This window comes from Azolla caroliniana, unplaced genomic scaffold (genome assembly GCF_043228905.1).
Source record: "Azolla caroliniana isolate FFs.n. ecotype wild unplaced genomic scaffold, voAzoCaro1.0.p SCAF_3, whole genome shotgun sequence".
NCBI lineage: Eukaryota > Viridiplantae > Streptophyta > Polypodiopsida > Salviniales > Salviniaceae > Azolla > Azolla caroliniana.
Window position 1 is genome coordinate 6120306 of NW_028230438.1, and position 72089 is coordinate 6192394.

At 39.7% G+C, this 72089-nt stretch overlaps 3 protein-coding genes and 1 long non-coding RNA gene across 10 annotated transcripts; 2 read left to right on the forward strand and 2 right to left on the reverse strand.

Annotated features, from left to right (window-relative positions):
- The first annotated feature begins 13235 nt into the window (after positions 1–13235).
- Positions 13236–20346, forward strand: LOC147866030 (auxin response factor 1-like). Its single transcript, XM_087316393.1, has 13 exons — positions 13236–13985; positions 14123–14229; positions 15456–15557; positions 15977–16036; positions 16130–16294; positions 16550–16634; positions 16751–16841; positions 17401–17565; positions 17656–17775; positions 17905–18134; positions 18345–19192; positions 19293–19483; positions 19597–20346. The coding sequence occupies exons 1-13, from the start codon at positions 13850–13852 to the stop codon at positions 19757–19759; spliced, it is 2463 nt and encodes an 820-aa protein (XP_087172519.1). The 5' UTR covers positions 13236–13849; the 3' UTR covers positions 19760–20346.
- A 4781-nt stretch (positions 20347–25127) lies between these two features.
- On the reverse strand, positions 25128–45526 carry LOC147866031 (FKBP-like peptidyl-prolyl cis-trans isomerase family protein). 6 transcript variants are annotated; one of them, XM_087316395.1, is made up of 8 exons: positions 45370–45526; positions 44119–44295; positions 41087–41121; positions 30638–30731; positions 30459–30519; positions 30338–30383; positions 29164–29234; positions 25128–25322 (listed from the first exon to the last, which is right to left on the reverse strand). In XM_087316395.1, the coding sequence occupies exons 1-8, from the start codon at positions 45465–45467 to the stop codon at positions 25245–25247; spliced, it is 660 nt and encodes a 219-aa protein (XP_087172521.1). In that variant the 5' UTR covers positions 45468–45526; the 3' UTR covers positions 25128–25244. The 6 variants fall into 6 exon arrangements, with proteins under 6 accessions (XP_087172521.1, XP_087172520.1, XP_087172522.1 ...); XM_087316394.1 differs by having other exon boundaries at positions 30638–30734; XM_087316396.1 differs by lacking the exon at positions 45370–45526 and adding an exon at positions 44392–44536 and having other exon boundaries at positions 30638–30734.
- On the reverse strand, positions 25326–26969 carry LOC147866032 (uncharacterized). The gene is made up of 2 exons (XR_015529463.1): positions 26745–26969; positions 25326–26143 (listed from the first exon to the last, which is right to left on the reverse strand). It is a non-coding gene; the product is annotated as an uncharacterized LOC147866032 (long non-coding RNA).
- A 15662-nt stretch (positions 45527–61188) lies between the features above and the next one.
- LOC147866033 (uncharacterized) lies at positions 61189–64652 on the forward strand. Of its 2 annotated transcripts, XM_087316402.1 has the most exons (3): positions 61189–64360; positions 64447–64524; positions 64605–64652. In XM_087316402.1, the coding sequence occupies exon 1, from the start codon at positions 61503–61505 to the stop codon at positions 63897–63899; it is 2397 nt and encodes a 798-aa protein (XP_087172528.1). In that variant the 5' UTR covers positions 61189–61502; the 3' UTR covers positions 63900–64360; positions 64447–64524; positions 64605–64652. The 2 variants fall into 2 exon arrangements, with proteins under 2 accessions (XP_087172528.1, XP_087172527.1); XM_087316401.1 differs by having other exon boundaries at positions 61189–64524.
- The last annotated feature ends 7437 nt before the right edge of the window (positions 64653–72089 follow it).

Consider the following 72089-nt stretch of genomic DNA (forward strand, 5'->3'; position numbering starts at 1 on the left):
AACCAGACCATGTCTCCAACGACAAAGTGTGGAGTGGAAGATCGATGGCGATCAGCCTGCTTCTTGTATCATTCACTAGCAAGACTAAGCTCCAAGGATAAATCATGATGTAGTTCTTCCAAAATGCGGGCGCGATCCTCCGCCGAAGGGTTCACGGAAGTGGTAGGAAGGGAAATGTTGAAGCGAGGATGTAAACCATAGTTGGCAAAGAAGGGAGTGACGCCAGTTGATGCATGGAGAGAATTATTGTAGGAGAATTCCGCGAGCGAAAGTAAGTTGACCCAATCATCTTGTTGGTAACTAACCGAGCACCGAAGATACTGCTCAAGGATTTGGTTGACACGCTCCGTTTGCCCGTCAGTTTGGGGGTGATAAGCGGAGGACAACTTGACAGAGATGCCTAAAGTTTGTAGCAGGCGCTGCTAGAAGTGAGAGACAACTAGGGTCCGTGATCCGAGATGACATCATCGGGGAGTCCATGCAAGCGTACCACATTGTTGAGTAGTAGATGCACCATTCCTTCTCTGAAAATGGTTTTGGAACATGGAGTGAAGTGACCCATCTTCGTAAACCGATCAACAACGACCAACACCGAGTCATATCTATTGACCAATGGTAGATCTGTTATCATGTCCATAGAGATAGAGGCCCAAGGATGATGAGGACATGGAAGCGGCTGTAGTAAGCCGTATGGCCGATGATGAATGGCTTTGGAGCGAGCACAAACCTCACAACTCTTTATGTATTCTTTGACCAACTTCCATGGTTCTGGCCACCAATACCCCCGAGAGATTAGCTCGAGGGTTTTCGCGACCCCGAAATGACTTGCAAGTGGGTCATCGTGGCATTCCCGCAACACCCGGGTGCGACATGGCCCCTCCGGGACGTATAAGAGATGATCTCGGAACAACAAACCCTCTTGTATGGTGAAGGTGTCAAGATCCTTCCTTTTGGTCGCCTTGGAGGGGTTTTGCAAACTATCTCGAATCTCGTTGGCGAACGCATCGGTCTTGGATGCATCAGTGATTTGTTGGAGTAAAGAATCATCCTGCAACATACAAGTGGCAAAAAGATGCAATAGGTCGGGTTTCAACAAACGTCTAGATTGTTGAGCATAAGCAGCATCCCCAAGGAGGAGTGCAAGGTCAGCTCAGCGAGAAAGGGCATCAGCCTTCCCATGTTGGCAACCAAGTCGAAATACGATCTCAAAATCATAGTCGGCGAGAAATGTCGACCAACGGGCCTGCCTTCGATTCAAAGTACGAGTGGTGGAAAAATAAACTAAATTTTTATGATCGGTCACTACATGGACACGATGTTGTGTGCCGGCCAAGTAGGGTCGCCATTCTTCAAAGGCAGCAATGATAGCAGCAAGCTCCTTGTCGTAAATGGGATAATTGATTTCGGATGCCGTAAATTTTTGGGAATAGTAAGCCACTGGGTGCATTAGGTTGTTGTCATCTGCCCGGGATAAGATGGCGCCAATGGCAAAGTCAGAGGCATCAGTTTCGACTTGGAAGGGTTTTGTGGGGTCGGCATGTAGTAGCACCGGGGTAGTGATGAATGCGTGTTTGAGTGAGTCGAACGCATTTTGCGCCTCCGAGGTCCATAAAAATGGATTGCCTTTATGGGTGAGAGCGATAAGAGGTTGTGCTAGGGTGGAAAACCCCTTGATGAAGCGACAGAAAAAATTCGCAAAGCCGAGGAAGGATTACACATCTTTAAGTCGCCTTGGAGTCGCCCACGCTTGAATGACAGAGACCTTCTTCATATCCATGGTGATGCCAGTGGGCGAGATGATGTAGCCCAGAAATTCGATCGAGATACGGTCGAACTTGCATTTCTCGCCTTTAGCATAAAGGCCATGCTCGCGAAGTTTGGCAAGAACTAATCGGACTTGGCGAGTGTGCTCTTCCATGTTTGGCGAGAAAATGAGAATATCATTGAGGTAAATGACAACAAAAAGATCAAGATATTCCCGGAATATATCGTTCATCATATGTTGAAAAATTGTGGGAGCATTAGTAAGACCAAAAGGCATTACCTTGTATTCGAAATGCCCATACCATGTTCGAAATGCGGTTTTCCATTCATCCCCCGGCTTGATGCGTACTAGATTGTACGCTCCACGCAGATCAACTTTGGAGAAGACACGCGCAACTCAAAGCCGATCAAGGAGTTCGGGGATCAGAGGTAGTGGATAGCGGTTGCGCACAGAGAGTTCGTTGAGACCTCGGTAGTCGACGCATAAGCGTAGAGAGCCGTCCTTCTTCTTCACAAATAAAATGGGGGCCCCGGCTGGTGACTTAGAAGGTTGAATAAATCCTTTCTCGAGGTTCTCATCGAGATACACACGAAGGGCCTTCAACTCTGGTGCAGACAACGCATATAGAGGACCAAAGGGTGGACACGCACCTTCTTGAAGATCAATCGGACAATCGTAGAGCCGGTGTTCAAGCAAACGATCAGCATTACATTTTTCAAATACGTCGGAGAAGTGTTGGTATTTTTCGGGTATAACATGGAGTGTGTTAGAAATGGCGCCACAAACAAACCCATCCTGGACCGATGATGGGGTAGTCAATTCGGAGTCGACCGTCTCCGAAGGATAGGAAACTGAATTTACCTTCATACTTTTGCACGAGCATCTTGGCTTGCTAAATGTGATCGAGCGGTTGCACCAATCCACTATTGGATTGTGCGCCTCCAACCACGTTAGTCCTAAGACGATCGGATGTCGAGGAGATGCGATGAGGTAAAAGGCGAGCTCCTCCTGGTGTGAGCCCACCCGAAGCTCTAATGGGATTGTAGCTTGAGTAATTGCACCTGACGAGAGGACGCACCTGTCGATGGCTTCAACTGGAATGGGTTTTGAGAGGTCAACGACAGGTACGCCATGTGCTTGGGCAAACGCGACGTCGATGAAGCAAGAAGATGTCCCAGAATCAAGTAAAGCAACAGACTGAATGGAACTAGAGTTAAACGAAAGCCATACCTCCAATGTGAAATTGCCTGATGGTCCGGCAATGGAACCAAGAGAATGTGGGCGACGGGAGTTGTCCAGTTGCATGGCTCCTACTGCAACCGAACGATGTCGTTTTCCGGATGTTGGGGTCCGTTAGCTCGATGGAATTGTGGGCGAGTACTCCTAGGACAATGGCGAACGACATGACCGGAGGCGCCACAATACATGCACAAGCCATTAGCCCGCCGAAATTGTCGTTCAGCATCAGTCAATGGCCAAAATCGGGCTTGATCAATTTCCATGGGGACAGGAGCATCTGCCAAAGTAGGCGAGTGTGAGGATGCCTGGGGTTGTATGACCGGGGCGTGGCGTGGAAGTGGATGAGGTGGAACCCAAGTCCGGCGCTCTTCTTGGCGAAATTCGAAAAGACGATTGTCACAATGGACTGCTTGTGAAATCTCTTGGGATAACGAGGTGGGCTCCGGAAAGTTTAAGAGAAGATTCTTGACATTGCTTCGAAGGCCGCGCCGAAAGTGATCAGCTAAAGCTTGATCATCCCAATTGACGTCGCATGCTAGTTGTCGAAATTCTGAAGCATAGACCGAAGCTGCACGCGAACCTTGTTCGAGTGCATAAATCTTGTTAAGAGTTGTACGTCGTCGGTCCGTCTCTCCAAATGTGGCCTCTAACTCGGCGAGGAAGGCGGGAAAGTCCTCCAATAGAGGTGACAAGGTTTCTACCAATGGTGCAAACCAAGCTTGGGCCGGACCAGAGAGAAGGGTGCCCACAAGGCCAACTTGTTGAAGACCATCTCCATAACGTTGAGGTTGTAGCCGAATGATAAGTCGAACTTGGTTGATGAACCCTCGGAAACGCGACCTCGTTCCATCAAATTTTTCTGGGAGGCTAACCTTAGGCTCAAGAAACTGTGACGAAGCTAGGCTAGATGTTGGTAGAAGATCAGGCTCTAGGCTAGGTTGTTGTGGGAGACTAGGGTTCGGGGGTTGTGAGGATAGGGAGGTATCAACTTGAAGTTCTTGTAAAGAATTTCGAAGAGCTTCATTTTCAAGCTGTAGTTGTCGTAAGGCTACCATTATTTGGCCTAACTCACTAGTTGAGTCGGACATAGCTAGGGCTTATGAGAGGGAGAGCTATGAGGATGGGAAGGTGAACAAACTGTCACGGATCATAAGCTCAAGAGATAAGCAAGAAGATAACCAAATGAACAAGAAAGAAGATAGTATTAAAGGAAAGACTCCATAACTGGTGTTGTTCACCTTGAATTCCTTCAAGGTGATCTCCTCTATTTATACTACATGGTATGCATACTTGTTGCACGCATGTGAATCTACAATAGAGCATGTAGGTATGCATGCATGTGCCAAGTGTAAATACTACAAGGGAGCAACCATGTACATGATGCTAACAAAATAATAAGGATCAATTACATACATAACTATGTACTAGATATCTTGGTTAACTCATAATACTACATTATAACTATGTTACGTCAAGAGTTCGAATCTTGACACAATTCATCAATACATAGAGCAAATAGAGTTGGTGATAGTGGCAATCCTTGATTAACACCAATTATTGCTATTGAAAAGTTTTGAAAGTTTATCACTCATACGCACACAACATATAACCTTCTCATAAATTTGGGAGATTGCAAGCATATATTCACTTTGCACCTTGAGTTATTCCATTCGCCTCTAAAGAAGCTCGCGACGTACTATATCAAAAGCTTTCTCAAAGTCTACGAAACAACAATATAAACCTTTTACCTCCAAGTTGACTTTCCTCCATTAATACTCAAAGGGTGACAATGTGATCGATGGTGCTATGGTATTTTCGAAAGGCAGCTTGTCCATAAGTTCTCTTACCATTTTTTTCTAGCCCATGCACTTACCTTTTATTCCATTATACATCCAAATAGTTTTGCCAGTGAGCGAACCATGATAGTTTAATAGTTGTTTACGTCATTTACATCTCCACCTTTATGTAAAGGTTTGATCCAATCTGTAGTCTAATCATATGGCATACCATGTTACAATGCATGATTAAACATGCCGTTTATCCATGCATGTGCTTCCTTTCCCATCCATTTGAGCATTTCAACCTTTATACATTGAAGATTGCTTGCATTTCCAGAGGCCAATTTCGTAAGTCCTATGCATATATTGTTGATTGTAAAGAAAGAAGACATATGTGAAAGACAACCATAACACATCATCTTTCTGGCAAGAGATAGCTCATATAGTTTCTTACAATGCATAGACAAGTCAAGAAGAGTTAATCGCCATGACTCTCAATGCGTTTCCCCTTTAGAATTCCCAAATTTTAGCACGTGCATGCACTTTCTCTTGCGTTTGGATAAATTGTTAAGTAACTTCCCATATTTTCTCTTTCTTTGAATAAGCCTTTTGTACTCATGCAAATGCTTTTCAGGTAATTTTCCTTATCCTTAACTACATCCAAAATCATAAGGCACTTTCGAGTTTCATGACATTCTTTATCAAACCATTTTTTCTTTGAACTCCATTTCTTGATGCATTTCCAAGATGTGTGCTTGGTCGAAAAACGTTTGTTTGCACATGGAGAATGACTTTCTTAAAAGTTTCCCATTTGCATTCTAGTGTGGCACCATGATGTATCTTTGTCATTTGTAACATATTCTCAACCATCTTGGAATACATGAGCGCTCGCTTAAGGTTCATCCTCAGTTGGCTTTGTTTATTATCTTCAATGACCTTCTCGGAAATCAAACCCATGCATACATTTGAGGTCAATACATAAAGCCCTATGATCGAATTCTGGTGTCCGATCACTAAGTGAGAACTTATGTATATGATCCATAATACCATTGGAAAGTAGCATATAGTCAATTACACTATTTCCATTGTGTTTTCTACATGTAAAACCATTAGTGTTGGGCCATAAGGAGACACCATTTGCAATAAACAATTCGGTATTATTGCACATTTGTCAGAGAGAGAGAGAGAGAGAGAGAGAGAGAGAGAGATCTTCTATTGGAAGAGATCAAGTCATCCACATTTTGTTACGTTTAGGGGTTTAGGGTCATCTAGGGATTTCTTGAACTATAACCATTGGGTTTTCCTTTATGCTATTGAGTTTTCCATCATTCATGTGAATTCCTTTGAGTTCTTCATTATACTTCCTAAATTCATTTGAATCCCCCCCGTTGCCAATCTATCTACCATTTGAATTATTATGCATGGTTAGATCCTCCACTTTGTACGTTGTTACAATGTCTCTTTTGAAGGATGACCAAGGGCATCTCATGGCATAAGTAGAACTTCATTTGAGATACAAGAGAATCATCGGTGTTTCATTTTACTATAAAAAAACTTCCACTTATAACACAAAAAAAATCCTAAGTTTTTATATTGTGCTTTATTATTCTTGATCAATCGACCCAAAATAATGTATTGGCAATGTTTCATTAAATCAAGAGCATGCTTAATTGATTTGTGGAATAAGCTTATCAAACATGGGTTAGATGTTTACCCCTATTGATGGTTAACTCATACTTCAATAGACTAGGTGAGTTGGGCCGAACTTTCATCGTTGACAAACTAATTCATCTAGTGATTGAAACTACAATATTTACTCATTCAAAAAGTATGAATAATGGATGTGATTGTTTAAAGTTTTACTTTATTGTTGCTATGAGTATGTCAAAGGGGATTGTTTATCCGTCAAGCGGGCATTAACAAAGTCTCGGGATATGTATGCAAATTAATCAAGGGATAGAGTTATTGATATAGGTTAGTAGAATAATGATTGGGTTGCATTAGGAACTAATGCATCGGTGAAAGCATTACAATAGAATAAGTGGGTCTAAGAATATGTTCATTATCATTCTATTGGATATAATGTTGAACTAAAGAGACATTAATACCATGACGTCTAGATTATGATGGACGCAAGCATTTATTATATCATAATTGATGGTTTGGAAACAGCAACTAACATTTTTAGTTATTGTGAGTAATTACGCCAACTTCTAGGTTTTTAAAACATACCCTAAATGCATCACATTTTATGGTGGTTGATAACTATTGGTTTTGTACCCTCTTAACTAGTAGCAATACAAATTCAGTCGACTTTTGTGTTGATTATATTATTGTGTAGACACAACAAGGCTTTAATCTATTGTTGAACATAGTTGTGAACTACTTTTGTAAGACAATTAAGAAATCAAAGATAAAATGCAGAAAGTTATGGGTTTCCTATGCAAAATGAGTTTTGCTTGTTAAGTCAAAATGAAGTACGAGTTGGCATCTTGCAAAGATGTGTCATGCTCCACAAATATTAACTCTTTAACGTATTAATATTTGGTGTTGCATTATTAATAGGTGCTGTCTTTTTTAGTGTATATAACCATGTGAAACAAGGTTGGTGTCTTTATGATGTTTAAGTATGTAGTATAGAACTCATTCCCCTTGGAAACCGTGGCTAAACTTCAAATAGAACACGAGCCTCTTAACTACTCTACCTTCAATATGTGCTATCAATGAGTGTCTAAGGACCGATATTATGCACTTATGACACATGGATGCTTGGTGGTTGTTAAGTTTATTACATGCTAAGAATAATCCAATGTTCATCTCCGAAGTAGTAGGAAACCACACATGAACATATCTTCCTTGTATTGAGATGCAAAATTAGACCTTATATCCTAATTGGTTGCTAGAGTTTTATGTTGTGTATACACTCGCATTGACAATACATGATGACGTTGTTGACTTAACACAAGTTGAGAAAATCATGAAACTCAAGAACAACCTTTTCATTGTTGCTTGAATGCATAAACGGTTCATCATGGTTTAAAACATTCTCATGTTGCTTAAACAATTTTAGAATATATTATAACCATGTGTTGGATAACTCGAGAATTGCTAAAACATTATCAATTAACCATGACATGAAAATTTTCGCATTTCTAAAAATGTAGCATTCAAAAAACATGGATATATGCAAATAGTTGTTGGCTGCCTTGTGCTAAAAAAATGTGAAACTTTTTTTAACTAATATATATGTATAACATTATTGATAAGCTTTTTTATGACCGACGTTAGTTTTTTACCCAACAACAACATTGCAAATTTTAGTGGAACTATCTACATCAAACAATTTAGAAATAAATGCATGGATGATCACCACTCACAGATACAAACAATAATGTATATTATGTATATATATGGCGTTTCCATTCTTCTTAACGTGCACTTCATGCTTGGGATAATCATATTCAAAGTTGTGGAAGGAAATGCTCTTATTAACTAAATTTGCCATCAATAGTATGCCATGACTCAATGATATTTTATCGTGAAAGTCACCCTTTTGAGTGTTTCTAATGGAGGAGAATAATCACCATTGAAATCTATAGCACAATGCATTGTGTTTAAGGTGGAGAATATGTATCAATTCCCCTCCTAGTGTAATGTGTTATGATTAATCGCACAAATTCTTTTGGCCCTTGGTTATTGTTCTTTATGGTTAAAAACAAAATGGTTCATACATAACCCAATTTATCAAGATGTCCTCATGATACAATTTTATTCTATTGTTAAGTCTTTTAGTGTTTAAGGCTTAAGTAAACTCTGAACATATGTATATATATCATGATGATATATCACATTTGAAATGGAGAATATTATGTGTAGAAAGTATATTCAATCAAGTGGCCTAATGTTAGTTTGATGTTTGCATAAGTCAGCCTCACTTTTGTAGGTAAGAGTTGTGTTATGGCCAATACCATCAACCTCGAGTTCCTTCACCTTGGACGTTGGCTTGAAGGCACGCGAAGTCGTGCACCCATCATAAAACCATATATTTCAACGCCCATGTCATCATCAACATTTATCACAATCATGGTCATCTTCTTCCTTTTCTTCGCCCCCAACGATGATGAAATTTGTTGCTAGAAAAATAAGAGCCTTGGGATCTCATAGGGCCTCGAGTCATGGTTCAACATGCTAAGGAGCATGCAATATCACACGTGTGAGCTCTGAGTGAATCCTTTGTCTTCAAGCGACATTCATTTACATCTGTCACTGCAATTGGAGTAGTGGTTAATCTTGGTCATCGAGTATTGTTATGGTTGTCGATATCTATTATTGTTAAGTACCCGACATATGTAACACGATTCATGAAGACATCAACACTAGCATAGGCACAGAGCTCAATGGAACATTAGAGGAGAAGGGAATAGAAGAAAACTCCCTTTAGAGCTCTAGGACAAAAGGCCACCCCAACATGAAACATGCAAACCTCGCAATAACAAGTTATTTATTATGCCATTTTTTGTGACCTTTCTAGCTCTTTCCCTCTTAAATTTTCTCTTCTCCCATAGCTTAAGCTTGGGTTCTCGCCGTCATCTTCCTTAATCTACTAATCAAGCAAGTAGAATGATTAAGGTTAAACACTTATTAGTTATAACTTAATCGCTCAAAATTGGTGCCTTTACCAGGGAGAAGAGCTACAAAAATCACCAAAATCCTTCACATTGGGCCGACCCTTTGGTCTAGAGCGTTGAAGAGAGTTTTGTTCTATTCTCCTTTTGTATAATGCTATGTCAAGCTCGGTTTGATGCCTACGCTAGTGTAAACATCATCATGAACCATGTTACAATGGATACTTAACATCAACCCTCAACCTAATGATTGCACAACATTCACTATCGAATGACATAAAGGAGGGGGGGGGGGGGGTGTAAGGGTTTGGGCGTGGGAAGATGTTGAATTCAAGGTCTATGAGAGGGTGTTCTTGGAATAAGTGTTATCTCAGAATGAATGTCGCTTATAGAATAAGAGGGCGTGCATGAAATGAAATGACCATTATGGAATGGGCTTGTGGAATACAAAGGCTTTCATGGAATGGGGAATGAGTGGTCGTGGAATAGAGCCTTCCTGGAATGGAATGGGTGCTCTTGGAATGGAGCTTTCGTGGGATGAGGAACGACCACACGTGGAATAGAGCCTTTTGCGTGGATAAAGCTTTTAAGTGGCTTTGTACTTCGCCATTACAAGTTAAGATTTAAAAAAGGAATATTGTGCTAAATAAATGGGGGGTTGGCCATACATGTATATATCCTCTTGCATCATTGAGATGTGTTGCATGAAAGATTATTGTGCATTGTATTGGAAAATTCTTGCATGACATTCATGTCATTAAAGGAGATGACCTGTCATTGGCTTTGAACCAATCAATGTAATTTTTTGGATCGACAAAAGGTTGCTCTAAACAAGTCAAAAGTTAGAATCACAACAAAGAAATGTAGGATCTAGCCATTTGCTGCCAATATTTTAAACCATATGTAGTGTTTCTGCCACCATCTTTAACAATTGAAAACACAATATTTTTATCCCTCTTAATCAAACACTTACCCCTCCTTGACCTTTTAATTCATTGGGATTTTTTCCCTATATCAAGGAGCGTACATTGTATTCGTTCATGCTTAGTAAAAAACATAACATTGTTTTCATTGGTGAGCTCATCTATGCCGATGCCCGTATTCCACAAGCTTGAAGCACCCATTGTGATTCAAAAAACATAAATGTAAAAGCCATGGGTTAATCTCATAGGTGACGAATCCTAGTTATTTATTCAGGGATTTTCCCTCTTCGTGTATCTTTTCGTCTTCCGACACATCCTTAAGCTTACACATTCTTTTCTCCTTGTATGCTTTGCAACAAGTATAATGTTGTGAAAGAGTACGATCTTCACACTTAAAGCATTGCATGCCTTTAAGGTAGATCCAACTATTTTTCTAGTGTGATCATTCTCTTTGTTTCATCGACCATGATGCATATCACAAGCCTTTCATTTGAGTGTTTCATTATTTTCGACCTCTATGTGCATCTATAAACATTGATTCCTGGTTTTGCCATAATGTGTATTAAATAACTCCCTAATGGTATTTCCAAGTCACGTAGATGTACATTTTTGTATTCTCCTCTACAATCCCGCAAATAACGATGTTCACTCTTACTCTTTCGATTCATGTGCATCCATATTTTCCATTCTTTGTTAGTGCCATAACTTCCATCATAGAGGGAAACAAAACGAGATCACAACTTCATCTATTAAGCAACGATTTTGATGTGCACATATTCTTCAATTCTATTACATCATGCATCAAGATGTCTATTTTCTCCTTTTTCAATGCATAAACAAGTTCAATATTGTTTAAGCATTCATTTACTTCCAAACGAGCTTGCTTATATTTATATCATTTCACTTCGTCCTCATGTTGTGCATTGCGATCGAGTCTTTGATTGTTCGACAATGAGAGCTTTTAAATTTCCATTCTCCATCTCGTGTGCTTGGAATGCTTCACTTCACTTATTGATGATATATTGTAACAAAACGAGCCCAAACCACTCATGCTCATTGTTTCTAATGTCGATGATGTTGGTGTGTCCAAATCAAGAATCTTTTCTGGCTCGAGCTTGCTTTCCATTTCATTATCAGACTTTCCTTAAGAGCATGAGCCATGCCAAAGCTAAACCCTAGAGACAAATCCCCCCCTTTCTTGCTCAAATATTTCCCTTTTTAGACCTAGCCACAGAGCACACAAAGAGCCGGCGAACATTCAAGCCGATAGCTTGTCTAGATCGAAGGTGAAGATTTCAAGCCCATAGCTTGTCTAGATCGGAGGTGCATATGATCGAATTATGTATGAAATAGAGAGAGAGAGAGAGAGAGAGAGAGAGAGAGAGAGAGAGAGAGAGATCACAAGGAACCAATTATTGCATTGTCTAGATAGGATTTCCAACAAGAGTGCGAGACAACACACAAGGGAGAAAAAAAACTGACAAACACAAAATCCGATAATATCCCATAATTACAAAACTAGCTCCTCTTGTTTCCCACGTGCGAGTGAATCCTCGCCCCATCCGCCACGTTTCAAATAAAAGAAAGAAGAAGAATAAAATATTTTAGTCGTAACGCCGTATTTTTATTTTTCGTCTGCTTTTCTTTTTTTGACGATTCAAATCTCGCAAAGGGTTAAGGTGAAAAATAAATAAATAATTATTTCCTTGCTAGGTAATGCGAAGAAGTGTTTTTGTTTTTTGCTAGGTAATGCGAAGAAGTTAGCAAATAATGCGAAGAAGTGTTTATTTTGGAAAATAAATAAATAAATAAATAAATATTAAAAATTGACGTGTCACGTGATAAACGCGACACGTCATTTTTTACCGCACGTTTTTTTATTTCTCTTTTTATACCCTAGAGCGAAAATAAAAAAAAAGGTAAAATTGAATCACGTGGTTGCGTGAGATAAAGAAAAAGTGAGAGGGGAGAAAAAAAACAAATGAAAAGGTTAAAAAAGATAATTTCTAAAAAAGAAACAGGAAATGGGTGAGACCGGGGTCATAATTAGAGGCGATTAATTAATCGATTAATTAAGTGATTTAATTGGGTCACGTGACGGGGGAGCGACTCTCACGTGACCCGGTGCTTTATTATTACTACTGACTATTAATATTTATTTATATTTATTATCACTTCCTTCTCTGTACTCTTCCTCGCCTACATTCTCATCATTTCTCTCTATTCTCTCTCTCTCTCTCTGTCTCTTTCTTTCTCTTCTTCTCTCTCTCTCTTCACTTTCTCTTCTCTCTTTATCTCTCTTCTCTCTCTCTTCGTCTCTTTATCTCTCTTGTCTCTCTCTCCCTCTCTACGTCTCGTTCTCTCTCTTCTCTCTCTCTCTTCGTCTCTCTGTCTCGCTTTATCTCTCTTCTCTTTGTGTCTCTCTTTATCTCTCTAGTTCTCTCTCTTCTCTTTGTGTCTCTCTTTATCTCTCTAGTTCTCTCTCTTCTCTCTCTCTCGTTCTCTCTCTGTCTCGCTTTATCTCTCTTCGTCTCTCTTTATCTCTCTAGTTCTCTCTCTCTTCTCTCTCTCTTCGTCTCCCTTCTCTCTGTGTCTCTCGTTCTCTTCGTCTCTCGTTCTCTCTCTTCGTCTCTCGTTCTCTCTCATTCTCTCTCTTCGTCTCTCATTATCTCTCTTCTCTCTCTCTCTTCGTCCCTCATTATCTCTCTTCTCTCTTCTCTCTCTTTATCTCTCTTTCTCTTTCTCTTCGTCTCTCTCGTTCTCTCTGTGTCTCTCTTCGTCTCTCTCGTTCCTTCTGTCTGTATCTATCTCTTATTTCTCTCTCTCTCTCTCTCACATTCTCTCTCTTCCTTTCTCTCTCTTCTCCTTTGCGTGTCTGCAGAAAGATCACAGACAGACACAGACAAGACAGACAAAGAGTCCGCGGCCTCCTTCCTTCCTGTCACGACGACATAGCTTCTGCTCTCTCATTCTCATTCCCCCTGTGGAAACCCTACCACAACCCCCCTCCATCGCCTTCATCTGTGTAAACCCTAGCTGACTTCTTGCACCCCCCTCCCCTCCCCAAACAACCAAAAAGCAATCTCCTGTGCAGAAACCCTAACTCCTTCCAGAAACCCTAACTCCTTGCAGAAACCCGAGCTCTCTCTGCCTAAACCCTAACTTCTCTCCTTCTCTCTTTTTTTTTTTTCTTGTTGTTGCGAAAACCTTGACTTCCTTTCCAAACCCTTTTTCCTTGCCCTAACCGTAATTCCCTGTCGAAACCCCGCAATTCCTTGTGTACCCCTCTCATTTTCTGTAAAAACCTTGCCTTCCTGTTCGAAGACCTAACTCCTGTCTAAAACCCTAGCTCCCTGTGGAAACTGTACTCTTCTGCCCGAGCCGCTATTCTCTGTGAAAGCTCTAGCTGCCTGAAGTAAAACTTAGCTTCATGTGGAACCCCTAATTTCCTGCAGAAACCAGCTTTCGTTTCTTATGTAGATCTTCTTTATCATCATCATTCCTCTCCATATTTTTTCGATGTCTCAGCTCCGTTTTTCTCCTTCGTCCATAAACTCCCACCATTCCTCCATCTTTCCCGACCACTCTTCATCCATGGCTGAAATGGCACGTCTTCATTCATCGATTCACTCACCTCAGAGGTCTGCAAACCATGGTAAACTCTACATTTCTCTCTCTCTCTCTCAAGTTCTTCAAACAAGACTAACTTTCCAGATCTTAAGAAAACAAGTTGTCTTTATTATCCTCATTCACCTTCACCGTCGTCATCATTATCTTCCTCTTCATTTTCAGCTGCGAACTACACAGAGGAGCTATGGAGAGCTTGCGCAGGTCCTTTAGTTTCTGTACCTAAGGTTGGGGAGAGAGTATGGTACTTCCCACAAGGTCACATGGAGCAGGTACGGGCTTTCTTTTTTGAAGTTTCTGAAGCTTCGATTTGTTAGGATTAGGGTTGGGATTGGGGTTCTCGTTTCAATTGTAGAAGAGCTTAAAATTCTGTACAAAAATCGGGGTTTGTAAACATTTTGAAGCTTCATTTTGTTAGGGTTGTAGTTTCATTGGAAGAAAAGCTCCGTATACTTAGGGAAGGTTGGGGTATTAAAGCTGTCTCATGCTTCCATTTGGTAGGGTTAGGGAGTCAAGAAAAGGAGAGCTTTGAGTTCTGGAGAAACATTAAGGTTTCGAGGTCTTTCAAGATTCCAGCTGTTAGCGTAAAGGTTTTCTCTTCAAATTTTGACCGCAGATTAGGAAGCTCTTCAAAGGTTCCGTTAGTTAGGGTTAGTGTTTCAACAACAGGAGAGCCCAAGTTCTGTATAGAAAGGAAGGGCTTTAAGCTCTTTCAAGCTTTCATTAACTAGGTTTAAGTTTTTAATAAAACAGGAGCTTCAAATTCTGGAGGCAAATTAGGTTTTTAAGCTCTTTCAAGTTTCCATTGGCTCGGCCTAGGATTTGAAGATCAGGAGAGTGATAATCTGGAGAAAAGTTAGGGATTTGAAGCTTTTTTAAGCTTCTTTTGTTTAGGGTAAGTGGTTCAAGCGCAGACGAACTCCAAATTTAGTAGAAACATTAGGTTTCAAGCGTCATCACAGAAAGCTATTTACAAATCTCGAATTTGCCACGTTTGTTAAGATTTTCAAAACTTTACTTTGTTAGGGTTCAACTTCTATAACAAATGTAGGATTCCAAGCATTAACACAGAAACAGTTTTCTGAGATTGTCAGGGTTTAAGCATTTCAAGCTTCAACACAAAAACTTTCATCCAGTTGACTTTAAGGCTTAGGGGTTTCAGTTCAAAACAAAAACTATGTCCAAATAACGAATTTCTTGGGGTTTAGGCTTTTCATGTCTCAACAGAGACACTGATACCAAGGTTTTTAGGCTTAGGCTTAGGGTTATGGTTTCAAGTTTCAATACAGAAGTTACCGAGGTTAGGGCTTCAAGCTTCAACACAAACAGGTTTTCAATGGGTTAGTGTTTTAATTTACAATACATAAACTGTTATCGAGGTTAGGGTCTCAATCTTCAATGCAGCAACGGTTTTTCAAGTTTGTTAGGGTTAGTTGTTTTAATATATAAACTCTTATTGAGATCTCATATCTAATGTTTTAGTATCTTTGTTGGGCAGGTCACTGCATCAACTGGTTCATCTCAAGGATCAGATCATCAAATGCCACAGTATAATTTGCCATCTCAGATTCTCTGTCGAGTCATGAATCTCACCCTTAGTGTGAGTAATATCTCCATAGTTTCAGTTCTCTTTTCATCTTCTTCAATTAAGTTTTGTCATAGATGCATAATGCTTTTCTTTTCTCCTTCTTCTTTAAGAAAGCTTTAGCATAGGCTCATTTTTCGCCCAAATGCTTAATTTCTTTCCATTATTCTACAAGAATGCTCCTCTCATCCCTTCAATTTTGTGTCTTCGATGCTGAAAGGAAGCTCCCCCATTGTTGCATTTTTCTTTATTCTTCAAAAAAGCTTTTCTATAGCTTCATGTCTCTTTTGCCTTCTTCAGGATAGCTTTTCCATTGCCACTTGTTGTTGTTGTTGTTCTCCTCCTCCTCTTCCTTCTCTTCATGAAAGTTTCTCCATAGCTTATTTATTTATTTTTCCATTCATTTGATTCTTGTTCTTTCTACATTTTATCAGGCTGAACCTGAAACAGATGAGGTGTTTGCTCAGCTTGCTCTGCTACCAGGGCCCGAAGAAGTAATGGTTTTCCTATGTAATCTTAAGCTTTTTAAGCTTTCATGAGTTTGAGGCTATGGAAGTGAACTCACTCTTCTCTGACTGTTCTCTCAGGGCATGGATCAAATTATCAACACTGCAGAAGAAGATCCTTCAGTATCTCTTCCTCAACAGCGTCCTATTCGTATGTTTACTAAGATACTCACTGCCTCTGATACAAGCACTCATGGTGGTTTCTCTGTGCTAAGGAAGCATGCTGAAGACTGTCTTCCTCTATTGGTAAGGAACAATACATAATCTCTGGTCTGGACCCCTTTGGATTCATTCTTGGTTCCTAGCTATGTCTTAGACAGAACTAGATTTTGTTTGAAGTATGGTTTTCTTCCCTGAGAAGTATATACCTTTCCTTAAGTTTTCATGCCTTTAGGATTATGCTTTAAATGCTTTCTTGTCATAATTATGGCTTGTGAAAGGTTCATTTTTCTCCATGTTTGAAAGAGAAATATTCTCTTATCTTCTTCTTTATGTGTGTAGGATATGAGCCAAGAGACACCTAGCCAGGAGCTTGTAGCTACAGATCTTCATGGTCAAGAGTGGAAGTTCAGACATACTTATCGAGGTAGATTTTGAACCTTTCATGCTCAGTCGTGGTTGGATTTATTATCTTTTGAAAACCTTTGTATTCATTGTCATCTGCCATTATTCATGTCCAAATTTGTGTTATCTTTTGGACAGGACATCCAAGGAGACATTTGCTCACCACTGGATGGAGCTATTTTGTAAGTCAGAAGAAACTTGTTGCTGGAGATGCTGTGGTTTTCATCAGGTATATTACAGTGAATCTTATGCATAATTTTTCTTTGTGTACGATGTCTTGTCTAAGGATGAGAATGGTGAACTGACATTCCAATTACTGAATGTCATCTTAGGGGTGAGAATAATAAGATGGGAATGCCGTTAGGGCTTATTGTACATAGTTTGTCATTGTACACATAAATTTACTTGTTTTCAGTTGAGAATGTGGAACTCAGAAAGGATGCTATTGCATATTACACATAGTTTGTCTTTGTTTATGTAAATTGTCTTGTTTTGAGTGAGAATGGCAGCTGATAATGCCATTAGTGAATCAATCTTAAACAGAATTATCTTTGTGTACTTTCAACTTGTTAGAGACGAGAAAGCCATTAGTGAATCTTATGACTACAGTTTCTGTTTATGTAGTATATACTGCCTTGTTTAGGGGCAAGAATTTTGAGCTGAGAATGTCATTTGTCAATCCTACAAATAATTGTTTGTGTACTGCATATTGTTTGTGGACATAGTGATGAACTGAGAATGCCATTAGAGAGTCTAACTGATAATGTCTTTGTATACATCTTTTTTAGGGGTGATAATGGTGAATTGCGAGTGGGCATCCGAAGAACCAAGTGCCAGCAGCCATCACAGACCTCAAATGTCCTTACGAGCCATAGTATGCAAATGGGTGTTGTAGCAACAGCTTCCCATGCAATTTTGACAAGAACTATGTTTTCTGTATATTACAAACCAAGGTAAGCTAGTCAAAACAACTTGGGTTTTTAATGTTTTTTTGTGCTTAGTTTGTTTTGAATATAGAGGAGTTACTCTCGTGTTGTATACAGAGCAAGCCCATCTTCATTTATCGTTCCAGTAGAAAAGCTAGCAAAAGCTTCCATAAATGAGTTGTCAGTAGGAATGAGATTCAAGGTGAAATTTGAGGGTGAGGATGCATCGGAACGAAGGTAATGTTAGTTAGCAACTAATTAACTTCTATTATTATTGCCTTTTCAAGAAAAGGTATCCAGGGTAATAGCCTTATGTTATAAGAATATTTATCATTATTCTATGTACTTTTGCTCTTTGTTTTGCAGCTATGCTGGTACTATAGTAGGTATCGAGGATCTAAATGCAGTGTGTTGGCCAAAATCTCTTTGGCGCTCTTTGAGAGTTAATTGGGATGAAATGACTAATCATGAACAAAGAAATCGAATCTCTCCTTGGGAAATTGAGTTGTCTATTCATCCTCAGGCTCCAGCTAATAACTCTTGCTCTCCTGCTCCAAAGAACAAACGACCGCGACCAAGCATTCCATCCGACTCAGGTGAAATAACTCAGTTTCATGTGAGACATAAATTTTTCTACATTATTTTTGTATGCAGAGTTTCAAAATCACATTTGAATTGTATAATTTGAATATATAAAATACCACAAGAAAAAACTTCAAAACTTGATTGTTTTACTGAAAATTATATACCAAGATATTCAGTGAAACTGTTTGCATCTTATTGAAATGGTATGCATCATGGTGCAGGAAGCAGCAGTAAATCAACATCATTTAGTTCCTTGCAATCTTCTGCTTCAAAGCATCAAGATGATGAGATTATGAAAGCTTATCATCAGATGTGGGGAAAAAGATCAGACAACCACCAGCAAGGAAATTTTAGGACCGGAGTAGAAGAAACCATGAAGATGGCATCACCTCCTGGATGGTTAATTTCAGGAACTTTTGATCCTCGCAAACATCAACATATTCTTCAAACTGATAAATTCTCCTTCTTCCCACCATCTTCTTGTGATAATAATTTGAACGGTGATCGAGTGGCTATTTCTATGCCATCTACCCTGAATTCAATGCAGAATAACTTTAAAAACACAAGCAATAATATAAATCAAGGATCTTGGCAACAAATACCTTCATCCTCTTCTATACAGAATGAAATCTCACCTTCTGTTTGGCCACTCATGAGTATGTTACCTCCTACTTCTTCTTCACCTTTTATTGCAATGCCGTCAACGAGAGTGGAGAATTCAAAGGTATTAATGCAGAATCCACATTCTTGGGATTCTCAGCAGAAAATAGAGAAGCCAGACACAGAAAGTGTATGCAAACTCTTTGGTTTCTCGCTAACTGAACCTCGAACTTTGACAAAATCTAAGATGTTGGAAGATGATAATCTTCAGTCAATGAATGCTCACTTTGCTTCTCAAGCACCACCATCATCACAACATATTCAAGAGAATGATATTCCACACCAATCTTCAGTACCCGACAAGTCAACATCTTCTGAAGTTGAATATTCTGATAATACTTGCCTCAAATTATCTAAAGAATCGGAAGGGCGAAGTGCACATAATCCTCCTGTAAGAAGCTGCACAAAGGTAAAAAAAACTTGCTGTCTTCCCTATGATGTATTTATCTATGTATTTTGCAATGGTGAAGTAAAATTGATCATTTATATGTGGTTTCTACTATGTGTAGGTCATCAAGAAGGGAAGCATGGTTGGGAGAGGGGTTGATTTATCCAAGTTTGATAGCTATAAAAAGCTGATTGAAGAGTTGGAGCTAATGTTTCATATTGAAGGAGAGCTTAGCAACCCTGAGAAAGGATGGCAGTTAGCATATAGTGATGATGAAGGAGATATGATGCATGTTGGTGATGATCCGTGGACGTAAGTGATTTGCTTTGCAAAATATATTGAAATCAATATTTTTAGTGAAACTGTTTTATCTTTTGACTCTGCTTCTAAATTTTTTCAACTTTTTTTTTTATGATGTCCAATAGTGAATTCTGCAGCATGGTTAGGAAGATACATATCTTCAGCCCAGAGGAGGTGACAACGGCAGGTTTATCACAAGTAAAACCACAATGTACTAAAGATGATGAACAATATACGAATGAATTCCAAGAGAATAGGAACTCATCCGTTCCAGCATTACCTGGGTGATACATGAGATTTTTATGCATCTTATATATAGACTTCGAAGACCTGATGATGTTCATGCTATTTCATGGTAAAAAAGAAATCAAGAAATGAAGAAGGCACGCGGATGCCAAGTATAAGTTCAGCACTTCTTCAGCTTGTGTTCTTGGATGAAGAGAGAAAGAAGTGTCTTGGCTTCTATGATTTTATTGTATGCACTTGCTGGGATTGAAGAAACCCGATGGCTATATGTGGACTTCCATGTGGTATGCAATTGATGGTTTCAGTTTCAGACAAAGGGTTCATCATGTCATGGCTTTGTCCCATGCCTGGGGATGATGGCTATATCCTAGTTTTGCTTTCCCTTTTGTAGATGGGTTGTATTTGCACTTTCCTTACATATATTATACCTATTAACATCTGCAATGTTTTTTCTTTGTACAAATGGACAAGAAAACCTTGGCCCTTTTTATATTATAATTATGTTGTAAGCATAGAACTGAACTCAGCCTTTTGTTTCGAACAGTTACTAATATATTGTTGTAAGCATAGATCTGAACTCAGACTTTTGTTTTAAAGATGTCTAATACAAAAGTAGTCTCATTTCAACCTTTTTGTTTTAAATTTTTAAATGGTGTATATAGTTTTCATGTTGTTTTTCTTCAATTTAGGCAAGAAAATAACCCTCAAAGTGGGGTTCATATAAACAAACATATTTAGCTCTCTTTTTGTCATGTTTTTCTGTGTGTAGCAGTTAACAATAGCTGTGCTGCTACATGTTTTTCTGTACACGTGGGGCAAGAAAACTAGCTGCCTATGTGTGTTTGTGCGTTGTACGCATGGAATGAACTTCAGCTTCTCTTTTAAGTAGAAAGCTAAGGTTACTGCTTCATTTCATATTGTGTCAACAATTGACGTATCACAACTTGCCTTTTTTTATACAAGTGGGCGAAAAAGGTAGAGCATTATTTTAAGTATTGTAAACATGAAAATGAGCTCGGCCTTTGTTTTTAAAGAGCATTGATGTCTGAAAATGAACTAAGGGCCTTTGTTTTTAAAGAGCATTTATATTGGTAGATTTTGCTGTGTTTGTAGGAAAGAAAACTAGCATTATTTTCACTATATTTTTAAGCATGGAAAATGAACGCAACCTTTGTTGTAAAGAGCATTGATATCATAAATGTCTTGTGCTTTTAATGAACTAGCAATTGCAATTTTTATACACATTTTTTGTTGAAATGGGCCATAGAACATGGAAATGACCCAAGTCTTTGGTTTATAGAGCATCCATATCTAACATAAAGCACTCGTAATAGACGATAACTAATAAGTGGTCTTGTTATGCATCTTTCCTTTTCATGTATATCTACTATTAACTCTTATTTTATCCCTTTCCCCCCTTGTGGATATAACTATCACAATCTTGCTACATGATGTTTTCTGTTGTAGAACTTGGTTTACACCTCATTTCATCCTTTTATGTGAATAACAAATAAACCTGGCTCTTGGTGGTGGGGGCCATGAATCATGATACAAATTCAAGTAGGGTGAAAGAAAGGCTGTTTTAGTCATGATGTGAAGATATGAAAGGTGACAGTATACAAAGTACAGAAAGGATTTGTTTCCCACTGTAGGAGAGTACATGACTAGTTGCAACTTACTTTTTCAATGGAAAGGATTGTTTGGGTGAGGGCAAAGTAAATATGAATGGTAACAATGGTTTCCAATTCCTATATAGAATGACATGGCACTCTCTACATGGCTCATATCTTGAGAAATGTCTACTTCTTTATGTACATAGGCAAAATAGTTTATGAAATTTCATAGTCTTAAAGGAAGCTCCATTTTTTTAATGCTAAAAGGAACTTTCTGGCTTGTACATATGTCTGGGCTTGGCTTTCAATGTTCACACAGGGTTTGGTTATTGCTTTATCTTTTCCTTACACAGTATAATCTAGAAGTGTTTGCAATTTCTTATTTACCAAATAACAAAGTTTACATGAACTGATGGAAGATTATGGTAAAATACAACATAATTATAGATTTCAGTACAAATTCTATATTAATTCTATGAGATTTTATTCCCTTTACAAGCATTTCCAATTAAACAAGTTCAAAATCTGAGTTGATTTTGAGTGAATGAGGGTACCTTTTCCCGACAGTGATAGATCCCTTGTCGCATCATGTCTATGAATTTAGAGCATCCATTGTGCTCAAAAGAAAGTATAAAAATTCACCCATCAATTGTATAAGTTTTGTTTTCCAAGATTACAAGCTATTTGCACATATTTCATAGCATAACTTTTCTTCTTGGGATTGTTTCTAGAGTATGTAGCATCCTCGCTACTTTTGGAACAAGCCATGAGAAAACATTGGGATTGCTTCCATATTGTGATAAGTTTGTTCTGGACTCTTCCCTTACTTCCAATTCCCGAAGTTTGAATGTTTGAAACTAGTCACATGTGGTGCCAGGTGACATACTTGCAAGTCATCGATTGCTGCAATGTTTGGCGTATATGTCGTTAGACCAAGGTATGATATGACATTGGGATTGCTTCTATAGTGTGGTAATTTTAGCCTTACCTTACTTTTTCTAATTTCCTCTTTCCATCTTGAAGCTAGTCACATGTGAAATGCTTGCAAATCTTAGACTATGGCAATGTGTTGCCTCAAGTTTATTCCTGTGCTTCTAAACTATGAATACATCTCACATATGATTTCATTGGTGTACTCAATTAAACTATTATATGCCACGTGAATTAGAAAACATAAAAATGAGAATGTGCGGTTTTTAGGGCGTGATTTGTTGAACATTTCTACAATGTACATTGCCTAGCCAAGACAATACCTCATCAAAATTAAAACCATCTATTGAACATTAAATGAGGTACTTTTTTTGTCAATGGCCATTAAGAGAAACTTTTTGTACACAACTTGATGTCCTATCCTCATCCTCTAGCCATTGATTGTTGATTTCTTTGGATATTCACGAAGCGATGTTATTGAATATGTACATGTCTATACATAGATATAGACATCACATTAAAAAAACCCATTTCCTAAATATTCTAATGGGTTCAAGAAAAGATTTTTGTTGAGAATATTTAGAGATAGTTTAAGATTGTTCACCTATACACATTCACGGGGGAGCACGCATGGGTGACAAATTTACATGGATGCAACACACATACAAATGGATGAGCACTTGTACATGTGCATACACAAATTTCGCCAATTTTATATTTGGGGTTTCTTTGTTCATTAAAAGCACACAAATTGGTTAAAGGAGGTGATAACACCTCACCATATTCTGTAATTCCCTTTTTCGGTTGTTACAAAAGAGTTTTGCCATCTAGGACTAATTGACAAGTGTAATCTTTCAACGTTGTTAATATTGTTTCTACCAATTTACTAGGAAAGGACACAAGTTTTACTAGTTTTCTATGAATGTTTGTTCTCAAGGTTACGTTTTAAATTTAGTTCATGGGTTTTCTCCATAAATGTGTAATTTCCTTTGATGAATTCAAGTGTTTTGTGATGGAAACCTTATTGGGTGTATGTACTTGCCCAAAGTGCATGCACTACTTATTGCTATAATTTGTTCTTGCAACATGAGTCCCTTTTTCAACATAATTTATTTATCTTATGTGAGACACAAGGTGAATTTTCATTTGCCCCTAGTGGATATTTTTTCACTCAACATGGTAATTCTACTTTTATAAAATTTCTAGTTTCTGAGATAATGACAAAAATATGTCCTATAAAGTTCTTACTAGTCTTTTGCAAAAGATGACTTTAACCTAACATAACACTTCATTTTTAGGTGTAAACATACTAGTGTCATTAGAAACTCAATGACATTGGACTCACTTTTTTTGCGATGTATTGCATACATTTGTAGAGGGAAACCTCAACCTACGAAGAATAATTACATGTCAAATTAGAAATGTTCAAAGAATAGGATATAAAAATGCATAATGTTTACCAAGATCACGAGAGACCCAACAAATATTTTGGAATTGTGACACGGACAACATATATAACTAATACAGATCCAAAATGTTCATCAATCCCACTGCCAAACTCACGCAAAAATGATGGGAAATCCTTAATAGCCAAGTCAATTTTCCTTTATTGAAACAACACACTGCCATGCAAAATCCCAAGTAGGCATTGCCAAATTCCTTGAGAGGCAATGGACCCTTCTATAATAACTTAACACATATTCCTCTCATCTAATAGGTTTTCATATGCTATAAATTAGTACAAAATGCACATATCCATGGTTCAATTTAGCTATGGGCTGAGTTTTGACTCAAACCAAACTGAACCATTAAGGTATGGTTTATCAATTCCAATATAATTAAACCACTTAGCTTGGTTCAATTATTATTAAGTGATTTGGTTTTAATTCGGTTTGGTTCTAAAACTCAACTTTATTGGTTACATAGTGGTTTTTCGTTAACTTTTTTTTATTTCATTTTAATTTGACTTAAATGCTTACATAATTTTATTTGTTTAATTTTAAATTTATCTAACTTAAATGGTTAGGTTTAAATGGTTCGTTTTAAATTTGTGATTAAATGGTCTGGTTTAAATGCCTTCAGATAAAAAGTTTGGTTTTTGTTGTCTATAGATGGTTTGGTTCAATTCAGTTTGGTTTCAAGGCAAAGAAACCAAAACTGAACCAGGCCCATAGCTAGTACAAGCTACAATCCCACTTGACAACTTTTTAGGCTGACAGAATCTGCACAAGAAAATTAGGAAATGGAACTAGATGTTAACCCTAGAGTTGCCATCCAATTTTGGAGGCACAAGGGATTGATAGAAAATATGTTCCAATTTGGATTTGAACTCCAACTGTTACTTACTTTCAAGCCTTTTAGAATTAATTACCCACTCCAAAGTGGAGAAATGCATTCACTGCTTAACTTCTTACTCAAAAAATTATCACATCTTCACATATCTAGAGAATTTTTCGTTTAGGCATTATATACAACGATTGTAGATTCTTTTTAGGGTAAACGAACAAATTTTCACGTCCCAAAAGAATAATAACACAATGTTTTAATCAAATATTCGGCAGTGGATAAGGTGAAAGAATTTTCATGAAAACTATCTAAGCTTAACTGAATTCAGTAAATAATGTACAAATACAATGAGCAAATGTCCCATTCCCAAAATAGAACTCCCTTGCTTTGTAAGTTCTTTATCTTCACATAATTCCATCTAATTTGTGGGTGATTGGAACAATTGTAAATGTAAAGTTTAATGGAAACTTCTGTGCAACCGTGAAAGAAATATTTTAAATCTAAATATTTGGATGCAATTAACATCCCTTATTCAAGATTAAATTTACATGTTTTATTGCAACTAACATATAGCAAAAATATATCCATCACCAAAAGTTTTATTATGATACAAATACACCAAATATACACATCACCAAATGTTTTATTATTATACAAACCAACTTACAATGAGAGAAGTATTTGAATGATGATATAAATTACTTGATCTTCAACAATTGGACTTCGAACAAGAGGGGTTCTTTAGAATGCGACAATAAGCTCTGTTTGGGCCCAAACTGATGCAAATAATTTATAAACCATTAGTCAATAAATGCACATACATAATGAAACACAATGCAAATGAACACCTTTGCTAGATCATGCCCAAAGAGGATTATGAGAACAATAACAACCATTTATACTTCAATTTTCAAGCACAAATTAAACAAATTGTTGTGAATGTCAGATGATTGGATGGGAGGGTATGCAGATGTGGGAAGGCCATGAGCAGATGAATGGGAGATCAGATGGGTCGATGAGCAAGGGATCAGAGTGGAGGTTGAGCAGCGGTGCAGATGAGTAGACCAGAGGATGGATGAGCAAGAGATCAGATAAGAGACAAGCAGAAACGCGGACGAGAGGACATGACAATGGATTGGCAGATGTGACTGACTGGAACATCGGCCCGGAATTGCACATGGGAGGATGTGTGCATGTGGGAAGGGCATGAACAACATGGATGAATGGATGAGCAAGGGATCGGAGTGGATGTGCGGAGGTTGAGAAGAGCTGCATATTTGTTTATATGCAGATGAGAGGATGGACAAGCAGAAGATTGGATAAGAGGATGAGCAAAGATGATGGACGAGAGGGTGAGTAGACGGATCAATGAGATCAAGTGACATTGATAGGGAGAATTCGGATATGATCAAAGGATCTGAATCAAACAAGCAAAGACAGAAGAGATGACGGGCATAGGTGCAACTCACAGCCTTGAGGTGAGAGAAGTGATGTACAATGCACGTGAACTAAACATACAACCTCTCAAGCCTTTACAACAAAACGTACCAAGAATTTACTGCACAATATAGCCTCTCAAGCTAACAACCTTACAATCCTCCACTTCTTGGTGGCTCTGGAGCTGAGCTGTTGCACGCATTGTGCATCAATACTGTATAAAAGCCCCCTCTCTTCACCTAGACCGTTCATCTCTTCTATCTCTACTAATCCAATTCTGCTCTTCTGTTTTATTGTATTCCACTCCTTTCAATCAAAGCCAAGCATTCTTGTCTAACTCCTCGTTCTCATCTATATGTTTATTTGCACCTGTGCTCATCCTTCAAAGTCATGCGCTCATCCTCTCATCTACTCCCCCAACTCATCTTTAGCTTCACTTATCCATCATCTCGTATGCCCATCTGCTCATCTGTACCACCATTCATCATCTTGACCAACCTTCACATGTCCTCTCCCCTGTTCATCCTGATGTTCACACATCCACACCCTCCTGTCTGATTGCCAGATGTCCATGATTAGTTTGATCTATTCCAGAGCTTAAAAACAACTCATCCTCTTGCCTGACCTTCACATTTTCTTGTCTCATCCTCTCCTCTGTTCATCCCAGCATTTGCACATTCATGCCCTCCTATCTGATTGCCCGATTTTTGTAATAGTTTGATCTACTTCCCAAACCTGAAGGCAATCGCTCACCCTCTCACTTGACATGGAGTGGAGCATTGTAAGGTTGTGTGTGCGTGCAACATTGAGAGATTGTATTGTATTGCAAGTCTATTGTGAGGTTATATGCCCTTGTAGAGTTTCGAGAGGCAGCATCTACATCCTGCTCCATTGATGTCTATGCCTCCAAATTAAGCTAACTCTCCTGCACTATCAATTGGGAAGAGGAGGCTTTGGTGAACCAGTTCGAACGAGGACTTTGTGACTTTGTCCGGTCTCTTGTCCCCGAACTGAACCGGCAGCCAGAGGTCTTTAACCACGAGCATGTCCCTCATCTTCGACTTCCACACTAAATAGTTGGAGCCGGTGAGCTTGAACATGCCGCCAAACGATTCGTCCATTTTCTGTGTCGATCTCGCTCTGATACCACTTGTTGAGTATTCGACGTTCCTTATGTCCGACGCTCGGCCACAACCGAGATTCTTTTCATACACAGAAAAAACAGGTAATGAAACGCGACACAAAGGGGAGAAATGGTACACAGGAGGTTTACGTGGAAAACCCCAAAATAGGGGAAAAAACCACCTTGGTCCACGGATCAGGGGCCCAGCTAACGCGTTAAACACTCCGCCTGGGGAGTAGCCCACAGGCTGCAAACTGTCACTATGTAGGAATATACAACAGTGAGTTCACTGAGGCGATGACCTCGTGCTCTCAGATCTTCGCCACAGGCGGCGGTTACAACCGAGGCAACGACCTCGTCTCTCTCTCTCTCTCTCTCTCTCTGTGTACAGTTACGCGCTCTCGCTTCTTCTTGCACCAACAAGGAAGAATCACAACAACAAAAACGACACACCTAAAAGTTTGCCCTAAGTCATATTTATACTCATATGACTTTTCGGCTATTTACAAATGTAGCCTCGATGGGCTCTCAGAAACATATTTACGAATATGTCTCTTCCTCTGGTTCATACCGGGCCTGCACCATCCGGCTCTCCGTAGTCGGGTACTCCCCATCCGGTTCATACCGGGTCTACACCATCCGGCTCTCCGCAGTCGGGTACTCCCCATCCGGTTCATACCGGGTCTACACCATCCGGCTCTCCGCAGTCGGGTACTCCCCATCCGGTTCATACCGTTTCGGCCTCGGCCGAGTTTGTTTGTCGGCACTGTTCTTCTCCCTTCCCATTCGGAGGGACCTGTCTCCCAACAGTTGTGTGTGCGTGCAACATTGAGAGATTGTATTGTATTGCAAGTCTATTGTGAGGTTATATGCCCTTGTAGAGTTTCGAGAGGCAGCATCTACATCCTGCTCCATTGATGTCTATGCCTCCAAATTCAGCTAACTCTCCTGCACTATCAATTGGGAAGAGGAGGCTTTGGTGAACCAGTTCGAATGAGGACTTTGTGACAATGTCAAAGACATGCTCCACATCGTATGACCCAACCTCTTGCAACAAAGTTATCTCCCAAATACTACATGAGTAAAAGTGCACATGCCCCATGCTCCTGGGTGCCCATGTCCTAGGGACCCAATAACTATCAGTGGAATGTGATATAAGAGCCTCACCAAAACTGTAAACCTATCACCATGTCGAAAACCTCCATCTCTGATGTGAAAAATTGAGGCACATTGCAAGAACCTGCCCAAAGAAACTGTACAAGCCAATACATTGGGCACCCCAGCACCAGTGGGTTTTGGGAAAACGATGAAACTCTACAACAATAGAGTCCGAAAAAACTACCACGCAAAGCCTCTCAACCTCGATAAATTTCAATACTGGTGTCGGAGTCTGTGCCTAGTCTTCCCATTCATGTTATCTTCAGCAACATCCCCGCCCACATACTAGGATTCTTTATTGACATCTTTTAAGAGGCCAAAATGGACTATAAGACCGGACAAGAGATTGCGTCTTAAAACATATTCTTGTCTTTGAGAATAACAAACCAAAATAAATATACTTAAGCATTGGATACTAAATCTAGATATCTAAGAACTTAAGATTCTGAAATTAGATAAACTCAAACTTCTGCCTTTAAATTTTTTCCAATATGGGCCACTCCAAGATGGCGAGATCTCTGAAGCAAGGGAAGCACCATCAATCTATTGTGCCTAGAGATCATCCTACTCTATGGAGTCTCCAATGTATGTGTAAGTTGCCTGCAAGTCAAGGCTCCTTAGGAGAAGATAGAGCACAGCCAGTCATCTAGCTCCAATTGTTCCTATAGGCATTGGACAGTTGCTGCTCCCACCTGAATGTCCCAGTTCCCACGTAAGGGAGGAACAATCAAGATCCCAATTTCTAGATGTGACCCTATGATGCAATAAGAAAGGCTTTTCAATGTAAGTAGGCTTTACTTATGGCAGAACTGTCAATAATTATAAATGGATTTTACCAACATATATCTAAGTTACATATTAAATAGAGTAAAGACATTTGAAATTTGGCATGGCAGTACCTCTGTCGGTTGAGGTTCCAAATTAGGCGCAATGTACCCGGCAGTCGGTGGTATTACAGCCCTCCGTTTTCCTGCGATAATGATAACCATAGTTGAAAAACTTTTTATATAGCAATTTATGGATGAATTACATGAATGTGTTACTGTGTGATTAACATTCCTCTACTTCCATCTTTGAGACAAGGTTTACCAATTGACATTCCTTCCAATCATTAAAAATAATACTTCACAATTTGGCATTCAATTAGTAAACTGAATACCACGGAATTACATCTTTAAAATGTTAGACTCATCTAGGAGAAAATCTTACTAAGATAAACCCTAAGTCAATTATTGTCCAAAAACATTGACGTCATTTAAATAAATTGCAACATCATGGCTTTCATCATGGATGATCCAATGGGAAAGGTCTGTGGATCCAGGAAGGCTTCAGAGAAATGTGATGATCGCTGAAAGGATAGAATTTTATTGTTGAACATGCATTGAATTAAATTCATAGTGGGATTGCACTCTAGAAAAGATCTTCTCTCAATATCCTCATGATATGCTTGCAGTCAAAGCTTTTTAAATATGGTCTGCAGACTCACCACAGCTTATGTTCACATCACAAAATGAAGTTTCCTATGAGAGCAAAAACTCTTTTTCAGAAAATTTGAATGATACAATGGGGCTAGATCTTTATTTTCTCTATGATAACCTTCAATGAAGGATTGCGCCCATGATGGCACCATCATCTGTTGTTTCCATACAAGATTAAGCTAAATTTTACACACATGGCATTTAAATGCATTGTGCCTATAACATTTTATGGGACATATGACATACATGAAAAAGTACTTATAGAACACAATCAGAATTCTGGAGCCTGAATTAAAAAAAAACTATAGCATAACACAAACTTTGATCATCTATTTCTGTAGTAATTCATCATTCCCAAAGAAAGGGATTATTTAACACATAATGCTCAAGAATAATAACAAACTCCATGAAGTTTATGGGATACATGATAATCACATGACCAAGTATTGTCAGAAAGGTATAGTCTCATGCTGCTGTGAATTAAAAAAAGGATGACCTACGGTGTAACATAAAATTCTATCGTCCAATGTAAGGCAACATATACACATTACTAAAGACCGATAAAAATCCAATTTATGTGAAGACGCCAACATACCTCCAGGCTTCATTCCAATAATCACAGTTTGGAGACCTGCTATTATCTGATCCAAGAAAACTAAAAAAGATGGTCAGATTACTGTCTCTGAAAATACGAAACAACAAATAAAGAGTGATACCGTGCTTCCATCCAACGGCAGTGTAACAGGTGAGCTCTCCCCATTGAATTGGTTGACAGTGCTGAGAAGATTATGGAATGCCGAAGAAAATTTATTTTTGGGTGTGTGCCCTTGGTGATGATTTCTTAGCTATGAAATGCTATTGCAATCATATAGGAAACCTAACAATTCATTCTGACCTGTAAACAAAGTACCCATTCGAACGTCTGCAAACATAGTTGAATTCAACCAAGTCTCCCGCATTTGCCATTGCTCCACTTCCTTCCAAAACTTCTGCTAAAATGAAAAGAAAAAGTTTAACTTCAATCTTTTCTGAGGATGATTAAAATATATCCAGAATAAGATGAGATAGTTACAACCAAAAAGGTAACAATTTAGGTTAATAATGCAATATTTACTTACCTTCAAAGATACCTGCAATGTTTTCTAAGGCAGATTGAATTACTTCTAGAACAAGAATGATTGGTGAAACTTTCTAGGCTCAATGATGTTAAACTATGGTCATATTGGATTCAGCGGAAAACTAGCTGTTGAGAATCAAGTTCAACTTGTGTGAACATGTGCTTATCAAGAAAAGGACGATGTGTGAAAAAGTGTGTGAGCGCACTTTATTGTAATCCGTGTAGTTGTCGAGTGTTACTGTGGTCAAAGAATATTAGATATTTTTATGACAATATTGTACTCAAGTGGGTATCTTGGTTAGATTCCACCAACACATTTAATATGGCAGTCCCTTGAGGACTTGCATATAAAACCCCCTTTGCCCATTCTGTTTTGTTGATGATCTTTAGTTAATTAATATAGCTCTCTTATGTGCATAAGTTGTCATCCCCCTACTGTGTGTTTTCTTATTTTCTGGTTATTCTCTCTGATTCCTTCTATTGCTTATACACTCACTCTCTCTCTCTCTCTCTCACTACGCTTCTAAATACTCAACTCTACTAGAGTTAGATTCTTTACATGGTATCTTTACAAGATAGCGTGCATCTCTCTCTCTTCCTTTGTCTCTCACTCAGACTCTCTCCCTCTCTGTTTTTGACCTAAACCCTAATCCTTGTCCTGCCTTCAAACTGGTATCAGAGCAGAGTTTAGGGTTTTCTGCAGAGCAGGTCACGTTTTCTGCAGTGCAGGTTTGGTCCTCCGTTTGGGCTAAGAAATCATGACTAGCAGCAGTGATAGTAGCCACCTTATGCACATCAAGAAGCTTGAGGGTGTACATAACTTTGCTGTATGGAAAAAGCAATGCTACAACATCCTGTTGCAAAAGAAGCATGCAAAGCCTATACAAGTCAAAGGGGTTAAGCCTACAAATATGGACCAAGATGATTGGCAAGAGTTGAATGAGCTTGCACGCTCGACTATTGAGTTGTCAATCTCTGATGCCTTGATTTTTACTTTTTAATATTGAAGGTTTGGACTCTGCCTATTCTATATGGACTAGGCTAGAGGAACTGCATGCCCAAAAGACGGCAGCAACCAAAGTTTATTGGCTTAAGAAACTTATGGATTTTTGTATGATAGAGGGCACACCCATGTCAACTCACCTAAGTGAGTTCAATTCCATTTTCAGCCAACTGATTGCCTTGAAATTCATCATTGATGATGAGTTTAAGGCCACGTTTTTACTTTGCACCTTGCCAAAAAGTTGGGATACTTTTAGGACTGCTATGAGCAATTCAAATGCAATGCTTCTTTATGCCGATGTAGAGAGTTCTCTACTCATGGAAGAGATGAGTCGGCAAAACAATGCATCCAATAAGTCCTCTAGTGCGTTGCATATGACGGGTAGGTCACAACAAAGAGGCAAATCTGATAGTTATGGCCGTAGTAAATCACGTGGTAAAGATGTAGAATGCCATCACTATGGCAAAAAGGGTCACTTTAAACGTGATTGTTTCAAATGAAGAAAGAGAAAGGAAAGGGCAAGAAGATAGATGATTTCATAGAAGAAAAGAGAGACATTTAACCGAGGAAAGGCAATACTAAAATTGAAGAGGTGAATGTAGTCACTCATGATAGTGATAGTGGAAATGATGTACTCTTTGTTTCATCATGCCATAGAGAACATGCTTTACTTGCAGATACGGACGGTGACATGCACACTTGGATACTCGATTCCGGTGCTTCTTTTCACGTCACCCCTCATCGTGAGTGGTTTTCAGATTACATAGGGGATCGACATGGTGTTGTCCATATTGGGGACAACTATGCATGTGAAATTGCAAGTATTGGCACTGTGCAATTACAGTTTCAGCATGGTTCTGCTTTCACACTTCAGCATGTACGGCATGTACCTCAGCTCAAGAAGAGCTTGATTAGCACAGGACAGCTAGATGATGATGGATTTCACACAACCTTTGGTGATGGGAAATAAAAGATTTGTAAGGGATCTAGAGTTATTGCCAAGGGTAGTAAAAGTGATACTTTGTATCCTCTCCATGTATCTAGTGTGAGTGATCATGTTGTTGCCATAACCGAGCAGCCTAGTGTTTCTTTGTGGCATGGCCAGTTGGGACACATGAGTGAAACTGGTATGAAAGTATTGTCTCATTTGGGTTACTTGCCATGTCTTCGTTATGCTGATTTTGAACATTGTGATCATTGCATTTATGGTAAACATGTACAAACATCTCATAAAAAGTCTCTTTCGGTGAAGTCGCCCCCGCTTGAGTTAGTACATTCAGATGTATGTCAGATGCCAGGGCTATCATTAGGGGGAAATAAATACTTAGTCACTTTTGTCGATGATGCTTCACGGAAGGTATGGGTTTACCCTATTCGTAGCAAGGATGTAGTGCTCAACAAGTTTCGAACATTTTTGGCATTAGTTTAGAATCAAATGGATAAGACACTTAAGTGTCTTCGCTCTGACAATGGTGGGGAATATGTGTCCAAGGCTTTTCAATGGTGGGGAATATGTGTCCAAGGCTTTTCAAGCATTTTGTGACAGCAAAGGGATAAAGAGGGAACTCACTGCCCCTTATAATCCACCCCAAAATGGAGTTACAGAGCATATGAATCGGACTATTCAAGATAAGGTCCGTACTATGCTGTCTCATGCTGCGTTACCCCATGGTTTTTGGGCAGAGGCTGTTATGACAGCTGTTCACTTGATTAATCGGTCACCTAACATGTCTTTGGGAGGGGGAATACCCCAAGAAGCGTGGTCGGGTAAGCCACCTTCATATGCTCACTTGAGAGTGTTTGGCTTTGAGGCTTTTGTGCACATTCATAAAGAAGAACGCAACAAACTTGAGCCAAAGTCCTGCAAATGTATTTTCCTAGGATACGGTAACGAGGGTGAAATGGGGTATAGATTGTGGGATCCCGAGAAAAGAAAAATAGTACGCAGCAATGATGTTATCTTCCGGGAAAATCGCATGCATAAACAACCCGAAAAGACCGAGGAAGTACGGAGGTTTGTATTCCGAGAAGAAATACCTTTTAGACAGAAAAATGTGCCCGCTGTACAGCAGCAAACACCTGCTGTAAACTTAGCTGCAAATGCAGAAAATGAGGTTGGAAATGATCAGCCAGCCTTTGCCAATAATGATGAGCCACCAAATGTGCAGGAATGGCTAGAACAACAAGCTGTTAATGCTGATTTGCAGGCTGAAATGCCTGGACAGCAAGTTGAAAATGATGATTTGCAGGCTCAACAGCTACCAAACAATGAGCATTGGGTTAGGAGATCGTCTAGAGTTACTAGAAAGCCTGACAGATTTGTTCCTGATGCAAACAGTGTGGCTGATTATGTCATGGTAACTGATTGTGGCGAACCGACTTGCTTCAAGGAAGCAATGGACAGACAGGACAATAAGAAATGGTATAAAGCCATGTTGTCAGAGATGGAATTTCTTGAGAAAAATGACACTTGGGATTTGGTGCAGTTGCCTAAAGGGCAGAAAACACTTCCATGCAAATGGGTTTATAAAATGAAGGTCATTTCTGATTCCTCGCCAAAGTACAAAGCAAGATTGGTTGCAAAAGGATACAAGCAGGAATATGGAGTTGATTTTGATGAGATCTTCTCGCCTGTAGTCAAGATGACTACATTAAGAATCATTTTGGGCTTAGTTGCAGCTGAAGATATGGAGCTCATACAAATGGATGTGAAGACCACCTTTTTACATGGCGATCTGCATGAAGACATATATATGCAGCAGCCTGAAGGTTTTGTGGCTAAAGGCAAAGAGAAGATGGTTTGTAAGCTCAAAAGGAGTTTGTATGGGTTGAAACAAGCACCAAAAGAATGGTATCATAAATTTGATGCATTTATGCAGTCTCAAGGTTTTCGTAGAAGTCAAGTGGACTACTGCTTGTACACCAAGAAGGCAGGAGATGGCAGCCTGATTATCTTGGTTTTGTATGTTGATGATATGTTGATTGCTGGCAAGGATGTTCATGCCTTGAATTCATTGAAGCAAAGCCATCATGGCAGCTTTGATATGAAGGATCTTGGTGATGCAAATCACATCCTTGGCATGCAAATACTCCGAAACCGGTCGAAAGGGGTACTCTTTCTATCTCAGCAGGAGTATATCTCTAAGGTTTTGCAGCGTTTCAATATGGAGGGGGGGGAAACAATTGGGGTTCCATTACCTCCATATTTGAAACTCAGTGCAGAAGACAGCCCTACATCTGATGATGAGAAGGCTGAAATGGCTAAGGTTCCATATGCTTCAGCCGTTGGCAGTTTGATATATGCGATGGTTGTTACACGCCCTGATATTGCCTTTGCTGTGGGAGTGGTTAGTAGGTACATGGTAAATCCCGGCAAAGAGCATTGGGAAGCGGTGAAAGGTATTATGAGATACCTCAAAGGCACAAAGGACTTGTGTATTTGCTTTGGAAAACAAAAGGCATCCGTTGTTGGTTTTACGGATGCGGACTATGCTGGTCATGCAGACTGCAGGAAGTCTACTTCTGGGTATGCGTTTACTTTCACAGGAGGAGCGGTCTCTTGGATCTCCAGACTACAGAAGTGTGTTGCATTGTCTACTACAGAGGCAGAGTATGTTGCTGCCAATGAGGCATGCAAAGAGGCTTTATGGCTTTCATATGTAGTGAGAGATCTTGGCATTACAGAGTTACCTATTCTTCATTGTGATAGCCAGAGTGCTATCATGCTAGCTTGGAATCCCGTCTTTCATGCAAAGATGAAGCACATAGAGGTGAAGTATCACTTCATCAGAGATGTACTTGACAGCAAGAACATTGAGCTTGTCAAAGTACATACAAATAATAATCTTGCAGATCTTCTCACGAAGGGTCTTCCAGCTGAGCGATTTGCTCATTGCCGACAGATGATGGGAGTTGGATAGATGTATGTAGTTCAGCTTTGTACATACTTGGACTTAGCTGACTTCTTTTTTTCTTCTCACGGCACATTGCCTTTAGGTGGGAGGTTGTTGGTAATAAAGGGTCATCGTGCCTTTTATTAGTGCAAGAGTGTGAACACACTTGTAGCACACTTTTGACTTGTATATACATAATATCTAAAAATAAAAAAAAGAGGTACACTCTTTGTACCCAATATAGCGTGCATCTCTCTCTCTTCCTTTGTCTCTCACTCAAACTCTCTCCCTCTCTGTTTTTGACCTAAGCCCTAATCTACCCAAGATAGCGTGCATCTCTCTCTCTTCCTTTGTCTCTCACTCAAACTCTCTCCCTCTCTGTTTTTGACCTAAGCCCTAATCCTCGTGCTGCCTTCAGTAGTGTTGCACAATAAGAGGCTCACGTTAACAGGATCATACGAATCAAGCTAAATCAGAAAAATGAATGCACAGATGGGTAGCGCACTTCCAACAGAGAAGTTGGACAAGCACAACTACGCATCTTGGGAATATAAGATGCAGCAATACCTAGTTGGGCAAGGGTATTGGAGTTATATCGAGGGAGCTCAAGAAACAACTCCCGATATTACAAATCCCAACTACCCCACATGGCAGCAAGGCGCTAGTAGGGTGATGTATTGTTTGGCAACATGTGTGTAAGATCACATGTTAAGCTATATTCGTGATGCGAAAGCCCCAACAGAAGCGTGGAAAAACTTGAAGAAGATTTTCACGGCTTCAACCACAGCGAGAAAACTTCAACTCCGGCAAGAGTTGAACAATATTCGGCAGGGGGGGATATGTCCATGACGAACTATACCCTCCGGATCAAAGACTTATGCGATTCACTTGGCTCCATTAATGTCGCAGTTGATGATGATGAGATGGTGCATATCTGCCTTGGCGGCCTCGCACAAAAATAGGGCTCATTTCGAACTGCCATAACAACAAGGAGAACCCCCCAAGCTTATTCGACTTGCAATCCATGCTAATGGTTGAGGAGAACCATACACAGTCGAAAAGAACAGCATCCGATGGGCAGACGCTATATACACATGATGATCTCGGTCAAGGTCACGGTCATGGTTATGGTCATGGAAATCGGGGGAGGAACCGAGGAAGAGGTGGACGACGTCCACAACAGTTTAATTCCAGGCAGCAAGAAGGTCGAAACAGCCGAGGGAATTCCGGCAAAAAGGGGAACTTCCACCAGCCGGCATCAACCAGGCAGAACCAGCAAACTGAGTGCTGGTATTGTGGAAAGCCTGGCCACTTTGAAGCCGAGTGTTGGAAGAAGAAGAATGACTCAGCTGCCCGACCCCAGCAGCAAACAAACTATGCTGTGATGGCTGACCTAGAAAACAAAGGGCCGATGTTTGTTATGCGACACCGAGCGAATAGCATGATAACAAGTGTTTCCCAAACTGATGATGTATGGTTCATGGACTCAGGTGCCTCAAATCACATGACAAGTCATCAAGAATGGTTCATGAATTTGAGGGAACCCGAGAGACCCGGCGTGGTGGAGACCGGTGATGACTCCACACACATGATTGAGCACATTGGAGATGTGGCCTTTAACAATCACGACAACAAGGGCTACATGAAGGATGTATTGCATGTCCCGACAAACACAAATAATTTGGTCCCAGTTGGCCAAATTGTCGAACAAGGAATGCAAGTGTGATTCAACCAGGAAGGTTGCTTCATCGAGGATAAGGGCCAACTTATTGCTCATGCAAGAAGAGAAGGTCGCATGTTTATTCTTGATGCGACTAAGGTGAACACAGCAATGTATGCAAAGGGACTCAAGGCTGAGTCTCATATTGAGTTGTGGCACAAAAGGGTTGGCCATGTAAACCTTAGTGTGTGTCACCTTTGATGTGGTGTCACCTTGGTGCTACACCCGTAGAAAGAAAGAAAAGGGCAAGATGCCTGAGCAAGTGGCCAAGAACATGACATCCGGTGAAGACTCAGATCATTCACCCCGATCGGTCGACAACAAGTATGAAATGAAGAAGGCCCCAGAGGTGACCAAAGGAAAACTCCGTCAACCCGATAGTTAGGTTCAAGTACAATGAGTACATGACCCACCACTATGCATTCATGATGAAGGTCGCAGCAAACCAAGAACCCGAGACTTACAAAGAAGCTGCCCAAGATCCCCAGTGGATCGAGGCAATGAGGGAAAAGATGCGTGGGTTGTTTGACACCGATACTTGGGATTTAATCCCATCCTCTGAAATCAAGAAAAAGCCAATTGGTTGCCGTTGGGTGTTCAAGATAAAGCATAATACGTATGGCACGGTCAATCAGTTCAAGGCTCGGCTAGTCGCCAAAAGGGTATACTCAAACCCATGGCATAGACTATGAGGAAACATTTGCCCCAGTGGCAAAAATGACCACCGTGAGGACGGTAATTGCACTCGCAGCAGCGAAAGGGTGGCACTTGCATCAAATGGATGTGAAGAACGCAATCCTCCAAGGTGAGCTCGACAAGGAAGTTTACATGATGCAACCACCTGGCTTCAAATCAAGCAAACATCCACATGCAGTTTGCCGATTGAAGAAGCCTCTCTATGGATTGAAGCAAGCCCCAAAAGCATGGCATTCAAAGATCACATCATATCTTCACTACATTGGCTTCTGGATGTCAAAATTTGATAACTCGTATATCCGGAACAATCCCAAAAACCCCGTCTTCTTAATATTGTATGTCGATGACCTTGTCATCGGTGGAGAAAGCCTCAACTATCGGTCGGGGTTCTTAGCCAGTTCATGGAAACCCCCTGCGACACTCACATGGATTGTGTTAAACGAGTGTTACGTTATATTAGTGGAACACTTGATTATGTTATCTTCTATAAGCGTGGAGTACCACTTCAACTCGAAGGATTCACGGATGCTAATTGGGCGGGCAATACATCTGATAGGCGATCCACTTCGGGATTTATGTTTTCACTCGGTAGTGGAGCAATCTCTTGGAGCAGCAAGAAACAACCAACAGTCACTCTATCGAGCACTGAGGCGGAGTATAGGGCCGCAACTGTAGCTTCTTGCGAAGCTATATGGCTTAAAAGATTGCTGAAAGACTTCAACGAATTGGTGAACAAGCCAATACTAATACGTTGCAATAATCTCAGCAGCATCCAGCTCGCAAAGAATCCGTTGTTTCACACCCAGACTAAGCACATCGAGGTGCACTATCATTACATCTGTGAGCGCATAATGGCCAGCGACATTGACCTCCAATACGTTGGCACCAACAAGCAGGTGGCTAATATTTTCGCTAAGGCACTAGGTCTCAACAAGCTACGGCAATTCTCAGTGGATCTAGGCCTTAGACCACTCGATATGTTGAACTTGGGGGAGTGTACAAGTACACAGACGAAGGAAAACATGGAGAATCAGCACCATACAAGACGAAGAGTGAGACCGGCATCGGCAAAGTAAGGCCGGCACATCTAATCCGACTTGACCCGACAAGTTAGAGGAAGACTTTCCAAAGCCCGGAATTTTTGAAGTTAGAGATAAACCCGACCCTGTAGGCACCCTTAACAAGCTTGAAATTTTGGATCGGCAAGATCGACATTGCTAGATCAAGATCCAGTAAATAGGAAAAATGGGAAAATCACGGTCTAGTAGTCTGACTAACTGCAGTCCGGTCTTCAACTACACCAAGACAACCAAGCTTAAGAGGACACACAATTGACCTTGAGGGGGTGTGTTGAGAATCAAGCTCAACTTGTGTGAACATGTGCTTATCAAGAAAAGGACGATGTGTGAAAAAGTGTGTGGCACACTTTATTGTAATCCGTGTAGTTGTCGAGTGTTAATGTGGTCAAAGAATATTAGATATTCTTATGACAATATCATACTCAAGTGGATATCTTGGTTAGATTCCACCAACACATTTAATATGGCAGTCCCTTGAGGACTTGTATATAAAACCCCCTTCGCCCATTCTGTTTTGTTGATGATCTTTAGTTAATTAATATAGCTCTCTTAAGTGCATAAGTTGTCATCCCCCTACTGTGTGTTTTCTTATTTTCTGGTTATTCTCTCTGATTCCTTCTCTTGCTTATACACTCACTCTCTCTCTCTCTCACACACACACACTACGCTTCTGAATACTCAACTCTACTAGAGTTAGATTCTTTACATAGCATATTGTAACTTGGTGCAGCAATTTAGCTTAATACTACAAACTTTCCAATAACAGTTGTGTTTAGTTGACCCAGAACGTGAAGCGACATTGCAACTCAACATTTAAAACCTATAATCTAACTGAACAGATTAAGGGTGCTTATCCACGTCAATCATCCCCAAGCAAAGGACATGACATGAATACAAAGCCCTGTGCGTATCCCATACCACTGAACATAGCTTTGTATTATGTTTGGAAGTGAACCAAACTACGGATAAAAAATACAAGAGCTTTTCATTGCCGACAGCCTCTATAGCATCTTTGAGATGTTGTGTAGAATGGAGTAGTTAGTGCCCTTTATATAGCTGAACTCCTAATAGGATTGTTAGGGATATTTTTTTATGGAGCCTATTCGGGGCTGGGATCATCACTTTAAGGATGGATATATCTAGTTGGTAATTACTCGTCGGTGATTTCTACCACCGGTGTTGCCACATCTCCTAGATGCTTATGGGTTGTCTGAAGAACTAGGTTTCCATATTGCAAGTATAACCATGTATCTCAAATCCTTATGGGTCTTGAACACTATGCCCACAAGGTACATAAATATTATGATCACATATTCATGATACGTGATTAGTTAAAAATATTAAAAATAAATATGGATTAAGGGTGCTTACCCACACCAACCACCCCCCAACCAAGGATATGAGATGGATACAAAACACCATTGGCATACCACAGAACCAAATATAGCCTTGTATTATACCTCAAAAGCCGGCCAGACTACAAATTAGAAGTACGAGAACTTCATTTCACTAGCATAGTCTCTACGGTACGTTTTAGATGCAATGTCAAAGATGATAACTAGTTCCCTTTATAAGATGAACTTCTTGAACTTCTAGATTGTCAGACGTTACCATGCGTCCCAAATCCTTAAGGGTTGACTTAAGGCCTAGGATTTAAAATTTGCCTTTGAAATTGGTCCAAGTGTTATGCCCATAACAAGTTCCCACAATCAAACTTATATTACGCTTTTTTCTAGAACACATGGACAACACAAATAGGATAACTCGTTCTCAAAGCAACAATTGAGCCTAACCTACCATCCTTCGTGAAATAGATGCAGTAAAAATATGTCTTACCTTGGATCCGGATGTCTTCATTCATTCGCCTAAAACTACAAGAATAAGAAGAAAAAGTTAATAATACAAACAGAATGCATCAAATAAGATAACGAATCAGACTGAAAGTTCTATTGAATCATATGGGTTCAGAAAAGAGAAGGTAAAAGAAAAAGAAAATGCATTGGATATGAAAAGAACCAGACAGAGTTGTCAGCAATAAAACTGGGTTCACAAAAACAAAGAAAGAAAGAAAGGTATATTAAAGTCTTTTTAACATGCCGAAATGGGCTATAAGACCAAACCAGAAATTACATCTGATAACGTTGTCTCATCTTTGAGAACAAACAAATAAATGTAACTAAATAAATAGAAGTAAACAAAATAAAATATGACTAAGAAATCTCATTATCAATACATGTACAATGCTCAAGTCAGATAGATTCTTCTTTGAAGATCTCCAACATACGTCGATGCAAAATGGAGATATCTTTGAAGCAATGGAAGCACCTGCATTGGCAGTAGATAATGGCCTTTATTTGTTGATTACAAGGGTGGTGAAATTGTGGTCTACAAGATCAAGGCCTGTGTGCACGGAAAAATACTTTTTCTCAATCTATTGTAACCCTTTGCAACATCCTAGTTCGGAGATCACTTATGTGACCCTTGATTGACATGTAGCATGAAATCGGAGTAATGGGGCAAAACGAAGTTGTAATTGTTCTTATTTCATAAAAAAACAGTCCAATGACAAGCATAGTGTTCATCACAACCTATTCCTTGCTGACACAATTGGCATATTCTTTCTTCTCGGGGTATGTGAGCATATCTGCCTACCTCAATCTCCAACTGATGTGAAGAAGTCTGCAACTGCCATATCACATTGCACAGCACATAGGATAGATGCATGTTCATATAAGAGAGCCTGATGATGAATACATCCTCCAATGTGTGTTAAAAGTGTGCCTTACTGTGGGCCATCTTCTTACCAAGAGACACTGTGGGGCTGATCCATGTTCTTATGTTATCCAAGCTGATAATATCAGTTTGGATCACTGTATTCTTTTTCGCGTTAGTTAATTTTTAAATAGGGACAATCCAAGCTTTATTGGAATGAGGGTAGCGGATTTATGCTTATGATTCGAACCATTGTTGCATTTCAGCATACGAACAATGATTATTGGAATGAGGATAGTGGATTTATGCAATATGATTCGAACCATTGTTGCATTTCAGCATACGAACAATGATTATCTCTGTGTTCAGCAAGTTGCTTTGATGACATAAGTGTCAGTATTAAGCTCCTTCATTTAAGGAGCTCCCAAAGCCATTGGTATGGTTACTGATCAGAATAATGTCTCAGTAATAATTGGGGCTTCTCCTATCCCCACCAAGATTATATCATGGGGAATCAATGCTTTGCTCATTATCATGCAGGCAACCATTGGGACTAAAGGTCTCTCTAAATCTTTCCATCTGTTTGCCTTGTTAAGACTTTATCCCCAAGTTTCTACTCCATAGAAAAGAGTGTGACAAAGTGTATTCAATGGCCAAAAATTCAATTCAAAGTGTACACTCTCGAGTATCCACGAGCATGTCGAGCACAGGAACATATCAACATATAGCAATATTTGCATGGCTATATCCACTAAGCATGCTTCAAACCGTTGATACCTCTCTATGTAATGCAATACCACATCTATATAGAGACCAGAGACAATGGGTGATAGTGAGCATCCTTGTTTTACTCCAATTGTGTTAGCCAAGGCCTCCCTAGGACTGGAGGCTGCTTGGGGATATGATATAGTACCTTTTCATATTCATGCCACACCTGAGGTGAGGTCATTTGTGTGGTAAGTTGCCTCTCATTGAAAATTTTCCAAGCTCTTTTACTTTCTTGTCCAAGGAACAAGCGATACAAATGTGCTTCAAATTTAGCCACATGTGACATTTTCTTCTTCCTTACAAGGCATTGGAAGGTTGCTCTACGTGTTTTTATGTACATATCCCTGAGTTAATTCACGCTGCAAGCATCTCCTTAGATCACAACATTCCTCATCATACCAATACTAGGCTTGGGTGCATTGCTTGTTGTGTGAGGAAACACATTCATGGCTGCTTTACGCAATAACTTTGGCAATCCTTGTGTGACTTCCTCTACGGGTACGAAACGGATCCAGACCTAGCATGCCATTGTATAATTCACGTCTAACATCAAGTGTATCCAAGGTAAATTGGTATATTTAGCCACCCACTCTCCTTAGCATATATATCCTTTGTGCATCCATCCTTCACCTCAAAGCATAGATATGCATGATCTAGAACCAAACCAATAGGTTTGCCAGAGATTGTGAACTTTGTTATTTCGGGTATAAGAGATGGAGATCCTTCAAGTAATCGATAACGCTTGCACCTCCTTTTTTGTTCCAAAATGTCAAAGTGTCTGTTATGGGCCATTGTGATAAATCATTATATATCACATATCCATGTGCACTTCCCAAGCCTAGAAAGTGTTTGCCATATTTTGTTACTTCACTCATATCTTGAGTTCTTTATTTTAGACCAAATTTTCCCACCATAACTTCTCCATACATACCCTAGCTTGTGTGAAACATAGTTGTTTATTCATCCTTAGTTCGAGCATTAAGTCTCCCTATAGTAGCAAATCTTATGATATATTCATACAATGGTTGATATGATGATTCTATGAGAGGTGTAGACCTCAAGTAGGCAGGTGGAAAATAGCAAAATGCAATACATAGTTCTCCAATCTACCCTCCTTTGATTCCTATCCACATGTAATACGCATCTACTTCCTTATGCACAACAAGCACTCTATCCTGAAGGTCCTGTTTGTACTCCTCCAAAGCCTCTAGTGCTTCTTGGTATCCGTGGTTGGAAGAAGAAAAGGTAGAAAAGAAAGATGCATTGAATATGGAAAGAAATTCGACGGAAAGATGTATGAAAGCTAAGATCACATAAAATCCACCAAGTATGGAATCGACTCAGAGAGAGAGAGAGATGAAACTAATAACAATTGGGTTTTCACATACTCTGGAAGGGATGGATCTTCCACCAAATTAGATGCAGCAGAAGCTGGAATAGGAGCAAAAAGCAACGTGCATATGGCATGCCTTCTTGATGATGGTAATGATGATGGTAATGGTGATGGTGATGATGATGATGATGATGGAACCGGAGATAACAGAGTGAGATTAGACTGTGGAGATCTGAAATACAAGGAAAAGAAATATTTTTGAGAAATACTTTTATAATTCTCAGCTATTTTCTATTTTGACGATCTTGGGATTGCTGAAGTGCTTAACAAACAGTTACTCTGATCAACATCTATTTGATATTTGAACAACGCATCTAGATGCATCAGATTGATAAATACTCCGATGGTATTGGAAAGATTACTAAGTATATTAAATATTAGTCCATTTAACTCAAGGAGTTCAGGAAAACGAACAAAAAGAAGATCCTGCAACTTTGACAATTACTTATACTCCAACTGCAAATATGACCGATGAATTCTTGACAAATGGTGTTCCTAGACCAAATTTGTTTAGAGTGTCGATAGAAAGCAGTTTGCCTCAAAACTTAGAAATCCTTCATATTCCTTTTTTTCATGTCATTTATCGACAAGGTATTCATTCCATCTTATCATCTATGTAAAGAATAAAGTTTGTTACAACAAGGCAAATTCCTAAATCTCCATTCCATTTTTCTGTAATTCTTGAAATGCCATTTGAGTTTAGAAATTAAATTACTTAGTTTTTAATAACTTGTCACTTAACCTGTAAATTTGAGAGAAACAGTTTCCCATGAAAAACTAATAAAGATTATATTTTTGTCGGACCAATTTAACGACTTGAATCCCAGTGCTCTAGCTACTTAGTACTCAGCCTTTACTTGCACATTAATCCATGTGTATTTTTCTCTGAGTTACTGGCGATTGGCAGTTGAGAAACTGCTGCAAAATAGAGAGTGGCATTTTCTAAAATAATGAGTATGTGAAAAGAAAAGAAAAATTCTTTTATTTTCCGAAATAAATGTAGTTTTCATATCTGTATTTACTCGCACGAAGATTTAGAAATCAGCATCACTAATCAGCTGAAGCAGCAATTAACTTGGTTTGCGTCTAGCCCTAACTTTTCTCAACTGTTTTCTTAACCCCATCGCTACAAAACGTAAATTCCATTCGTCCCCCATCTAGATAACATCGGCTAACAGTATTATTTAAGACCAGAAAACGAAATGCAAGAAAAACTCTAGAGAACAATGGAAGGAAGGAGTAATACCTTGCGTTGGAAATCCCAGACACGTCCTGAGGAGATAGGGATGGGGATGTAACAGCGATGGAAGGAGCAGTAAACACGAGAGAGGAGAGGAAAGCCATGGCGATGGGAATAAGGGTTTTGCTGGAACAAACCAGAGACCAAAAGAAAGAAAGACAGAAGGAGAGAGATAGAAATGTAAAAAGAGTAACAATAGATAGTTGAGGAAATCGTGTTTCGAACCCAGGACCTCAAAATAATGGACTAGTTCCTTACCACTAAGTAAAGAACTAGACCATTGCTAAGATCAGAAAACGAAATGCAAGAAAAACTCTACAGAACAATGGAAGGAAGGAGTAATACCTTGCGTTGGAAATCCCAGACACGTCCTGAGGAGATAGGGATGGGGATGTAACAGCGATGGAAGGAGCAGTAAACACGAGAGAGGAGAAGAAAAAGCCATGGCGATGGGAATAAGGGTTTTGCTGGAACAAACCAGAGACCGAAAGAAAGAAAGATAGAAGGAGAGATAGAAATGTAAAAAGAGTAACAATAGATAGTTGAGGAAATCGTGTTTCGAACCCAGGACCTCAAAGTAATAAGCTAGTTCCTTACCACTAAGTTAATTTGATTAAATCATTAAAATTATGGATTTTATTCATTAAATCTAAGTTATAGCAAGAGACAATGTTCCGAACGGCTAACTGCCAATAAATAGTTTATTAGCATTGGTAGTTAAGTGATGTACAGCTATAGAAGCTAGTTAGCTATATATATATAATCGTAAAAATCGACAAATTGCATACACATGTGCATGTCAAAGTTCCGCCTGTTGCCCGATTCATGTTTTTTGTCTAGGTGGTTGCCTCTTTCGCTGTATTGTGGCTACTTAATTTGATCCCTGCACAAGGATGCATCTCATGTGTCTTCCGAATGTGTCTAGTAATTGGCACAATGGGCACAAAATTGAACTGAGTCCAAGTTCTTACTAAGACGAATAGTATACCACCCAAAAAAAGTAAAATGGGCACAAAATTGAACACAATGTAAGGTTTTTTGCTATGTTTAATTTGACAACCTTTCGAGCAAAGTTCTTTACTGAGACGATAATATACCACCCAAAAAAATATAAAAAGCTCTTAATAAATTCAACTCGCACGAATATTGATTGAACCATTTATAAGATTGCTTAAAATAGAATAACATGCAAACCTAGAAATTATGTTTGCTTCCATGGAAATGTAACAATTATTTCCTTTGTGTGGGTTTGCACAAGTAAAACAATAATTGTAACTAGTGAAAGAAGTATTAACTTCAACGCTTTGTACTATTTACATATTCATTTTCTCTCGTAAGAATTCCTAAATATCAAGCAAGGTAAACACATAAAAAAACACTCCACACTTAGATTTTCTTTTAAAAACATGGTTAAACAAACTTTAACAAGCACACAACCATGTGAATTCTAGCCCTCTTTATCGTTTTGTTAGCCATATTTATTTAGCTTATGGCTCAATGGACCATATTGACCAATTGGTCAACTTATCAAATAGGTTAGATCGAGAGAGTTGGCAAACGAATAAATTGTTCGATCATTTTTGGTCATCAATTATGTATTCCTCCACAAAAGTTGAAGAGAATTACTCAAAGTTATGAACATTATGATTGTGGTGTCCCTAGGTATTAGAGACATGAACTAATGTAAGCATAAAATAAGGATAAAAGATAGATCTAGATAGAAATGAGAGAGAAAAAGAAGGGTGTTGATCCACCCGACCACCCCCGAGCGAAGGGATCAAGACGGACTTGAGCCTCGATCGGCATCCCATACCGTTGTCGTGGCGTCGAGTCGTACTTGGTGCTGGTGCACTCGCTACAAGAGTTGACCCACCACGAAACAGAGTCTCGACGTAGTCCAAAGATGATCAAATGAGGGTAGCTAGGCCTCTTATTTATAACGATACCCAAGGCCCCCAAGTAAGTTCACACTTTATGAACAAATCATCACATAAACCAACAAACCACAAAAAAGTCATCGTGGCTTGGTCATTCCTAACAATCTAACATAAGACCAACATGTCGCACAAGGCACCAGACAAATGACAAACATTTGCTACTAACATTACAATGTTCCTAGAGGTGAATATGTATAAGAGCTTAGCATAATTGATAAAAGCAGTTTGTGGCTTAATTATGTTTGTCTCGATTAGAAGGAAACTCTACAATGGGTGTATAAATGTCTCTATATTTGTTTGTATACAATTATGATTGTATCTAGGTATTGATCATCAACAAGTCCTCTTTATGTATGAAGAATGAATGCATTCCGGTCTTGTATCAATATCGAAACTCAGTACCAAATGAGTTATTGCTGTGTACTCAACAAATGCTTTCCGGCCTTAACAAAGCATTGTGTTAATCCATCTCTAAGCATTGTATTAATCCATCATTGTGTTAATCCATCTCTAAACATTGTATTAATCCATCTCTAAGCATTGTATTAATCAATCATTGTGTTAATCCATCTCTGTGTCGAATACATGTGTATAATGGACGTATTCACACTATCCCGTTTTGGCCATTTATGTAATTAGCATAAAGGGTAGTTGCCCTAAGTCGGTCACTATATATAGTGACCTTGTAACCTTTTTGTAAGGTTGGTTGTTGTATTATTGTTTCTTTGAGAAATAAAGAAAGTCTTTTGTGCCTCTCTCTCTCTCTCTCTCTCTCTCTCTCTCTCTCTGTGTGCAACGACATAGAAACTGTCATACGCAGGGAATAAACAGGAATCGAGTGCTTCTTGATCTTCTGCATTGACGACCTCGTCTCCAACATCTGGTATCAGAGCCTGCACAGTAGTCGGTTCTTCAATCCGCTGTCGGCCGTCGTCTCAGCATTCGGTTTCCTGCGTCATTCGAAGAAAGAGAGAAGAAGAACAAAAACGAGGTTTGCACCTCATCGCGTTAGATCCTCTTGCTTGGAGTAAGCCATCAGGTTGTACTCTGTTTCTTGTGATCGTAACCGCTCGAGGTGAAATCCCCTTGTGTATCATTGACACGATCGTGCTCCATTCGGTTAAACGGCATCCGAAGTAGTCAACAATCGCTGCTCGCCGCTCGTTGTAACCACTCGGTGCAGATCGGTCTCAAGACAACAACCCAAATTCGTGCTTCATCTGGCTGATCGACATTCGGGAGGATCAGTTGGATCCGTCTCTCTCGTTGCTGCAGTCAACCGAAGCAGAATCGGTCCAGATAATCGGTTTCAATAATCGGTATTCGGCATATATATCCGAAGCGAACCGGGCTCACTCCGACTCGGCAACATTCGGGAAGACCAGTCGGTTCTGTCCCTCAAGCTACCGGAGTCAATTCGAGCAAGTTCCGAAGCCGAACCGACTCGGGTTCAAATCCGACTAGAACGATATCGGGTGAGCCAACCGGCTGCACTCCAACAAGGTTCGTAGTCAACTCCGAACCGAGCTTCGTCAACCGAAACCAAATTTGATGGCATCAACATCCGGCTCGTCAGAAATGAGTCTACGAAAGTTCGATGGATCGAACTTCAACTTCTGGAAGGAACAAATGCAGGACTATCTCATAGTCAAGGGGCAAATCGATCCCATCGAAAATGAAGAACCTCCAGAAGGATACAAACCAATTGAGTGGCAGAAGCTGGACAGAATCGTCCGCGCCACGATTCGGATGCACCTATCGGAATCGGTATACTTTACGGTGCAATCGTGTACGACAGCATTCGAACTGTGGAAAACGCTGTCGGACACTTACGAAAAGAAGGTCGCCGCAACAAAGATGTTTCTGATCCGGCGCCTCTACAACTTGCGGATGAAAGAATCCGATTCGGTTCAAGCACACCTCAATGAGTACGAAAGCATAAGCTCCCAAATCTCGTCACAGGGGACGGCAATCGAGGATGAACTCAGAGCAATGATACTCATGAGTAGCCTTCCCTCATCATGGGAAACTTTCGTCACAACCGTGTGCAACGCGTCAACCACGGCTGTTAAATACTCCGAAGTCACGAGCGCGATCCTGACCGAAGCAGCTCGGAGAAAGTCTTTCGCCAAAGACTCAACAGACGACGCTTATGTAGTACAAGGTTCGACAGACCGATCGAACATACGAGGAAGAGATTCCTCACGACCGCCGAACAATCAGCGAAGACGGAGCCAGTCACGGGATAACCGAATCTGCAACTATTGCAAGAAACCCGGACACATCAAAGCCGACTGCCGCGCACTCAAGAACAAGAACGACAAGTCTCAGAGATCCGACAAGAAGAGTGGCCGGCATGAGGAGATCAATTACGTCAGCTTCTCAGCTGATGTACTACCGGACGACCCGAATATACTATCAATCGAAAATCCAGTCGGATCAGAAGTTCTACTCACGACTGAAGAGTCGAGCACATGGCTCTTAGATTCGGGCGCGTCATTTCACGTGACTCCTCATCGATCCCAATTTCGGCAATATACGATTCGTCACTCCGACTCAGTTCGAGTCGGTAACTCGCAACACTGTGACATCATCGGAATCGGCACAGTAGAGCTCAACCTTGCAGGTGGCTCTACACTTGTACTCCACAATGTCCGACATGTACCCGAGCTCTCAAGGCCATTGATCTCAGTCGGACAACTAGATGAAGACGGCATTCGTGCCGGTTTTTCTTCGGGAGGGTGGACACTCCACAGGGGGAACCTCCTGCTTGCTAGAGGACCCAAGATACACTCACTGTATCCGTTACATGTTACGCTCAGAGAGGGTAACCTGTTTTTGGTGGATATTCCTGTGTCATCACTATGGCACCGAAGATTAGGACACCTCAGCAAGGCCGGCATCACGCACCTATCTAGAGCCGGATACATCCCCAAACTCTCCTTCTCCGACCATCAATTCTGCGAGCATTGCCAGTATGGCAAACAAGCAGCCGCGTCACACCCGACATCAGCACCAAGAGAAACGAGACCTCTTGATTTAGTCCATTCGGACGTCTGTGGCCCAATGCCGCATCAGTCTCTAGGCGGTGCCTCCTACTTCGTCAGTTTTATTGACGATTCGACTCGAAAGGTGTGGGCTTATCCAATTCGCACCAAAGATCGGGTCTTCTCGATCTTCACCGATTGGCTCGCTATGGTAGAAAATCAAACCGACCGAAAGCTGAAATGCCTTCGGACAGACAATGGGGGAGAGTTCAAATCCGAAGAATTCGTCAAATTCTGCCGACAACGCGGCATTCGACGTGAATTTACGGCACCACACAGTCCGGAGCAAAACGGGATTGCCGAACGCATGAATCGGACAATCCAAGAACGGATAGTTTCCATGCTCCAACACTCCGGACTGTCGGATGGCTTCTGGGCAGAGGCTCTACTCACGGCAGTACACATAATCAATATGTCGCCAAGTAGACCTCTAGGACTTCAAATTCCTCAGGAACTATGGATCGGCAGTAAGCCGAATTACGACAAGCTGAGGATCTTCGGATGCGAGGCGTACGCCCTTATTCCGAAAGATGATCGCTGAAAACTTGCACCTCGGTCCAGGAAATGCATTTTCCTTGGATATGGATCCGACGGCGAAATGGGATACCGACTCTGGGATCCTGAACGCAGGCAAATCGTCCGAAGTTCGGACGTTGTGTTCAACGAGTCGGCTATGAATCCATCAGTCGAAAAACCGATCGAAGTCCGAAGGGTAACATTTTCCGATGTGCCGACCCTTCAAGAAGGCCCCGCTCTCAACACACGGTCAGCTTCACGGGTAGCTGAACCTTACACTACCGACTCGGACAACTCCGACTCGGCACAGCAGAACAATCCGCTTTCGGACCATCCGACCTCGATACCCGATGCGACCAGTCCGATCATACCTCGACGATCCGAGAGACTGTCGCAACCTCCGGAGAGGTATTCTCCTGGAATTTTCTTCACCGACGCCGGCGAACCGACGTCTTACGAAGAAGCATCGACATCTGTCGATTCCGCCACCTGGCATCTGGCGATGGAGTCGGAAATGCACTCCATTCGAGCAAACAAGACTTGGGATCTGGTCGAATTACCTAGGAACCGACGTGCTCTTCCTTGCAAGTGGGTTTATCGACTAAAAGAGACGTCTGATTCGACCACCCCAAAGTACAAGGCCAGATTAGTTGCGAAGGGCTTCCGACAAGAATATGGCGTCGACTTCGACGAGATTTTTTCACCAGTGGTGAAAATGACAACCCTTCGTTTTCTGCTCGGCGTCGTGGCAGCCGACAACTTGGAGCTGATTCAGCTAGATGTCAAAACAGCCTTCCTCCATGGTGATCTCGAGGAGGAAATTTATATGGAGCAGCCAAAAGGCTTCGTGGCAACTGGCCAAGAACATCTAGTCTGCCGACTCAGGAAGAGTCTATACGGCCTCAAACAGGCACCGCGACAATGGTACAAGAAGTTCGACGACTTCATCCAATCGATCGGCTTCTCCAAAAGCGATGAGGACCATTGTCTCTTCACCAACACAGCTCAAGATGGATCACCCATCTTCCTCATCATTTACGTGGACGACATGCTAATTTCTGGACGCCACGCGGGCGAACTTGCCGATCTCGTTCGGCAACTGCGGTTGAAGTTTGCCATGAAGGACCTCGGTCCGGCACGACACATCCTTGGCATGAAAATTAGTCGGCATCGCGATAAACGACATCTCTTTTTGTCTCAGACCGACTATATCGGACGTGTCTTGGAACGCTTCAACATGCAATCTGCCAAATCTGCCTCAACCCCGCTCCCAATGAATCTTCGGCTCTCTCAGCGAGACTGCCCGACATCCGGCCCGGAGGGGGAAGATATGAAGTCGGTACCGTATGCACCGGCAGTCGGCTCCCTTATGTACCTGATGGTCGCGACACGGCCTGATATTTCTCATGCCGTAGGAGTCGTTAGCAGATTTATGCACAATCCTGGCCGATCGCATTGGAACGCAGTTAAGCATGTGTTCAGATATCTGGCTGGCACAAAAGACCATGGCATTCTTTTCGGTCCGAACCGAACCTCAGGCGTAGTCGGTTACACCGACTCGGATTTCGCCGGCTGTATAGACAGTCGGAAATCAACAACCGGATACTGCTTCAAATTCGGCAATGGAGCAATCTCGTGGAAGTCGAAACTTCAGGAGTGCACAGCGACCTCAACGACCGAAGCAGAATATGTAGCTGCGTCCGACGCAGCAAAAGAAGCTTTGTGGCTCGGTCGGTTGGCGCACACGTTTCGACAAGTCGACCATGACTCAGCTCCAGTTGTCTACAGCGACAGTCAAGGTGTTGTTGCCTTGTCGAAAAATCCGGTTCACCACAACGCCTCCAAACATATCGACGTTCGATATCACTTCGTTCGGGACTGCGTCATTTCAGGGAAAATCGGTCTAGAGAAAATATCCACAACCGACAATGTCGCAGATGGAATGACCAAGTGTCTTTCGGCAGACCGTTTTCGGTCTCTTCGGCATCAGATGGGCGTAACGACAAACCAGTCCGGTTAGAGCCGGACACAGAGCAGGATGGTTCCCGACAACCGACATCAGTTCCTTAATGATCGGCTTCAACTGTTCCGACCCGACCAGTTCGGTCTTCTGCCTTCGGACCCTGCCGACTCGAACGAAGCTGATATGTCCGAGAACCCAAGTCTATACCTGTAATCTTAGATAACCCATGTATACGCCCATTACGGGGGAGTGTCGAATACATGTGTATAATGGACGTATTCACACTATCCCGTTTTGGCCATTTATGTAATTAGCATAAAGGGTAGTTGCCCTAAGTCGGTCACTATATATAGTGACCTTGTAACCTTTTTGTAAGGTTGGTTGTTGTATTATTGTTTCTTTGAGAAATAAAGAAAGTCTTTTGTGCCTCTCTCTCTCTCTCTCTCTCTCTCTCTCTGTGCAACGACATAGAAACTGTCATACGCAGGGAATAAACAGGAATCGAGTGCTTCTTGATCTTCCGCATTGACGACCTCGTCTCCAACACTCTGACCTAAACACTTAGGTGATTTGTGTGATGCATGCATCTCAATGGTGCGTGTTAATTAATTGAGAAAGTAATCTATAATGTTCTACCTAATTCATTGTAAAATCAGTCTTGTATAATTCCATATGCATCTCATGTATGTATACACATCCGACATTTCTTTAGGGCTTTTCAGAGGCACCCACATCAGAAAACAGGTTATCATATGTCTTGATCCATCAAATCTATACATTAGGTGATTCTGTGGTGCATCCGCGATGTGTGTTTATTAAGAAAATTATCACACATGTTCTGATTCATCATTAATCACTCTTGTAAATTCCATATCCATCTCATTAGGAAGCCATTCTGCATAGAGGAAGAGTGATACAAGAAAAGATTATTCTGATCAACACTTCGCTTTGTGACTGGTCCATCATTTCCAATTCAGCTATGGCGGTATCTGCTTCATTTCTAGGCCTTCTTCCTCCTCGTTGGGTGCTCACTTCGTCATTATCTTCTTCTTCATTGTCATCATCACCATCATCATCTTTTTTCTGTGTCTAAAGGAGGTTTTCCATCCCCTTTCACAAAGAGGTACTTTGAAAAGCCTCTTTATGTAACAGTGGAAGGCTTCAACATTCTATTCCTGGTGTAATCCATCCTTCATTGTCTTCTGGAACAGGTAAACCATTCCCTTTTCGTAAGTAAACATTTATATTCAAGTGATTAAGCATACTAGGTTGAATTAAGTATGTGATTATGCATTGAGATTAGTCGGATTAGTATGATTCTGTATTGAGATTAGTAGGCTTAGGATGATTCTGTATTGAGATTAGTAGGCTTAGGATAAACCATTCCCTTTTCGTAAGTAAAACATTTATATTCAAGTGATTAAGCATACTAGGTTGAATCACGACCTCTTAAGTGTGTGATTATGCATTGAGATTAGTCGGATTAGTATGATTCTGTATTGAGATTAGTAGGCTTAGGATGATTTTGTATTGAGATTAGTAGGCTTAGGATAAACCATTCCCTTTTCGTAAGTAAAACATTTATATTCAAGTGATTAAGCATACTAGGTTGAATCACGACCTCTTAAGTGTGTGATTATGCATTGAGATTAGTCGGATTAGTATGATTCTGTATTGAGATTAGTAGGCTTAGGATGATTCTGTATTGAGATTAGTAGGCTTAGGATAAACCATTCCCTTTTCGTAAGTAAAACATTTATATTCAAGTGATTAAGCATACTAGGTTGAATCACGACCTCTTAAGTGTGTGATTATGCATTGAGATTAGTCGGATTAGTATGATTCTGTATTGAGATTAGTAGGCTTAGGATGATCATGCATTGAGATTAGTAGGCTTAGGATGATTCTGTATTGAGATTAGTAGGCTTAGGATGATCATGCATTGAGATTAGTAGGCTTAGGATGATTCTGTATTGAGATTAGTAGGCTTAGGATGATTCTGTATTGAGATTAGTAGGCTTAGGATGATTATGCATTGAGATTAGTAGGAGTAGGATGATTATGCATTGAGATTAGTCGGTTTAGGATGATTATGTATTGAGATTGGTAGGCTTAGGATGATTATGCATTGAGATTAGTAGGATTAGGATGATTATGTATTGAGAGTAGGCTTAGGATGATTATGTATTGAGATTAGTAGGCATAGGATTAACAATCGACAACGGTTTGGTTTGAACCAAACCGAACTGCAAAACTACTGTTTAACGATTTGGTTCAAGTTCAAGTTTTTTTAAACAATTCGGTTCGGTTTCAAGTGGTAGAAACTGTGGTTTAACCGTTTTTTTCTTTTTTTTAATTTGTAATTTTTTTAAATTTTATTTTAAATAATAAACAAGATTTAACAATCTTTTCATTTTCAAGTCTTATTCTCACATTTGAAGGCATATTGGACATGGATTTGGTCATTCAAGGGACCAACCAAATATATTCTCTTCAGATGGCTTTTACTACTACATGCAGCACTACCAGTAGGCCAGTCATTGAAAGGGGATGTGACAACTAGTCTTAGACAATATTGTTATTGCGGTGACATGTAGGAAACTACCAAGCATGCTCTTTGGTCATGCTCAATAGCACAACAGGTATGGAATAAAGTTATCCCTTTATTCTTGACAATCAATGCATGTTGTCTCTTCTCTTGGGGATCAACGGTATGGGGGGTTCTCCATTCCAGTCTCCTATTGTATGTAGTAGATGATGCTCTGGAGGCTATGACAATCATCAACAAACATCTAATTACTGTCTCCCCTTTCCAACAACCTCGTAAGAAAATGTGTGCAGTCCATGTATGGTAAAGAATATCTACGGTTACATTATGGATATTATGGAAGTATCGTTGTAAAAGACGATATGAGTTCATAATTCCTCTTCTCTCAAATATATTGCCGGAATTATGGGGGAGCTTATTGGCGGTTGTGTGGGGGCAATATGTTAGGCTCTTCAGAGGTTGTTCTGAAGAAAATGAAAAATTTACTGCAATTATGGAGGAAGTTGTCTTTGTTCACAGTCTCCTCTAAATGACCGTTATGGAGATATCAACACCCATGGTCCTTGCCCTAACCATTTCTTTTGTATATAATACTCTTTGATTCTACATTTTTGTAGCCCTCTGTCACTTCTCTTAAAACTAATGAAGGAAAGCTTTTTTTGAAAAAAAGAGAGAGTCTTATTCTCACATTTTAGGAAAATCTTTGAAGATTTAAAATTTAAAATAATAAAATATTTTAAATTTTGACCTAAGTTGAAAATGGAAATTGTGGTTTTAACAGTTTAATGGTTTAACCATTTGAATTTTCTTAAACGATTCGGTTTTAATGGTTTCTAGTTTGGTTCTAGTTTCAAAATATCTAAACAGTTCGGTTTTGACACTCTCAAACTGAACCGAACTATTGCCGATTGTTACTTACGATGATTATGTATTGAGATTAGTATGCATTATGAGTATATTTTACTTGTCGCGCCAACACTAGAGTAGACTTTGTTTCAGGCTAGGAGATTAGGATCTAGGTTAGTTAGGCAAGGTTAATTAGAAAACACGTGGATTGAGTCACAACCTCTTAATAAGTGTGTGGTTATCTATTAAAATTAGTAGGCATGAGGAATGGATCATACTCGTAGTGCCAACACAAGAGTAGACTTTGTGTCGGATCCATAGACTTAGGATGTAGGTTAGTTAGGCAAGGGTAACTAGAAGAACGTGCTCGATTGAGTCATGACTCACAACCTCGTAAATGCGTGATTATGTATTGAGATTAATAGGCTCCAGATTGGAGCGTATTGGTCTCGCCAACAATAGATTAGACTTTGTTTTGGCCCAATAGACTTGGGAGCTCGGTTAGTTAGGCAAGGCTAACTAGAACATTTCAAGGCTCAAACCTTTCAGTTGAGTTTTTTGTAAACGTTCATGTCTCATGAATACCCATATGAAGCATGTTAAGAATTAGGTAAGTAATTAAGCAAGGGTTAATTAGTACCTAATTATATGATGTAGTTAAGCTGAGCAGAAGATTAAGTTATATGTGTGTGAGAGGGAGAGAGAGAGAGAGAGAGAGAGAGGAAGATACACTTATAAACAACACGAGATGGGGGGATGAGTAACTATATTAGAAAGCATCATCAAATACAAAAATACCTACCATGAGGTATTATAGATCTCATGTGCAACGGTGCAAATGTGTGAGGAGAATGTAGGTATAAAGGTGTAAGTCCTATATTAAATGTACTCGAGAGTGGAGGATCTAGAATATCCCACTTAAGTACAAGGTCTTATTTAAGGCGTTGTACTCAACACTTCTAACTAGATTCTATCTAGGTAACTACGAAGTTACATGGTTGACTAACTAACTAAACTAAGTTGAGCTTGATCTCTCAGCAAAGCATAAATAGAGACTATTAATATGAGAACCATACTAGAGATCTAAGTCACGTAAATGATGTGGTGTGAACAAACACCCCCAAATATGCTTCAATTCGAGAGATAAGTGCTAAAAAGTAATGTAGCTATGAAACCCCTCTTGTTAGCAACAAGAGTAATTGCCTAGGAGTTGTCATGTGACAAGAGAACCAACTAGAGCGACTTAGGCATGATTAGTTGGAGTTGGAAAATCAACCAAATTTGATTTAGGAACCCTTGGAGCTTAGATTGAGTGTCATTCAAATTTTCAAACAAACTAACATGAGGTTCCAATAGTCCCTCTCCCTTGGAACTAGATGCAGATGCATGAGGGGCTATTCACTTTTGGGTTCTTGATTATCAACTTGCAATCACTAGCACACTTTACCAAGTTGTTGAGGTTGTTGCAATAAGAATGCCATGACTTCCTTTCTTTGTCTTAGAGCATACTAGGACAAGGTAATGACTTTTGGTTCAAATTGTTGTGAACCTATAAGAAAACAAAGGAATTCCTGAAATATTAGCAAGAGATCTCACATAATCAATAATAAAGAATAAAGTAGAATGCAACCAACCAATATATGCAACAAGCTCCCCAAAGGCTTACGACAAGCATTGAAATGGATTTCTTTGACAATGATGAAGTGCTTCAATGTATAGGTCTTGAACTAGATTAGCAATTAGAATTATGCCACTCCAAAGGATAAAATTACACCATGTGTTGCACATGTATGCAAGTTTTGGAGTGTTCCGGAACCAAGTCTATAAACAACTATGTATATAGGAAAAGAGAATCGTGCATGTTCAAGTGTTGTTTTGTGCAACTATCTTTTACTTTCATGTAACGACCATCGACCATTGTTGTATGTATGTGTATAATACTCATATGCTCATCACAGATTTTCAATATATGGGCTACAACAATACACAAAGTAGACAATATCCACCATACAATTGAATTCAAAGTTAAGGTTTATTTTTCCAACAAGAGGCATGATGATCCAAGTACCGTTATTGATAAATTAATGGTTTATTATATACATTATGGCAATTGTCACTTGATTAAACTCAAACTTCATCATTAGGTGAGCACTGAGTGTTGGATCATAACAAATTAAATGCATTGGAATGATTGATCGTTATTGGTAATATGGCACCAACATGCTTTAGTCCTTGATTTCCTACTATAGTTCCCAACCTTTTCTATGAGGTAACCTATTATTTATGACCAACATTGAGTTCCTACATACTTGGCTTTGAAAATATCAAAAATCTTCAAGCAAATGTATGATCTTCCAACTTGCTAGGTATGATTTCATGCAACCCAATGCAAGTGCAACATTTACTCTTTCTTTGATGATGTACATGGGAGTGCATGAACTTACTAATTAAGTGATTCCTTTATCCATAAACATAATAATTTATTTATTGTACTATTTCAAGTCAAGGAATGACCTTCCCATGACCAAGATGATGGGATGACTTCGCTTTTTCTAGTGGTTCAATGCCCTCCATGCCCTCTACTTAGAGCATATAAACATATCATATTGCCATAACACCATTGTTTTATATTTAGACCATTCTTATTGCAAACATGACTTGATCCCTTCAATCATGCCTTGTCTACTTTGTTGACCTCTTTGATGGTTAACCTAGTCAATAGTTCAACACGCCTTCAAACTATCACTCTTTGCTCACTTTCTACTTTTTGTGGAGAGTTGGTTCATGCACCCCATCCTATACTTGGTACCTTTAACATGCTCAACAATTTGCTAAGAAGAGTTTTGTACATTCAAGTCGTGCATTCGGTTTTGGAAGAGTCAATGTGGAATGATGGCTAGCAAAGAAAAGAAGTAGTGTTCAGTGTACATGACTTGTGGAGGACTATTCAAATGCACAATCATAAATAACTCCTTGAAGGAGGGTGGGTTGATAATTGATTGGTCAAATGATTCTTATTCTAGAACTGAAACATTCTCAATGTCTTCTAATGACATAAAACAACCAAAGTCTGGCTAATGAATGGTAATTGATTTATGCTACACACTTAGTTGAGGTACTTCCCGAACTTGATGGACTCTATTGTCTAAGGAAACTTGTGCAAATGTTGAGTACTATTCCGACACGAGACAAATAGTTGGGTTTGTTGAGAGAAAATGCAAGGTGCTCATAACCAAGCGTGCTAGATGCTAAGTTGTGGTGTGACACTTCAAGCACCCATACTCCCTCATAACGTGGAGATGTAAGCACATGAGCTTATGCAATATTTGCATATGATGGTTGAAGTGCCCCATAAGAACAAGGTTTGCATGACATGCAAGCCACATCAGAAATGTTTCCCACACTTAAGTCTACATTGACCTTTGCATGAAGGTGGTGACAAAAGTGTTATAAACACATATATGTTCATCATTTGTGAAGTCAATGGGGATGGGGACATGCAACCTCCTCGTTGCGAAAAAGACATAGACAAAAAGGATCCACATGGGGCTCTTTACATACTTCATCAAGAGATTGACACAATGTGTATATACATTATCACAACACATTCAAACTTAGGGTGAATGCCTTATCTAAGGACCATGCATTCCAAAAAGTCATAGCTATATATATGTATGTATATACTATATTTAGAGGTATGCGACAACTAACGAATAAGACTGACATGTATATGGATTGTTTTGGCTAGTTGATGGAAATGGAACATAATCAATGAGAGAAGGGAACGTCAAGCTAGTCGCAAGGAGAGCAAAAGCAAAAACGTAAGCTCGCACCCACCTACCCACCCACCAAAAAGGCGGCGGAAAAGAAGCATTCCGAGTACGGAGAAGGACTCTTGTAGAAAACCAGCTACCGCATCTAATGGCAGGCAAAAAGGCATGCCACACCCCCGCGGTTCGCCATTTAATGTAAATGGCCGGGCAGGTGGAGTAAATACAAAACAAAACGTGGCCGAGTCAGGTGAGGGGCCGAGAGGCGAAAAAAACATGAAGTTTGTGTGGATCCATCCATCCATGTGCTCTTGATTTGATGTAAGATAGAAGGGAAGGCCCAAACAAGTTATAACTTATAGCATGGGCCATGGGATAAGAGAAGAAGATTGATTTTGGATCTCACACATAACACACATTATTAAAAAGGTAGTTTGGAATTTATTTTTTAAGGGTCCATTTACATACATGCATATGCCATACACATGGGGGGGGGGGGGGGGGGGGGCTTCTTTACTTCTTCTGCTTTTTAAGATCATTTCTACCTTCACTTTTCTTTATCTTCCTTTTCTCCTCATGATTGTAAGTAATTAAATAAGTAAATAAAAATAAATAAATAAATAAATAATAGACAAATCAACAGGTAAACAAATAAGCAAACAGGTAGATAAATAAGTAACCAATTATAAATAAATACAAAAGTAAGTAGACAAATATATAAGTTAAAATAACCAAGTAAATAAATAAGTAGACAAATAAATATATAAGTAACTAAATAAATAAGTAAATAAATGAATAAGTAAACAAACAAATAAATAAACTCAGTGAATGTGTTACCCCAGATTAAGGGTCCATTTACACATGGCTTCCTTAATTTTCCTCATTATTTCACTGTGCAATTAATTTTTGAAGTCTTCATTTTTCTGCCCTAATTCCTTCTCCTGCAAACCTTAATCATCCCCTTCTCAACCCTAGAATTTACCCCCACCTTTTTCCTGCAAACCCTAATCATCCCCTTCTCAACCCTAGAATCTACCCCCACCTTTTTCCTGCAAACCCTAATGGTTTACTTATTTTCTTTCTTTCCTGGAAAGCCCTAATTCCCCCCATTTGAGCCCCGCTTTCCAGTCGAAACCCTAATTTCTTTTCCTGCAAACCCTAATTTCTTGTGAATTCTTCTTTTCTGCGCAAAACCCCTAATTCTTTGCCAGCAGCCCTAATTTTCAAATGTTCTTTTTTCTCTCTTCAAAGAGACCTAATATTTGCTGCAAAATTCAGCTTTTTCTGTAGTTTTCTTTGCTGAGAACCCTAATTTCTTCTTCTTCTTAGTATACATCAATATCGATCTGCCAACTGATCTGACCTCAGACGACTACGCAACGACGAAACAGAAGCTGAAACAAAGGAGGAGGAGGAAGAAGAAGAAGACAGAAGACAGAAGATCCAGCAATAGAGATTCTTTATGTTCTTTTTAAGGATTTAGTTAAGGTATTCTTCTCCTTCTGAGATGCCATGGAGTGTAACAGAGAGGAAGCAGAACGAGCTCGAGAGATGGCCGAGGAGAAGTTCCTATTAAAAGATTACATCTCTGCAAAGAAATTCGCAGAGAGAGCACAGCAACTGTACCCATCACTAGAGAACATAGAGCAAATCATTGCTGTAATAGATGTCCACGTGGCATCACTAAAGAGGATCGGACCTTCTTCTTCTTCTTCCTCTTTGTTTGCAGACAAAGATTGGTATCAGATCTTGCAGATCGAACCCGATGCAAACGATGAATCAGTGAAGAAACAATATAGGAAGCTTGCTCTGTTTCTTCACCCTGATAAGAACAAAGCCATGGGGGCTGAATCAGCTTTTAAACTCATTGGTGAGGCTTTACAAGTGCTTTCTGACAAGTCCAAACGAGTCATATATGATGCTAAAAGGAACAAATCTCACAATCGTGTCAATGGAAACTTGTCTTCATCATCGTCATCATCATCATCAACAACAACAACTTTTTGTTCTTCAACAAAGGTTTTCGTGAATAATCAGGTAAGTTCTCCACCTATTCAAGCTGCAGTTCATCTCTTCACGTTCTGGACTGTGTGCACTTCATGCCAAATGAGGTACCAATACTACAGAAAGTATGAGAATCAGAACTTGCTCTGTCCTCAGTGTAGAAAACCTTTCATTGCGAAAGATTTGTCAGATGTTCTGAACGTTAATGTGACTCATGCATTTCCTCCTCATGTGCCTCCTCTTGTAGGAGGAATAGTTGGAGAATTATCATCTAATTTAGGGTTTCCTTATATAACTAGCAATTTTGGAACTGGGGCCGGACTCACGTTCTTCAATAGTAGCTTATATGCCAGCCATCCTTCAATGATGATGAATCACCTTGACCATCTTTCAATGAACCTTGGCCAACGGTCGGCAAATCTTGATCATCATTCAATGAACCTTGGCCATCGATCGGGGAATCTCGGCCATCTTTTGGGTGACCCCGGCCTTCAATCAATGAATCTCAGCCATGATTCAACGAATCTTAGCTATAGATCGATGGATGGTAATGATAATGGCTGTTCAGGTGGTGGGAGTAAAGGTGAGCCCGAGAAAGAACCTTTTCAAAAGATGAATGAACTTCGGAAGGCTCGAGAAATCCAGAAAGATATGATCAAGAAAGCCAAGGTTGCTGAGAAGACACAAGAGGCTCTATTTACAGCACATGCTTGGTCTAAATTGAAGAAAAAAGTGGCCAAAAAACGAAAAAATGATGACAATTTCAGTAGTGAATCTGAGGAGGAAGAATGTGAGAACGGGAAACTGTCTTCTTATAAATATAAGAAGAGTGCCATCTATAATGGAAGCAAAATTGATGAAGATATGCATGAATTTAATCTGAGCAAGAAACTGAAAGTTGAGATAGATTCCATGAATGTGAAGCTGAGCTTTAAAGATGTGGATATGACCAAAAAGCTCATAGACCTCGCAAAAAACACTATTAGAATGCAACTCAAGTTGCAAGCAAGCAAGACTACTACAGCTGCTGCTAATATCAGCAACAGTACTATAACCACTGATAATGCTGATGTTACTAATACTAATACTACAATAGTTTTACCTCCTCTTCCTAAGAAACCTCGTGAAAAAGTCATGGGGATAATCGTAGAGAAGAAAATTCGTCCCTCGGATAGGGTTTTACCTAGCTTCATGGTGCCTGATGCAGACTTCCATAACTTTGATGAAGGAAGGGAAGAGAAGGATGTGGAGGTTGGTCAGATATGGGCCTTGTATGACGAGAAGGATGGTTTTCCAAGATACTATGTGAAGGTAAAGGAGGTGCGATCCCGAACCCCTTTCAAGGTCCTTGTTGGATGGTTTGAGTTGCGAAAGCGTTCTGAAGATATTTCTGAGTTGTTGGATATGGGCTTTTCCTTCACATGTGGGGAGTTTAGAATCTCATCCAGTCAAGTGATGGATAGTGTGAACTCTTTCTCGCATATTGTGAAGTGGGAAAAGGGCAGTTGTAAAGGTATGGTGAAGATTTACCCAAAGAAAGGTGAGGTTTGGGTCATTTATGAGGATTGGGAGGAAGGTCAACAGATTGTGAAGGTCACCCACGGTTCTTTATTGAAGTATCATATGGTTGAGGTTTTGAATGATTGTGATGATGAAATGGGTATGAATGTGGTGAAGCTACAAAAAGTGAAAGGTTTTCGGACAATTTTTGGGTTTGCTCATGAAAAGGTCTTGCATGTGCCCTTTGTGGAAATGAATAGATTCTCTCATCGGGTGCCTGCCTACAAGATGAGGGGTGATGAGGCTCCAGGCCTCCCGAAAGGATGTGTGGAGCTTGATCCTGCAGCAGTTCCTTTTAGTTTATTGGATCCAGATTCAGCAAATGGTGCCAAAAGTGGCACTTGAATGGCTGCATTTTAATCGGTGGTTTTACAGTCCCAATTTTTTATACGAGTTTGTGATAATGCCCTAATTATGGATTATAACTTCATTGAAGCTAACTCAAATGACATCCAGGACATGGAATTGATTTATGTAAGTCCTTTTTCGAGCCCCATTGTCAGTGAGAGCAATGGGGATTATGCTAAATGCTTTGCTTGGCATTGGCAAAATTTCATTATTCATTTGAGTTGAAGCTCTGCTGAAGTGAATGGGAATGGTGCAAAAGGACCGGCATCAACATCGCTGAAGTCATAGTAAAGTTTGATTGTTGAATGAAAGCCCATTAGGCCCAATCATCCATTCAGGTGTCAGATACTGCATGAAGAATATGTTTTATCAATTTTCTGAATGAAGACCCATGAGGTTTTTAACCTTCTATTACTAACAGATGCAATACTCAAACAAGCTAGCCAGGACATTTGAGAGTAAGCGGCCACTCATAAATTGGGGTCTCTTGCCTTTGATTCTTCTGACCACTTTGTATAATAAGGAACCTTTTGTACATGTTTAGCATTGGGTGTTAGAATTGAGGCCTGCCTTGTGGAAAGCAGTGTGCTACCGCGCGCATTTCACTTGTATACTAGATCGGGTTTGTATGATTGTGTTCTTTTTATGACCTTTTCAAATTTTTAGGATGTGTTGTGAGCTCTTTCTTTTTACCATTTCAAGGCCCGATAAATGGACTTGGGTGTTGAGTCTAAAGATCAACAATTTTACAACTTAAGGTATGTTGTGCATTAAAAATCAACCTGTCTTGCCAAATGATGAGAGGTCAAAGTTTGGATCCCACTTCCTGCAGGCTTCATGTGGCTGGGCATGTATGTGGATTTCATGCATTCATATTTGTCAAACTTAATATGTCAAACTTTTTGTTGTGTATGAAGAATGTGATTTGTTCTAGTTCGTGTGTGTGTGTGTGTGTGTGTGTGTGTGTGTATAGGGTTATGGTATAATCATCACCTGTGAAATAAGAATCCTATCTAATTATTTCAAATAGGCTTTGGAATGATTTATGTTATGTTTCAATATTAGACATAATGATTTGATTATGTAGAGTAATCATTGATATTAAATTAATTAACCCTAATTCATCCTTAGTAGCTTGCACATGTATTAATTATGTTATATATTCCAAGCGGCCTTCTGCATGTTGTTCTTTAACATTAGTTTACGAATATGTTGCTTTTGTTCTTTAACAAAGTGTTTTTTCAGTGTTTTCATTGTGGACTCACACATTTGACATTGGTAATCATATCTTTAACTTCCTATTGTTAAATACAGTTGATGAAATTAAAAATGCGTCCATCTCCACCAAAATGAATGTACATACCTATTTGATCAAACCAATTTGAGTGAAGAAATCGAAGGATAGAAAGTTTGTTGTATGTGCTGAACATCAATGAACAAGATAAATGTCGTTACATTATATGCATGTATTAGTATGGTAATTTCGTGCATGTATTTGACAGCCCATAGGAAGTTGTTACCAATTCTGTCATAAATAAACATATTGTACATCTTATGGTTGAAACTTGAAACTTTAGAATTATATGCAAGCATACCTTCAGGCAATAAGCCTGTTAATAATTCTAATGTTTCTGAAGTATATTATTTAGAGTGTATGTATGTAGTACACACACTTAATATATGTATACCTGCACTTAATTCTCACATTATTAAGGTGAGATTTACACAGCATAATTTTAAGTGATTGTAAAATTTGTATATGTATGTATGTATATACTATGTATTATATTAATAATGTGAATATTACAAGATTGATTAAGGGCCGTTTCTTGAAGGGGTAGATTGTCATTGGATGAATATGACCCAAGTGCGGGATCAAAGTGAAATATTTTCATTCAGCATGCAGAGTTTTAAGCAAGAGTTTCACTGTTCATGAATATTATATCCCTTATGGGAGAAGGACTCTAGTTTTTATGGGCTCTACTAGTGGTTAACATTCCATTTAAAGGATCCATACCAAATTGGGTGAACTTACTTGAGAAATTTGGTGTCATGGGTAGAAATCTTCCTAAGGATGTCTCATGAGTGTATATTTCTTAATGACATCTAGGGCCCTTGATCAAGTTGAACAAACCTAGTTAAGGAAGTCAAGTTCTAATGCTAAGGCAATCTTGTGACTATATGTAAGCGGCATCTCAACACATGATTAAATAATATAAGGTAAAATCAACCTAACGAAAGGCAAAATCAACAAAATCAAATGTAGGAAGGTTGGTTGACACCAAGAGTCAAGCCTATGCGTGACATGAACCATGGCTAACCAACTAACACTTTCGCATATGATACACATCCATCTAATAAGAATATCCTCGATACTATCACCTTGGAATGTAGTTGACTAAATATCCTTGATGAGATAAAGGCTTTGGAGAAAGAGATAGATATGTGATCCAACCAGTTGTTTCGTAGGTGGGGAACAATCACCATGAAAGATGAAATCACAACTGCCATTATAGAACATAAGTTAGCACACAATGCTTGAAATAGGAGGCAAAGTTTGATAGATAATGGCCTAGTAGGACAAAAATAACCAAACCCACCTACATCGACACCTACATCAATGAGTGACTTGATTGATCCTCTAGGGAAAAAACCACCAAAAGATGACTTGATCTAGAGGAATGGTGAGCATCTAATAGGTGAACACAAATTCTAATAGGTATACATACTCAAAACTTTCTATAGGTTGGGTCCATGATGAAGACTTTCCAAACTCTTGAGTCCATGATGGAGTTCGAGAAAAAACACTCATTAGGTTGGGGTGATGTTAAACACCTATTGTATGTAATGTGACCCATCGAGACATTAACATTGGCAATTGCACCAAGGACTAAATGTTGTTTATCCCTCTCTTTGTCTCATACTTGTAAGCTGAGTTATGACAATTAAGTGCTATATAACCAAACCTTAGCCACTCCTTTCTATTGTTTGTGATGTATGTATATGTATTGATTGAGGCGTGGTTATTATTTACACTTTTAATCTATGTGTTGGTGTTTGATAGTGTATACATATAATGTTAAGGCCTATCCGGGTATTAACTTCCAAGAGAGGTAAATGAGGGTTCGTGGGCTTAGGGTTAACGAAATTAGTGGTGTGAGAGTGCTTGATGACCACTCTCGTTTGGTTCACCACCAGTAGGGCATATAACAGTCTAGAACTCTTAGCATACAATTTTGGTAAAGAGTGATGACTCTATTGAAGCAAAGATGTGCATTGAATGCAATGCACGTCAATACAATACAAATTACAATCAAACACTGAAAACATTATTTTTATATGACAAGAGAACTAAGCATTGACAATGAAGTGAGCAATAAAAGATGTTGACAAACATTTTACTAGATCACCACCAAATACATCAATTTTTTCTAGCAAAAGAGCTCTTGGAAGTTATATAATGAGCAAGAGAGCTCATTGTTAGACTTGTTGTTTGGGAATTCCAACTCCCAAGCTTCGATAAAGGGAGTGCGGAGTAGCAAAACAAGGGCAAATGGGAGGCCTACAATGGCCAAGCTGATGTGGTCATCAATCATAAACTTGTCATACTAAACCTTGAGGATATCCTCCCAATACTCTTGTAACCTTAATCCTCCCTAAAATTCACTATCTTAATCTTAATCTTAGAAGAGCATCATTTATCACAGAATAGGATGGCTAAAATTCGTAAATTCTTGAAGGGAAGGTGGTTTTATGATTGGATTCTAGCTAATGGACCAACTAGAATGCAAGGGGGGCTTGCTATTGCATGTTCTGAAAAATGGGCTTCTTTTATTGTAGACAAGGGTTTTTTACAGGGCGGTCATGCCCAATTTATAGTCTTAAAGCTATTAGAGAAAAAAGTTGGTTTCTTGAATGTTTATGCACTGAATTCAGCAAGGGGAAGGGCACAATTTTGGTGCCAATTGTGGAATGATCTCCATGTAATGGATCATTGGTGCATTGTTGGGGACTTTAATATGATTGAAGAACCTTCTGATCGTATGGGTGGAAGCACATTTACAATCTCAGATGCTAAATTAGATGAGTGGGAAAATGTATGCTTTAAATTTAGCTTGCAAGACTTATGGTTTATGCAGTCTTTTGCAAGAAGGGTAGAGTCATTACAATTTTCTTGATCGAACAGGCAGGTAGCGGATGCCAACCTCTCTAGGATTGATAGATTTCATGTTGTCATGAAGATATCCGGCTACGGTGAGAAAACTAGATGGAATGGGCAAAGTCGTCGATGTGGAACATGTGCACATGTACATTAGGAAATGTATATAAAATAATAGGGGATATTTATCCCACATTGTAACGTCCTTCCCTCCTTTGACTATAAAATGAGGGAGGTGTCTCTTGTGAAGGAGTTGCCCATTTTGAGTTAGGAGGGTATATCACTTAGATCTAGGGTTTGGTAGTTCTCTCTTCTTCTTGTTTTCTTTAGGGTTTCATTTAGGTCTTCTTCTTCGTCGTCATGTGGGATGGGTTTCTCTTTTTGAGTGGAGTCTTGTCAGTTTCGTATACTAGGGTTCGATGTTTCCTTTTTGTTAGGGTTGCGTGGTTCTGAGTTCCTGTACTCCGAGAGTTTCTGTTCGTAGCTTTGTCTCTTGTGCAAGACCCCACTCGCATAGGCGAGCCCGAGTGCTCCCCAATTGGTGACAAACAATTGATGTGCTTCGGTAAGAAGGCCCCTCTTCAACACAAGGCTTCCACTTGCATAGGCAAGTCTGAGTGCTCCCCTACTAGACCTTGCCCGTAGACGACTGTTGTATCTGTTCGGTATTGGATCGGCTCGAAACCGGTGTCGTAATTTGTTGTTTGTATATACATTTATATGTGGTTGTGCATAAACCATGTCCTTATCAGTGTCGTGTGTGTTTTCGTTCTTCCCCTTTTCTGTATATAAGGGTGTGTGAAGAGCCGGTGTGCGTGCATGTGTTCTCCTTGCCCTCGATCTGGATCCGTTCGGACCGGTTGCTTCTGGAACGGTCCCAGTAGGTGCCACAGCTAGTACGACCGGCTCTGGAGAAATCGACCTTCTGGAATCCATCTCTCCCCGGTCGAAGACCCCGGTGGTTCCGCCCATTCCGACACATGTGCGCAGAATTCCGTGACAACACGGATCAGTTTTTTGGGGATTTAGGTGGATCTCTAGGGATAGTGTCGGGTACAAACTTTTCAGACCATGCACCAGTAAAGCTGACTATGAAATTGTGATTTGTTGTATTTCATGATCATGTTAAGATTCCAAAGTCGATTCTAAAGGATGATTCCATTATAGAGAGTGTTGCTTCCCTTTGGTCTAGTGTCTTTGCTCCTGATAAGTTATCTAAGGTTTTTGTGGTTTTATTTCAGCTTAAGCAATTGCTTTTAGGTAAGGCTAAGGATAAGAAATTTTTTCTTATCTCTCGGTTGGCAAATGCAAGAAGAGGGTTGGCCTCAATGCAATGCTTACAAGAAAGAGATATCAACGCAATTTATCTTGAAAACAACCTACGGAAGTTAAGAGATGAGATTTTTCTTATGCAATCTAAAATTGCTGATCTAAATGGTCTAAAAAAGGGGACAAAATGTCTAGATTATTTTTTGATGTAGTTACTCCAAGACAACATAAATTTCAGATGGGTGCATTAAAGAGGGATGACAATACTCTCTCAACGGATCCAGATGAAATGCGAGAGTTAGCATCTCGGTATTATGAACAATTGTTGTCCGCTGATGAGGTGAGTCAAAATGTATTGGCAATGAGGCGTATAGTTTTCGATACAACAAAGCCATGTGTTACAGATCGAATGGTGCAAACTCTTTTATGCCCTTTTTCTTCTTCTGAGGTTCTGCAAGCATTAAAATATTTGGGTTCCGAGGTTTACCCGGGAGATGATGGACTGATAAAAGATGTTTTCTTACAGTATTGGGACATTATAGTTGATGATTTAACTAGTGCTTCTCAGATAGTTTTTTATTCTCGTGCTATGCCAGAGGAATGGAAAGAGGGACTGATTTTTCTTATCCCTAAATTGGATGGAGCTTTGGAGGACATTAGGGCATGGAGACCGATGACATTACTCAATACAATTTACAAAATTTATGCTAAGGTATTGGCATTGCATTTGCAACCTTTATTGCCTGATATTATTCATACTTCTCATACAAGTTTCATGCAAGATAGGAGTATATTTAATAATATTTTTCTGTTTTGGGAGTTGTCCGCCTCAACTATGGCCAAGAAAGAGGATTTACTAATTTTATTGTTAGATTTTGAAAAGGCCTATTATAGAATGAATTGGGATTTTTTAGAAGAGGCGATGAGAAGATTAGGGTTTCTAGAAGCATGGATTATTGTAGTGGCAACTTTGTGTAGATTAGCTTATAGTTTTTTTTTTCAAAAAAACATATTCTTCATTAATAGAAATTCTACATCCATGACAAAATGATTAGACTTACAACCATATAAAGGTTGTAGCCGTGGTAGACCAATAAAAACTACAGAGACTCAGAGTATAAAACTACAAAGACCGGTGAACACCTACAAGAATGTTCTTTCCATCACCTCTGATCATTGGCTTAAACACTGAACTGTAATGAGGACATTTCAGGAGACTATCTTTCGAAATGGACGCATATCCAACCATTCATGTACTTTCTCTAAGAGTCCACCCTTAGCATATAGATGAAGCAATGCATTTCCAACAACCTGGTTTCTCTTCAGCCTACCCATCTCCAGCATATCCTATAATGAGAACATTGCAGGAGACTATCTTTCGAATTGGAAGCATATCAAATAGTTCATGTACTTTCTCTAAGACTCCACACTTAGCCTATAGATGAAACAATGCATTTCCAACAACCTGGTTTCTCTTCAACCTGGCCATCTCCTCAAACTTTACATGCATTTCTCTGCCCTTTTCTATACAAATGTGACATAAACTTCAACCTGGATTTGAATTGGAAGCATATCCTGTAATGAGAACATTGCATGAGACTATCTTTCCAACTTTCACTTGATCTATCCTACCACCTTTTGAATCCATATCCATTAAATAAAATGTGTTGGGAAGTTGGTCCCTCCGGATGGGATCCAGTTATGAATGAAGAGAGCCCGGTGAGAACCGGAAGAGATCCGAAAACCGGATCGGATGGACCCGGAAGAGATCCGGTAACCATATCGGATGGACCCGGTGAGAACCAAAACAAAAGACATATATTGTAAATATGTTTTGAGTAAGCCTATTAAGGCTATATTTGTAAATAGCCCTAAGTTCATATGAGTATAAATATGATCTAGGGCAATCACAGTAGTGTTGTCATAGTGTTGCATAGAGAGCAAGAGAGTAGATACAGAGTGATACTTTATTGTAACTGCCGCTTGGCGAAGATACACAGCTCGAGGTTGTTGCCTTTGAGTCTCTGATTGTACCTTTCTCATATAGTGATGGTTTGGAGTCTGTGGACTCCCATGGTTTTTCCCTATTAGGGTTTTCCACGTAAACATCTTGTGTACTCTCTATTGTTCGTGTGTGTATGTGTACTTATCTCCCTACTTCCCATTTCTATGTTTGATTCTCATTGAAGTGATTCAAGACTCGGTTCTGGCCGAGCAATATTCCGCGCTATTTCCTTCAAAAAGCATTACTTGTGCATGTATTTGTTGGCCATTTTCCACAACTTTCAGTTTAGCACAAGCTTTCGGAAGCATAGAAACAACATAATTGGTAGGTGTTGCATATTATGTACAAACCAAACTTTCCTTGCTACCTTACTGTTATGTACACATAACGTTGGTGAGGGTAGGTCACTAATATTTACATTAGTGAAGGGTATGTTCACTATTATTAAAAAGGGGACTAATGATTGGATAGAATGAATGATATGTGCATGCACTATCATGATTTAGACAACCAATGAATAGAGAGCCTTTTAGAAAGGCACATCTATTCAAGGGGCCTAGGAAAAGGTATAAATATGAGGCTTAGCTACCCTCATAGAGATCATCACGTCGGAAGGCTGCTGTCGTAGACACCGGTGGTGCGGGCTAGGATTTCGTCTCGACGATCGTGTTTATCTCTTCCAAGGTATTAGTCATCCTAATATCCGGCGGTATGGGACGTCGGTGGTAGGTTGGCTATGTCTAGATCATAGCTC

Bases quoted from the DNA above. Each gene is read 5' to 3' on its own strand.
- LOC147866031 (XM_087316394.1), bottom strand. From the start codon at position 45,467: ATGGCTTTCCTCTCCTCTCTCGTGTTTACTGCTCCTTCCATCGCTGTT. The intron at 41,122-44,118 runs GTATGTGAAAAC...TTATTCTTGTAG, and splicing joins GAAGATCCATCCCTTCCAGA to TTTTAGGCGAATGAATGAAG. The intron at 29,235-30,337 runs GTATGTTGGCGT...TCATTATCGCAG, and splicing joins TATTGGAATGAAGCCTGGAG to GAAAACGGAGGGCTGTAATA.
- LOC147866030 (XM_087316393.1), top strand. From the start codon at position 13,850: ATGTCTCAGCTCCGTTTTTCTCCTTCGTCCATAAACTCCCACCATTCC. The intron at 16,037-16,129 runs GTAATGGTTTTC...CTGTTCTCTCAG, and splicing joins TGCTACCAGGGCCCGAAGAA to GGCATGGATCAAATTATCAA. The intron at 16,635-16,750 runs GTAGATTTTGAA...TCTTTTGGACAG, and splicing joins GTTCAGACATACTTATCGAG to GACATCCAAGGAGACATTTG.
- LOC147866033 (XM_087316401.1), top strand. From the start codon at position 61,503: ATGGAGTGTAACAGAGAGGAAGCAGAACGAGCTCGAGAGATGGCCGAG.